This window comes from Anthonomus grandis, chromosome 1 (assembly GCF_022605725.1).
Source record: "Anthonomus grandis grandis chromosome 1, icAntGran1.3, whole genome shotgun sequence".
Classification (NCBI taxonomy): Eukaryota; Metazoa; Arthropoda; class Insecta; order Coleoptera; family Curculionidae; genus Anthonomus; species Anthonomus grandis.
In genome coordinates, this window is record NC_065546.1 from 41806695 (window position 1) to 41874341 (window position 67647).

The following is a 67647-nucleotide window of genomic DNA, read 5'->3' on the forward strand; positions in this document are numbered from 1 at the left end:
CCTATCCCAGACGAAATCGATTAACTGTTGCCTAGAGAGTATTTAATTATAGACACTGTAGAGCGAGACGTATAGTACAAAAAATGCATTTGGAATCAATTCAGCCCGTTTTCGTGTATTCAGATCGCCAATATCACTTGCTCCTCACACAGTAGTAAAATTAATAAAAGCTGCATGTGTTTTGCACAACTGGATAAGAAAAGTGAGAAATGATACAACAGTTACAGCAGATATTGAGGATCATGAAACAGGACGAATAATTCCTGGCAATTGGCGCAGTGCCAAGTCAAATGGTATAGTTGATTTAAATGCAACATTGCAGCGTAACTATTTGCCTGAAGCTCGGCAAAAAAGAGAAGTCCTTGCTAACTATTTTATAGGGGCAGGGCAGTTGATTAGCAGTATAGAATGATGGAATAGAGAAAAGACTTTAAAATTCATCATCCTTTTTTTGGTCTCGCTATTTGTATAAAAATAATGGAAATAAAACTTACCAAATTAGATTCTGACTCGTTTTCTTCCAAATTATGTCTTAAAAAACTATCAGCTACGGAAAACCATACAAGTTTTGGTTTGTACACATTACAGGCTCCCGTGCCAGTTCCCATAGACTTCTTTATTTTAGCCACTTCTTGATTATATGTACATCTTATGCTCCTAATTTTCTGCCTTAGTTCTTTCAATGTAAAAAGTCCTGATAAGGGCAGCAGAATTTCTTCAGCATGATCCCTCTTCGCTCTGTTTTTAAAGTCGGGAGAGCTTTTTTTCCATAAACATGGTAACCTTTCATATTCTTCCAAAAAATTAAGTATATCAAATTGCCTATTGCTCATTTTTACTTACTTTGCAGTTTTACAATAATTGTTATATTATATGTACGAGTCTATTGCAAAAATCACGTTCCACGTTAAAATTTTAACAAAACAACAAAATATCATGAAAGTTATGCCGAACTATCTAGGCAAGCGAGAGAGTACGAAAGTACTATCGCGATAGCATGATAGCAACTGTCGCGAAAACTATCACCATGAAAACGAGGCTTTAGCAACAAGATTATATGCAAGAGATTCTGCTCTATAGTAAGGAAAAGGGTCGGAGGCGTTGTACAACGCATTGCACGCACGGAAAGATACGTTTCGTTGTTCAATTGCCAAATTTTTACAATTGTAAAATCACAAAATCCTCTATACGGAAAAATAAAAGCAAGTAATATATTCTTATATACTTTTATTGCACATTAAAATAACTTACGAATTACAACTTCACAAGATACACGTATGGAGCTAAATACAAATGATACTGGATTGTTTATTCTTCTTGTCGAGGGATACTTTGATGGTTGCTTGCTTGCAACACCTGGTATGTAAGGCAGTAACACAGGCGGAATGTTAGATATAGCATAACTTTACAGCAGATATGTCTTTTTAGATGCAATGAAATAAATGATAATATAAATGAAAAATACTTATGATCTGTAACCCCATTTATACTATGGCTAAATTGTTAGATATATTGATTCAGAAAATGCTGCCCTTTGTATCTATTTAGACCTGATAAGCTCCCAAATATTTTTAATAAACTTCATGTATATCTTTCTTATTATTAAGGAAGATTTTTGAAGGCAGCAATGATGCCATCCACCTTACAATTTTTAAAAGTAAAATTTATGTTTTATTAGGCGATTCAACTTCGCTTGCTCTTCTACTGGTATCCACATTAGTTTGAGATTTTGAAATTGGTGCAGTTAGCGGTGCATTTTGAGGCTGACTATAGCTTTGGCCTTGATCTGCATAGTACTGATTTTGATCCTGAATATATTGACCCTCGTCAACGTAAGATTGATTAGGATCATATTGCTGATTTAAGTCGTATTGCTGATCGTACTGAACGTTAGGATCATATTGATATTGACTGTCATCATACTGTTGATTTGGATCAGAAGTGTCATAAGACTGTCCGGGTTCCGAAATATATTCGGGATGGTATTGTTCGGGAGCGTATGGAGTGTTAGAATCATATTGAGGCTGATTTCCTTCGTTAGATTGCTGCGGATATTGTTGTTCAATAGGTTCTTCTTGATATTGCGATGAATATTGCTGAGTTGGAGCAGCTGTAGTAGATAGAGTTAGCGGTAGCTGTTCTTGACTAGCTTGTCTTGAGGACATTCGGCTGCGCATTTTGATAGATGACTTGCTTTCTGACTTTTTGAGGTTCTGGGGCTCCTGGAATGATGCAGTAGGGGTGGCTTGTGATGCGGGAAGTGTTCTTTGAGTATTTGTTGCATGTTGATCTTCTGCTACATTTAAGTAAATTATTTAATGGCATTTGAAATAAATTATTTAAGGTCTTAAGAAAAAAATACGGATTACTACAAATTAGTTTCTACAATTAAGATGAATAGGTAAAGGTCTGTATGGTGATGAAAATGAATGTATACTATCTACAAGGGATAGTTATGATGTTAAAAACTGCTGAGTAATGAAAATTTCTTAATACCTGGTAAATTCATCGTGGAATATTGTGTCTGACTAAACCTATTGTTTAATCGATCTAAGCTAGTTTGTAGTTCCCGTATTTCCTCCCTATAAACAAAAAAATATAACACATTAAACACAACATTTAATATTGAATATGGTTACACCAACATTTTAATTATTGAAACCGAAACGATTGAACATTTTTTAAAGATTAACCGCGAGGTGTAAACATATTCTGTTTAAATGTACCTCTTGCCGATTGTCTAAAGAAAAGGAGTCTTGATTAGTTTCCTTTAGGTAGGCCCAAATATGCTCTAATCTAGACATCAGCTCAGTATTCTTCGATCGTAACTTTGCTCTCTCAACTCTAAGAAAATGTTTTTTTAATTCCAATATATGGTATTTTGTAGTAGTCTAAACCAGTGATATGAAGCTCTTGATTTGACTGTTTAACCTGTGGTAAAGTTTGGATGGGGTGTCACTGGTTTAGACAAGTGGAAACAAAGGAGCTTGGCACTTGGTATTCAAACACCATTAATAATTTTAAATTACTTTTAGATCTACTGACCTGCTTAGGTTTCGGCGTTATTTTAAAGTTAATGTCAATTTTAATCGGTTCCTTGCATTTGATTGGCTGGACATTCAGCGAATCGGACGCGCTTATTTCGGATTTTGCGGAAGTTGACGGCTGGTGTTCCATGCCTATCAAATACAAGGAATGCATTACAAATATGTTACCCAAAAATTGTATATTAAAGAAATAAATGACTAAAAATGTTAAATAGTATTAGTCAGTTTGGAAAAGGGTTTATATTATAGCAAGATGAAAGCCATACTCAGGAGATTCCATTTCATCGTATGAAATTGAAAAGTGGGAGTTTCCGTTCTCAAAAAAGCTTGTGCGCATGTCCAATCAAATCAAAAAATAGAAGCCTTCAACTGGAGTCTACTGAGTATGCGCAGGTGCATGTATTTTCTCATAATGGACCAATACACAAACAATCTAGTAATTAATTAGATATATATTTATGTATGTAGAATATCTTACTTATGCTTGTGGCTCGAATCCTCAAGTTTCCGTGTGAGAGCATGACATTCCGATGATAATTTGTCCATGAGTTGATTTTGGGAGTGGATCATGTTCTCTAGCTCGGCTACTGTGGCCGCTGTAACAACCAAGAACATTAATGGCCGTATATATTACAATTTATTGAATAAAACGTCATTTAGATACGAAGCGCGATTGATACACATGGCCAAAATAAAAAACTTTTATTGTAAATATCGAGAAAGCTCCAAAATCAACTCATGTCAAAGAATTTCTCGCGCGGTCCCTTTTGTACCAAAATAGGGATAAACATGCATTTAAAAGTTTAATAAGGAAAGAAAAATATTAGAAAACGAACTCACCATGTCTGTTTTCCATATCCTGTAATAGGGAACCCAGTTCTTTATCACGCTCCTCCTTTTTGGGAGTTGGAGGAGGTAAAGCCATAATTTCTCCTGATCTTGGAGTTACTGACTTGGTACGCTCTTCGTTGAGGGCAGTATTAAGGTTTATCTACAATTCAAAGGATTTAATCTGACATAAAGCAGAGATCTGGATGGTACATTTCGTGTATATCCTAATACAGATAGATATTATAAGATACATTAGATATTATTGATATATTAGATATTTTTTTACGGATACCTCAAAAGCCTTCTATACTCTATACTTACTTCTTTCTCTAGAGCGGCCACTTGTTCATTTAACCGAATATTCTCTCTTCTACTATGAATCAAGTCAGCATCGGCTCTATCCATTCTTTGCCTCAAAGATTGTATCTCTGCTTGAAGTCTTGTAATCTCCTGTTTGTACTGTCGTTCAGTTCTTTCATTGGCCATATTTAAAGAAGAAATTTGTTGTTCAAGAGCACTCTTTTCTGCCCCAGTGACTCCAATATCTGACTGCAGGGTAACTACGAAAAAAACCGATATGAGCAACATCATTGTAAGTCAGTAAATATAATTACGTATTTTGGTCTGCATGTCCTTTTTCAGTTCGTCAATTAAAGCCTGTTTTTGGGTACATTCCCTTCTTAGGTCAGCATTTTCTCTTCTTTGCTTGTCTAGTTCAAGTTGAAGTTTGTTAGTAGTTTCCCATTGAACACCGACTTCAGCAGTCAGCTGCTCAATTTGCTGAGAATAACGTCGTTCAACTGCGGATCTTTCATCTGATACTCTACGACTCTTTAATACTAGGTTATTATTACTTGCTACATTAAAAATCAAAATAAATACTAACCTGGTCAGCAATAGTATCCCTCAACTTCATATGCTGTCGCTCTAATTCGTCTTTGAGTCTTCGAATTTCCAACTCAGCGGCATTTTTTTCATATTGAGCTTGCTCAGCAACGTCTAAGCTTCTTTTTACCTGATCACAAGTGTCGTTCTCCTTGTTTCTTAGGGTGGCCAGGGCTGACTGAAGAGCTTTTAGTTTAGTTAAAAGTTCTTCTTTTTCCCTGCAAAAATATTTTTAATTTAATAATTCAAAGTAACCGTCGCATTATAGTTTATGACTACTTGTCTTAATTTACTATACTGCACATGTCACCGATGCAAACAGATACAGAATTGTTAATACAGTTTTGGCATAATAAATTGAGGTATTTGTAGGCGCAGGCGTTTGTATAGAGGTGAGTTTAGGCATAATACCTTCTGACAAAAGTTAACTGATAAAAGTTATTGTCAACTTACCTGTTGCAGTTATCAAGTTGACGCTTAAAATTCTCGTAACTATTTCCTTCCAATAAAGTGCCTTCCGACATCTTTTTTCTTAGTTGTTCATTCTCTTCTTGTGCTTTTTTCAGGTCGATTTTTGCTTGCGTTAGCTGCGCTTCCAATTCCGAAATTCGCGATTCAAACACTATTGCCGGTCCATCCATAATTCGGGTTTTTTTAATTTTCTTCGGGGACTTATGTTTGTCCCCTAATTCTAAGTCGGTCTCGGTTTCTGTCTCGGTTTCCAAGTGTTCAAATACGGACTTAATCAGTTTAGATTTTTGTCTTTCGTGTAAATTCTCATTTTCGCTGATGACATCTTTTACTTTGGACAGCAAGGAAGATAATTCGTCCTTAAATAATCAGTTGTGCACGTAACCACATTATTAAAATATTATTTTATTACCCGGCAAAATCTCGATTCTTTTTCGAGCTGCTCAATGTAATCTTCTTGTCTTTCAATAAAAGACATTAGTTCCGGAGGTGCAGCGGTAGGATGTAGTTCCACCTTTGATGGCTCCCTTAATAAAAAATAAATTAAATAATGTACTCTATTCGCGATATCTGTGTTCTTATCAGGTGAGTATGGATTCTGAACCTTTGATCTCACTCCAACTCAAGTTCAGATCATCATTCTGACGTTAATAAATTTTTTAAGGTAAGAAAGTAACGTTTCAGAGTAATAAACGTAATTTTTAGGTTATAGAACATATTGATAAGTAAAATAAGATTAACGACTTTAAGACGTAATTTTCCTATCTGGGTATAAAGGTTCACTTACTGATGAGGTAGGGATTTCTCAACAACAGATTCACTCCGCAACGTTCCCACATTGCTTTTTAATGGTGGATAATAATACTTTTTGGGGGTAATGGGATTAAAACTATAATTATAATGAGGCCTTCTTGAAGTTCTGCTTGCGCCACTTAGAATTGACTGATTATCTGTTTCTTCGCCAGCGCTATCTAATTCTCTTATTGGTCTGGAGGAACCATAAATCCTAAAAATTGTTTTTAAACAAGAAAACTAAATTTTAATTAGTATGGGAAACCTTCTAGTTGGTATGTAACTTTCAGCCATGAGTATCCTCAATCGACCTACTGCTTCACGATAGGCTGTATCTGCATAATCCGGCTTCCTTCTGATATCCATTTTTGGTTGGGTAGTTGACTTTCTAGGAATTAAAAAAAAGATATATTTTTAAAGGCTTGAGATTGATGGTTTAACTTTTGACTTGACTTTTGTTATAAAGTAGGATCAAAATCAGATGTTATTTTGAAGAATGATAAAATATTCTTAACATAAGTCTAGTGGAAAGGCCATCTATACTTGATGTTAATCTTTTGGTAGGTACGATTGGCATGCGATCATCTTTTGACGGTAATGTTTATCTGCTTACCTAAATTATTTAAAATTAATTAAATCATAGGAATAATGGAAATATTCTTCTGGTAGCTGCCTTTAACAAGTGCAAAGCAATATACTTACAATAGACTGATAGTTTAAGGCCCCGTTGACCAGCAGAAAATGCTAATTAAGTTTTAATGATTTTTTCCCCCTTGTCCACTTATGTTTGTATTTACTACTAACTTAATCAATACTTACGTTGCATGTTAGTTTGTACATTTTTTCACAAAAAATTACAATTAATAAAGTATTGTCTTTAGACCTTTTCTCAAATTCATCAAATATCCACCTCTAATGCTAAGAAGCATGCGATCCTGCGTGCTGACAATCAAATATGTTTTTTCGATAAAGTTATCTAAGGAGGTTGCCATAGAAACGAGTTAGTGTAAAACTGTACCCTGGTATTATCATTCTTATAATATTTTTATAAAATGTTACAAAAATATTAGGTTTATTGACGTTAAAAAATAGTAAAACCGCAGTTTTATGATATTTAAAAAACCAGATTTGGAAAATAATTATGTTTCTTGCTGCAACGGAAAGAATGAAGATTTATTATATTTTTATTTACTTTATAAAACAGAATGGATTATAAGCTATTTTGTTTGTGTTATACGAAGTATCTGGAAGGTAGGTGCAATCCTTCAAGAAGATGATAGCTAATCTAATTTGTGTGACCAGGCGTCTATAGGTCGAAATCCATTCTTAAACTTTTTATTGCGTTTAACTTTTTCATTTTATCCAATAAATACCCATATTTTACACTCAGGTATTCAGTTCGAATATGAGGGCTTTAAATCGAAATTTTTTAACGTAACGTCGGGTGTGCCACAAGGCTTGAACCTATGTCCGCTCCTGTTTAGTTTTTTTATAAATGACTTGATTGAGTCACTCACTTGTCATAGGCTGGCTTTTGCCGATGATTTGAAGCTATATTTAAATGTATATGGATTGGAGGATTGTGTTTTTCTTCAGAACTGCATAAATACATTGGAGGTATGGTGCGCTGTTAACAGGTTAGGCTTGAATGCGGCTAAATGTAGTGTGGTCAGTTACTCTAGATCAAAAACACCCTTAAATTTTGATTACTTTATTAATGATACTATTTTGAGTAGATTAGAACAAATTACTGATCTTGGTATCACCTTTGACTCTGAATTTACATTCGTTCCACACTTCAACAACATAGTCAAGTCAGCCCTGAGAAGGATTGGGTTCATAATTAAAAGTTTTCAGAGTTTTACTTTGGAATCTACATTAAGACTGCTTTTCTGTTGCTTTGTGAGATCAAAACTGGAGTTTGGCTGAATTATATGGAATCCGCTCTATCAGAATCATGTTGGTCTGCTTGAATCTGTTCAGCGTAGATTTGCTAAGTTTTTATTAGAACTATTGGAACGCTTCAATCTACATCCATTACATTTCAGAAGAATGATCTTCTCTGTAAAATTCCTGCATGGGTTACTGAATGGATTCATTTATAGTCCTGTACTTTTTTCTGGTGTACGTTTCATGGTGCCTAGGCTTAATGCTAGATATCCCCTAACATTCTTTCTGTCAAGGCTTCATACTAACATCCTGTTGAAATCGCCGCTATGTACAATATGCGCTATATTTAATCGGATCTGTCACATGTGTGATATAAATTTCTCTCCGGTTCATGTGATTTTCGATATCTTGGTGGATCATTACTCTTGGGATTAAGACTCGTGTGTTTAAGTTGTAGTTAGTAGGTATATTGCAGTTAATTTAATTTAATTTTGTTGAATATGTGATTATCTTTTATAAATAAAATTTTTATAGTTGGGTTTTTATATCATATTAATAGTTATTTGTTTTTCTTCAAACTATATTTATAATTGCTTTGCAACTGTTTCCTATTATTGGGCAAGTTGCCTGTTGGAAATAAAGACTTATTATTATTATTATTATTATTATAAAACAGCAAGTGCTATTATTGATATCATAAGTTGCAAAGTTCATTTTGTTTTTTCTAATGTTTATTTAATTAAATGCCATGAATTCCACGTATCTGTATTAACTGAGAGAAAAAAATTAACAAAACATTCAAACGTGAAAAATAATTATAGACTTGGAATATAGGACTTTGCCTGAAAAAAATTAAATAAAAATAATTTCGGTGTTCAAACCTTTTTCAAATATGCTTAGTTACTGTCCCTTATTTCAAGTTCATGCAGGTGTCTGGCCAATTCTCAGAGTTAGAGCCTCTATTGTGGGACAATTTCAAGCTTTAGTGCTTAATAAAACAAAATGTAATCCGCCATTTCTAGTAATTCGTATCTATAATCATCATCTCTTCTTTCATTCTGTCAAATGCCTGATTGGTTCTGCCAATCAAGTCTACCTTCGGTCTAGCCGATGTTGCGTATACAAGCTCCTTTGCCCGACCCCAGATGAAAAAATCTCACATTTGCCGATCCAGCCCTCTGGCAAGGTCCAATGCGCTGGATTGGAAGATTATTGGACTTTCTCGTTCAAAAAAGTGTAGTTTCCGCTAGATAACCGGTGATATCATTTTGCAAGAACTGCAATAGTTTGTCTAAATGTTCTGGTAGATAATGTGCCCCAATAAAATCAATGTTGTTTTTCGAGTGCGGATTTGCATTCTTTTAATATGCTCTCTCGAAAATTTGGCCTGGTCTGTCCACAAAATACTTCTTAAAAACAACGGTTCTTCGATGTCTATGTTTAATAAAAAGCGGCAAAACTAGATTCTTCTTGCTGAGTCCTCTTCGTTTAAGTCCTGCACTTATGGTCATACCGTGAGGGGATACACCTTCCATCTAGATCTCCAACTACTTTTTTGACTCTTGGAATAGGCTTGCAGTATTTGCACGTCATATTTACATGAGCAGAGTTGACACTGTGTAGCAGGTTGTTGCCTATGTCAACTCCACTATAAGCTGACGAAAAGTGTTTTGAGATTCCCTGAAGTTTAATAATCTTCGATCTACATAACGCTCCTCGTACAAGCACCGCTCCAAAGCTCCATTACCGTCAGATCGTCTATACTTGACAATGTCGATGGATTGTTCATTGGTAAATGCCGTTTCACAATAGTGGATAATAAAATGTAAAGAACGATAGCAGGTGCCAAGCAATTAAAGACTAAAAACACTTTTTTTGGTTAAAACTAAAACGCCCTTATAGTGCAAAATGCTACCAGCTTAGGAAAACTTTAGTTTACATGAGCTACTTCACGGGGCAATATTTTTAAAAAGATTTGAACAATAAAAGTCATTTTATTTAATTTAATTTAAGCATCAAACAAAGTATTTTATGTCAACTCGACAATTATTTTTCACGTTTCAATGTCTCTATTGTTTTTCGCAGTTAATAAAAATGCTTGGAATTGATGATATTTGATCTATAAACATTAGAAAAAATAAAATAACTTGCGCTGTATTACCGATTAAGTGTGAAATTTTGGTATTTTTTTGGAAAAAGTGAAGTTCTAATAAAAATTTTAAAAACGGATTTTAACCTAGACATATTTTATAATAAATTCAATTTACGGCGGAGTGCAATAATAAATACTCCGTATATAGAAAACCAACACGGACCGATAATGTCATTACTGCAAAATGAAACCATTTCTTTGGTCCTCAACTGGCAGCTTTTCTCGCATTAATTCTTAGACTCTTTACGATCCCCCTTTCACCTTTGGAATTCTCCAAAGAGCAGAACACTATCTATCAGATTGCAATTAACAATGGGTACAAAAAGTCTTTAATAGACAATTTGATTAGAAAAAAGTTCAATAAAATGTTATTTCAGTCTCTCTCCAATGAGCCCCTTGGTCAAACCATCCATCCTTACCAACCTCCGAAATATGTAAAAGAATCTCCTTTATTGGTCCGATTTCTTTAAGAAGAGGTAATTTATTTAAGTCCATAGACAACAATATAAAAGTTGTGTATAAGTCCTTTCAAAATATAAGAAGCCTTTGTTCAAGATTAAAAGTCTTTGTAAGCCCATTAGAAGGCAGTGGCGTTTATCTTTTATCATGCGACTCTTGTCCAGCCAAATATGCTGGTCAAACCGGCAGAAATTTCAAATTAAGAATTAAAGAACATTTCAATTCAGAAGTCGCTTAATGATAAAAGATCCGCCTTTGGAATGCACCTAAGAGAAACAGACGTAATCCTATAATACAGACGACAATTTCAAAGTTTTGCATAATCTAAATAAAAGCAAAGAATTAAATATACAGGGTGTTACTTAAAGGTATGTCATAATTTAAAAGGGACATTCCTGGACCGATTTTAAGTCGAAAAGTTCATATAAACACGGGTCCTAAAATGCTTAGTTTTTAAGATACAGGGTGTTAAAGTTTTATTATTTTTTTCGTTTTTAATAAATTTTTCAAATACGGTTTAAAACGGATCTTAAAACGTGAATTGTACTAGTTAAAAAATGGTAGATTATTCTAATTTGGAAATGACGCAAATGCATTTCCTTTATGGACTTGCCAATGGTAATGCCATGGAGGCGCGGCGTTTGTATCAAGAAAGGTATCCTAATCGCGCTGTCCCAGATAGAAGAATATTTATAAACATTCATCGTCGTCTGGCTAAATCTGGAAGTTTTAAGGCTAATTCTGCCGAGGGAAGGCCCCGTACAGTTAGGACACCGGCAGTTGAAGAGGCTGTCCTACATGCAGTCGAAGAGGATCCAACCACAAGTGCACGAAAAATTGGTATGGTATTGAACATCTGCTACAAGACGGTATGGGAAATTTTAAGGGATTCTTTGTTATATCCTTTTCACATACAAAGGGTTCAGGTATTGCTTCTTAGAGATTATGAACCGCGTACGCAATTTTGTAGATGGTATCTCCAAAAAGTAACACAAAATCCTCAATTTAGTGCGAACATCTTGTTTACGGTCGAAGCTAATTTCTCCAGAAATGCAATAATCAAATTCCATAACAATCATTACTGGGCTCAAGAAAACCCTCATGCGATTACAGAGACAAATTTTCAGGAACAATTTTCAATAAATGTTTGGATCGGTATCGTATCCGATCATTTAATTGGACCATCTTTTTTACCAGGACGCCTTAACGGACAGAATTATTGTAATTTTCTCCAAAATGATTTGCCTTTGCTTCTCGAAGATGTTCCTCTTCAGTTACGGCAACAACTTTGGTTTATGCATGATGGTGCTCTTGCCCACTTTAGCATATTGGCTCGTGAGCATTTAAATAGAGTCTACCGAAATAAATAGATAGTCCGTGGAGGACCACAGTTTTGGCCACCTAGATCACCTGACTTAAATAGCCTAGATTTTTTTTTGTGGGGACACCTAAAAACTTTGGTTTATCAGACACCAATTGTGACATTAGAAGAACTAAGAAATAGAATTATTGACGGATGTGAAACTATACGAACAAAGCCTGCATAGAGGCAAGAGGTGGTAATTTCCAACATTTGTTGTAAATTATGAATGTATGTATTGTATTTAATTGTTGTTGCTTTTTGTTCACCAGTTTGTAAAAAATAATAAACGTAATTGTATAAACAATCAAAAATAATCATTAATGTCAGTGTCATAATGTTTACAACAACAAAAAAACAGTTGCTGGCAACGAGCAAAGCTTGATTTATTTCCATAATTTTTAAAGATGCATTTTATGCATAAAAGACGTTTTTTTAATTAACGATTACACCCAAACGGTAAGATTTACAGCAAAAGTCATGGAGGAATTTTTTGTTTATAACTGATTGGTAATTAAGACAAAATCATAATTTTTTTCGTAAGTCAATGGCGTAGTATTTTTTTTGTAAAATTGTATTAAAAATTCATCATAGCTACGCCACTGGTTGCTAAAAAAAAGTAGGTGAACATCTAAAAAATGTGTTTTTATGCCATAATATCCTGTGACAAAATTCAGTTCAATATTTTAAACCTTATTTGAAAAATTTATTAAAAACGAAAAAAATAATAAAACTTTAACACCCTGTATCTTAAAAACTAATCATTTTAGGACCCATGTTTATATGAACTTTTTGACTTAAAATCGGTCCAGGAATGTCCCTTTTAAATTATGACATACCTTTAAGTAACACCCTGTATTAGAAGTAGCAAATCTAGAAATAAAAACTATAAGAAAAAACAAGTTAATTTGTCTGAACGAAAATATTAACGCCCACTACCGAGAAGCGGCCAAGATTGTAAATTTATTTAAGTAGTTTACTACATTCCTGTAAATTTATCGTTTTTAAAATGATCTTTTAGTCGCGTTTAATCCTAGATGTCTCTATTCGTACTAGTATAAAATATAAGTTTTCCTGTGTTTTTAATTAATTTATTAGTTTAACAACACCCTTTTATATTTTTACTTACATAGTTTTCCCTTGACAATGGTTTAACAACCGAAACGCGTTGGAATTAGATCAGCTATATATCGCCTATTATACCTACCTTCCGAACACCTTTTATAATGTTACTCACCTGCTTTTTTTTCGTTTTTCATTAGAAAGAGCTGATAGGGGTCTATTGCTATAAAGAGACTTCACTGCTCCCAGTTTAGGTCGTACCAAATAACTGGTTGAGGGGCGCTGCTTTTTTAAGGTGGTACTTCCTGTTGTACTGAACATTATACAGCTGTTTCCTATAGTAAATTGATTTTAAAAATAACACAAGTTTAGATATAAGGAAAACTTGAAGAAATTCTTAATCTCCAGATCTAACCTTAAAAATTCTATGGCATAGAAATAGGATTATAAGAAAAAATTTTCAGTAGAAATTTCATTTATGAATACTTGTTGGTAGTGAACAACAGAAACAACTGCAATCATGTAATATAAATATAACTCATTGAATGCCAATTTATCGTTTTAAATCATCTACTAAACTTACCTTTATGAAAGTTTCTATTTCTTGGTAGTCGTCTTTCTTTTAGATGATATGGCTTCCTATGCTGAATCGCTACTAAATGTCCCTCCAAACGAAAAAGCCTTTTATAACTTTCTCCAATAAATGGCTTATCTAGAGCAATGCAAAATGCGAAAATTGCTTTGGGAGCCCCAGAAATAAATTTTCCGGAGACACGCTATGCACCGCCTAGCACTGGAATCGTTGTTATACTTGTTTTATGGATTTGCAGGAATAAGCTTGGTCTGTATATTAAAGGACCGATAAATAAAAAAACGATTTTGATAGCATTAGGGAAAAAAGGAATTTTCAGATCATGAGTCTCAATAATTAGTTAATTTGAAAGGCATCTTAATGATGTCATAGTTATACTTATTTGTGACGAATATTTTTAGATGAGTTCTTATTAACTCCATAGGGTTCAAGTTTAATTCCAACTTTTTCATATTTATTAGATAACTTTTTTTATTAATATTAAATAAAGAAAACAGAATAACATAATAAGATGATGATAAGCAGGAAGTGATGTAACTTCCTTAAAATTTTTAAGGGTATCTTATAAATCTATTTTGAGCCTATTAGCATATATACTAAATAGCTATATAAAAACGCTTTATTTTTTTAATTTCAAACCTCTTATTTTAATTTGAAAACGTTTATTACAACCAATAAGCGTTTCCTTTTCTATAGTGCCAGTTGTCTGTAAAGGATGCCCAGACACAACCGTTTCCTCTCCCGTCGTAAGGATTCTTGCTCTCACTGCTAAAGCTTCCTTCTGACTAGGGAGAATTTCGCGGATTTTTGACAGAACGTGTCCAATCCAGATTTAAAAATATTCGCGGCGGGAAATTTTAACTTTTTTGCGACGTTGATGTTTATTTATCGATCAAACGAACTTTAGGAAGTTCGATCGAAATTATATGAGGCGCTTCATTCGAATAGATTACTATATAATTATTCACTATATAGTACCGCTTCCGGTGCTAGGTGGCGCCAAGTGTAAAAGTCAGAAAAATTTATCTGACAGGTCTTCCACTTACCGATACGGCTGTCAGCCATCACTAAGTTTAAAGAGAAAAAAAAATAAAAGGAAAGGGGGATTTATGAATTAAATCCTAATTATTATACAATAAATAATTATTCATTGTTTGAATTCTGGGTGGGAAGTAATCTATTCGAATGAAGCGCCTCATATAATTTCGATCGAACTTCCTAAAGTTCGTTTGATCGATAAATTATATTTCGGCGCTTCATTCTTCATAGATTACTATACAATTATTCACTATGTAGTTGTTTGAAGTCTTATTTATTTTGTTTGTTGGTCAGACTTTAGAAAATTCTTGTGGAGAATAACACATTCTTATATCTAGTTATAATTTTTATTCCTAGACTTAAGTGTTCATACATTTAGCAAAAAGGAAATAAAAGTATTCCACTAACAGTTTGCTTACAAAACTTTAACAAAATTCTACTTTCTTTTAGAAAATTAAATAAATATTCTACCGTAATGTTTTCCTATATACTTCCTAATAAAAATGATTGCTGAAGTACAAGAAAACAGTTAATGCAACATAGTGATTCACACAAAAATAGTATAATAGAAAGGTGCATAAATCACAATAACGCACCTATAGGGTAACTTTTCCTCTGCGATTGATTAGTACCTCTGCAATGTTGTCCGTTGTCTTAACTATAGGCCTGTTGTAGAACTTAGCAAAAGTATCTGAAGTTTCTGTCCAGCTTGCAGTTTTACGGATGAAATTTATAGGTACACCTCTCTTGAATGCTGAGGATGTTGAGGCATGTTTAATAGAGTAAGCTGAGAAAATATTTGTGTTGATTCCAGCTTTTGTTAAGGAGTCCTTTACCCATCTGCTTAATGTCTGACTAGAAACTCTATTAAAAGGAGCAGAATATGAAATGAAAAGGTATTCATTGTTGATCTTCCGTGCTGAAACTAAACAGAGCTCAGGTTGTTCAGTGAATGTTTTAAATTGAAGACAAAGTCGAGTCTTATTTGGGCCAGAGGTCTTAATAGCATCAGAGATAAAAATAAGAACCTCAGCTTCATTTGTGAAAATGATATTTTCTACTTTAATCAGGCCAAATGTTTGAAAACGTTGAGCCGTAATTAAAGCCAAAAGAGATATCAACTTTTTTGAGAGCAACTCAAGAGATAAAATTTCCTTAGGGTGAAGATTTCTGAGGTAATTTAGTAGTACCTGGGGATCCCAAGTTATATTGTATCTAGGAGTCTGTGGACGTAGTTTTTAAATGCCTCTTATGTACCTTTTTATTAAGGGGTGTTTACCTAAACTGCCTGGCCTTATTAAGGCCAAGGCCGAACAGAAATTGTTAAATGACCCATATTTAAAACCTCTTTGTTTAAAAAGGAATTAAAAAAACTGTATCACTTGAGTAGGTGTTGCCCTGAATACAGGAATATTCCTCTCTACAGAATATTTCGGCTATATAGACTTGTTGTGCGGCAGCTTTTATCAGCCAAATTATGATCAGTTGAGATATATGAAGCATGAATCCATACATCTTTTTGTTCACACCATTTCCAGATCTTTTGGGCTACTTTATTTAATAAATGGTTTCTTACACTACCCATATGATTTATGTAAAATATTGCTGTGACATTATCTATTCTAAGTAAAACATTACAAGATCTTAATTTAAAAGCAAAACATTTTAGCCCAAAATATACTGCGAGGAGCTCTAAAAAATTAATATGGTTCTTTTTCTCTGCCTCGCCCCAAAACCCATGTGGCTCCTCCCTTCCTGAGTAAGCACCCCAGCTAGAGCTTGAAGAGTCTGTGTAAATTTCTAAGGAATAATTATCTTCTCGAATATTTTGCCTAGCCTTTGGAATATTATCAATCCACCAATTAAGGTCTTCAGCAATAATACTTGGATTAATTTTCATATAGAAATCATAGTTTTGATTTGATACTTTGAGGGCAAATAATATTTCTTTTTCTAAATTTTTAAGATGTTAAAGGCCATATTTTAGGGTTTAGGCCATATATTAGGGGGTTGGAAGGGTAGAAACTAATAAACCAATTAAATGGGCAAAAAAACTAATTTTACAAAAAGTGAGTGTCTTAAATTTTTTTATCTTCCTAATAATTTTTAACCCTTTCTCAAGAGGTAATTCTATAGAAAATTGTCTAGAATCAAGAATAAATCCCAAAAAGCGACATCTTGTTTGTGGCTCTAATGAGCTTTTTTTATCATTAATCAGAAAACCAAAATATTTTAAAAGTTCTAAACATCTAAGAGAATCCTGTCTATTTTGCTCTTTTGTTTTGGACAAAATTAATAGATCATCAAGGTAAATAATACAGCATATGCCCCTTTTATGTAAATATGAGATAACTGGCTTCATAACCTTGGTAAATATATATGGTGCACTAGACAACCCAAATGGTAGACAGTTGAATTCACAAAGTTTCTCATTAAATTTAAATCTGAGATATTTTTTACTAGATTGATGCATAGGAATTAGGTAGTAGGCATCCTTCAAGTCTATGGTTGACATAAACCAATTCCTTTGCATTAATTTAACAGCTGTTCGCCAGTCATCCATTTTAAAATGATTCTTTTTTATATGTACATTTAATCTTTTTAAATTAAGTATGAATCTTTTTTTGCCATTAGGTTTTTTAATCAAAAAAATAGGTGACAAAAATTGTCCTTTAATGCTCTTACATAGGCTAACTGCACCTGAGATTAACATATCATTGATTACCTGACTTAATTGAGTTTTTTCAATGTTATTAAACCTCTGAGCATATGTTTTTGATGACATTGTGAAGTTGCCATTAAAATTAATTTTGTACCCTTTTATCCAATTTAAAACTAAGGGATTAGGGTCTAGGATGTACCAAAGATGTGAAAAAGCCTTGAGATGACCTGCTAAGATACTAACCTTTAATATTTCTGTCTTGTTGGTCTGTGCCTGTAGGTCACATTCTGCTGAGATTTTTGCCCCTGATGTCTGAACTTCCTCGAGGAACGAGACGGGCCTCTCCAGTTTAAATGGTCTGCCTCTTAAACAGTTCTTCTGGGATTTCTTGTTAAACCAGATTTTGTGGCTTTTAAATCTCTACTGTTTTTTTTCTAATTCTCTTGCAGTTTTAATTTTATCTGCAAAATCAGAAGCAAATAACTGAGTCTGGGGTCGTTTTAACCACCACTTGCCGAAGGGAATCATCTAGGGATGGTATGATAGCATACCTCCTAGATATTGATACATAATGATGTAAATCAGTTAGTAATTTGCCAGTATCTGATAGTTCAGTTATAATGGCTTTAAGTTGATTGTTACTTTCTTGACCTAGGATTTTATTTAATGATGAACCCAAGGCTGCTAAAAAAGCTCCTAACTGAGATTGAATAATAGCTAAATACTTATCTTTTTTGTGTCTTGTGATAAAATTTTTAGAATTTCCTCATTTAGATCTGGGGCTTCTAAGGTTTTTAAATTTTTGGGTACAATATATTTTTTAGTTAGATCTAGTCTTTCTTGTTTATCTAGGCCACATTTAATTATGTTAGACCATCTAGAGACCAGGGCTGGGTGTAGTTCAATGCCCTTGCTTATAGTGTCATTGGGGTCTGTGTCTAAGTATTCAAGAATGTCATCTTTCAGAGTTAGAAACTGTTCTGCATCCTTGTCTGGGTGGATGACTAGGATCTCCTCTCTATTGACCACCTCAGGGTCTATTGTTCTGCTGTGCACTTGCACCTGCTCGGTGATCTTGGAAGGTCTATGATTAGGTTGGTCCAGCTCACTCGAGTCTAGACGCCTATACCTCTTACGTGGATGGATAGGGGTTCGGGGCTCCTGCTCACTCGAGTCAGGGCTCCGCGAAATCCAGTCGCGTCTTCGAGGACGCGCTGAATGTTCTGAACACGAGTCGGATGATCTAGATCGGCTTCTTTTTGGCCTGCCTCTAGATTTAGTATTTCCACGTGTTGTTTTAAGTATGAGTTGCTCAATACGCTTCATACGGGCGTCGAGGTTATGGAAAGCCAGCGCTGATTCCCTTGAATCGGAGCCAGAAACTGACCTTTTTCGGTTCCTTGAACCCTTTCCCATTATGCTGAAAGAAATTAATAACGTTATTACTGAAAATTACAACTTACTCCTTGGATTTGAGCTGAAATTTATTTGTGGAAAAATTCACTTGTTACGACCCAAGCGCCAAAAACCATAGATAAAGAATATATATTGGGTTAAAATTGGCCAAAAACGAAAGTGATCATAGATAAAAGGGGTTTAAAAGTGAATGCTGTAAAAAAAGTGATGGCTGACAGCCGTGTCGGTAAGTAGGAGACCTGTCAGATAAATTTATCTGACTTTTACACTTGGCGCCACCTAGCACCGGAAGCGGTACTACATAGTGAATAATTGTATAGTAATCTATGAAGAATGAAGCACCGAAATATAATCCAGATTTAAAAATATTCGCGGCGGGAAAGCTTAACTTTTCTGCGACGTTGATGTTTATTTTGGGAAATATCATAATTTAGAATTATTATTTGTTGATGTTTTGTGGTGTGTTACAACAGTTACTGTTAGCCGTTTGCACTTATAAAAAGATAATTTAGTAATGAATTATTATTTACGAAGATCTGTGTGAAGACATGCCATTTTTTTATTTCATATGTTTTATAAAAACCGTAGGCCTGCCACCTCCTGGAGTCTCACCATCAGTCTGCTGTACCTGAAAATGTTGGCACAGGGAACTAATTTTGAACATTTTATTACAAATGTCACAATAAGTCTACAAAACACCAGAAATTGTTATTTATGGCCTTACATAATGTATCTTATGTTACTTAGGTCTTCGTATTCCATTATTGATTATTGTTCTTGTACTTTATTATTTACGTTAGTTTTTGCAAAGAGGTCACCACAAAACAAATAGTTGAAATCTTTGAATAAAAAAACAACCGTTTATTGTTTACTATTTAAAGGTTAAAATAAATAAGGCCTAACATAACAAAGAATAAACTGAAACTTTTTTGCGAATATCCGCCTTTTCGCGTAGACGAATTTCACTTTTATGCGTATGGGTAAAATATGCGAATTTGCCAGATAAAAATTGGCTGTCAAAAACCCCGATATTCGCCCTGCCCAGGATGAAGCCTAACACTAATGTCAATGTCTTGTGTCAAGTATCAATAATTGCGCGGGAAGTTTATAACCTTAAAACTAAATAAAAACAATATAGGCAATAGATGAATAATTTAAAAATTATTGAATATAAGTTTTAATAAAAATAATGAGTTTATTAGAGGACCCGGACGTTAAAAAGACTTATGATAAATGTAAATATATAGTTAAAGTATGGGAACATAAATTTATTAAAAAATACAAACGTATTCCGTCCAAGGTAAGCAAAACTTCTATATTAGGGCCAAATTAGGGACCAGCTGGTAAAGTGCCTGTGTGTTATCAGGCAGATAAATTCTATCCTGTCGGTAAACCTACCAATAGCTGTAGGAGGAGTTATGAACCAAATTTTAACCTGTTGTTAACTAGCAGAAGGTTTACAGTTTGGCAACAACATAAGCTGAAACTGAAAATGAGCTTGAGTCTTTCTACATCGAGGGGTATAAGCATGTGTCAAGCTATACAAGGAAAACCTATAAGCATGGAGGTGCATTGATCCTAACCAAAACATCTATAGATGCAATGGAAAGAAAAGACTTGGTTGGACTATCCGTGGAGAGGAGCTGCGAGATTGCTGCCATTGAAATAAAAAGCAGAAGTATGGTTATAGTGGCCCTGTACCGCCCATCAGCAGGTGATTTTAATGTATTTACAAATGTAGTAATTGCCTTCCTGAAATTTTAACTGTGAACAATAATTTTATCTGTATTACTGGAGATTTTAATATCAATTTTAATACTTTATCAGAAACAACTACATATTTTCTTGATATTTTAAAATCTTATGGGTTTTCACAGAAAATTTTTGAAAATACGAGGCATTTGAATTGCATTGATAATATTTTTGTTAACTTTAGAGATACTTTTATGTTTTCAGTAAATGTTCTCGCAGCTGTTCTATCAGATCATAAAGCCGTTCAAATTAAAGTTCATTTTCTAAACAGGCAAAGTACAACTCACACAAAGCAAATTTTTCATAGACCAATAACACAGAGTACCTATCCAAAACATGTTCAAAATTTTGGAACTGTAAATGAAATAGCATCATTTTTTATTGGTTTGTTAGTGAATGCAATGGATGCATCATTCTCAGTAAAAAAGAAGAGTGTGGTGGGAAATTGTCAGGTCTCTTGGTTTATTGATCGAATTGGTTAAATGATGCGAAACCTTGCATTTCTTAAACTCCTTATATAGCAATAATAAATGTCTAGAACTTGCAGAACAGGTCAAAATCTTTAGAAAAAGGTATAGGGAAGAAATTATATCTGCAAAAAGGGTGGCAAACTCTCAATATATACTACAGGCTGATAATAGAACGAAAGCTGCTTGGCAGATTGTAAATGGCCAAAGAAAAAAGGTATATAGTGAGCAGCCCGTGGGTCTTACTGCATCCAAGTTCAATACATTTTTTTCAGGTATAGCTGAGGAAACTCTCAAGAGGATTCCACTGGCCACGGTCACTGCTGAATCATTTAATCAATCATTCTTTTAGTGAAGTGACATATATACAAGTTAGAGATGTTATAAGTAATTTAAAAAATAAACATTCTAGAGACATATATGGAATGAATGTCCCTCTTCTAAAACAATTAAAAGAGCATTTAATATATCCTTTAACAAAGCTTTTAAATTTATGTATAAGGGAAGGCATCTACCCAAGTGGCTTTAAAAATCAAAAGATCATACCAATTTTTAAAAAAGGGAGTAGAGATGATTTAAATAATTACCGTCCAGTATCTTTGATTCCAATAATATCAAAGGTTTTTGAGCTACTTTTAAAAAATGAACTTTATATCTATTTTGAACAAAATGAAATCCTCAAAAACTTTCAGTATGGGTTTAGGAAAAAACAATCGACTGTTAAGGCTATACTGGATCTTCTGGAGTATGTAGTTGAGGGCTTTGAAATGGGGTCCCATGTTGGGGCAATTTTCTGTGACCTTTCAAAGGCCTTCGACTGCATATCCCATAGGATCCTTCTGAGCAAGCTTAAACTTTATGGTCTGATCCCACCCAGTTTATCACTTCTTGAAACTTATCTTGTTGGACATGTTCAGAAAACCTGTTCGGGTGGAGCTTTATCAGAAGAATGCAAAATAACTCATGGTGTGCCACAGGGTTCTATTTTGGGGCCACTCCTCTTTATTATTTATGTTAATGATATCGACAGGTCAATTGAGTCTAGGCTGCTGCTGTTTGCTGACGACACTACTGCTCTTTGCAGGAGTACTAGTTTGCAAGAACTAGAGCTGATGCTGGTGGAGGTGAAGTCAGATTTGGGCAAGTGGTTCAGTGCAAATAGACTTAGCCTAAATGTCAACAAAACGGAGGAAGTCCTATTCTCTTTGAGAAATACAGAGGGTACCAATGTTGAGAGTTCGGATGGGGTCAGATTCTCGGGTGTTCACTTAGATCCTACTATGATATTTGATAAGCATGTGGAGTTCATTGCAAATAAATGGGCAAAGCAAATATTCCTTTTAAAACGCTTAAAAGGCACAGTAAATAAGGATGTTTTGTTAATGGTTTACCATGCGCTAATACAGTCCACCTGCAATTATGGTCTCTTGGCTTGGGGTCATGCACCTCAAGCTAGGAGAATCTTTAAACTGCAGAGAAGAGCTCTGAGGGTTGTTGAGGGTCTGGGTTTCAGAGACGATGTGAGAGACTCTTTCAAAAAACTTAAAATTCTTACACTTCCATCACGGTATATCTTTGAATGTCTAATATATACAAAAAATAATTTACATAAATATACCCAGAGATCAGAAATTCATACTCACAGCACTCGACAAGTAGATTTCCTGGAAATGCACTTTCTAAGACTCAATAAATCTCGTATCTCAACTACTTATTATGCCCCAAGCTTTTTAAATAAACTTCCTAATAATATTAAAGCTCTAAATAAAAAACTTTTTGCTGCCTCAGTAAAAAAATTACTTGCTGATAGAGCCTTTTATAGCTTTGATGAGTATCTACAAGCTCAACTGTGAAAATTGGTGAAAATGAAACAAAAATAGGTTTTAGGAAGTTGAAATTGATATTGGGGTCTCCAAAATTTTAACTGTTTGTAAATTGTGTTTATTTTATTTAGTATTTGTGAAATTGTATCTTGGGTGTTATTTTTTTAATATTTTTTGATAAGTATTTTAATTTGCAATGGAAAACTTTAATAATTTGTAAGTGAAATAATTTTTTAATATGTATTTATCTACTTGTGACGATTGTAAGAAATTTTTTTTTTCATAAGCATGAATAAACTTTAGTTTACTTTTACTTTATAATTGTTGTGGCCGGTACAATAATCTTAAGAAAAAAAGAAAGATTAGGGCTACGAATATCCGGTCCTGAGAAAATAAATAAAATAAACAAAAATAACAGAAGTGTACTTGTATACTCGTTTTGCGCCAATTCCGATATTCTTTCTGTTAGTACTAGTATTAATACCTATTTGCATTTTTGCGCTAATTGTTTGTAAGTACCCCACCAGATATTTGTCAGTGAATCACAGTACACAGCTTTTTAGAAACTATATACTGTGCAGTGAATTTGGCAGAATTTTAACCAATTTTTTTTTACATTATTTTTTTAGAGAATGTCTCAATAACCTGATGAAAAAAAGAGGTCGGTAAACTTTTCTGAAAAAGAAGTTATTTTGCTCTGTAATTTACTAAGTTAATATGCGGATACAATTGAATAAAAAAAACTGATGCAACATCTTGGAAAGAAAAAGATCAGGCCTGGGAAAAATTTACAGCAGAGTTTAATGTAAAAAACCCTGTTATGGTGGTTTGAACCCTAAATAATCTTCGAACAAAGTATGAGGGTATAAAAAAAATCTAAGAAAAAAGTAGCCAAGAACAAACAGGAAATATTTAAAACTGGTGGCGGTAGTGCAACCATATAACACTTCCCTTATTTTTGTTTATTTTATTTATTTTCTCAGGACCGAGATTAATAGCTCTAATCTTTCTTTTTTTCTGAAGATTATTGTAGGAACCACAACAATTACAATGTTGCCAAACTGTAAACCTTACCAACAGATTAAAATTTGGTTCATAATTCCTCCTACAGCTACAGGTAGGTTTACCAAGAGGATAGTTCTACTCAGGAACTTTACCAGTTGGTCCGTAATTTGGCCCTTAAGCTGATAGAGCACCAAAGACACAAGTAAACTAAAGAAACCCCTAAATTTAAAGCTGTCCTGTAGTAATTTGGTACACACTAAAAAATATAGAACAAAGTGTGCTTGTCTAGGAGCTACTGCTAGCTTTTCTCTTGAGTATAATGATGCTTAAGTTAACTTGTTAAGGTGCTTTATTATTTAAAGTGGTAGTACCCCATTATAAATATGCTCTACAAATTTGCATTCATTTCAAAAACTTAAAGAAATGTTTCTATGATACCCAATATAATTCAGAAGCATACTTAGACTTTGTCTAGCTAAGGAAAGGTACAGCACGTGTTGTTCGGCTCGGTTGCGTAGTAAATTTGTTTATGCCACTGCCAAAGCAACGGTATCGATCGCCCCGATTTACATATAAACAGTGCCGTTGCGGTAATTCTTATATTTGTGTTGTGTGCCTTTTATGTCTTTTTAGAGTGAATAATTTTTATATTATTTTTTCATAGTTATTTTTGTTTGTGATTATGGCTCCAAAAAGGATTGGTGTGAAAGGAAAGGTTTTACATAGCCAAGCAAGAGAAATTATTTATAATATTTCCAAATTTATGGAAAGAGAGGCAATGGAGGGAATTCAGATCCCATTAAAAAATTACCAGTATGTATTAATTTATCTAATATTTTTGCAGGCAGCCTATTCTAATAATTAATTAATAAAGTTCTTAGGCTATTGATACTTTATTACATTAATAATTAAAATTAGTGTTTTGTTTAAGTACATAATAATATCACTTTGAGGATATTTGCTTTAATTTCATCACAGTTTTTTTTTCTTCATTTTTAGAGAAAGAATTTTGACTGCTACACAAATTGGCAAAAATTGCCTTCAGCGAATTAAAACGGAAGGACAGTATGTAGATAACAACCTGGCCAGTACTTCTTTTGGAACTCCAACTCAAAAAAGCGTTAGAGCCAAAGGAATCATAAAAACATTGTCCCCCGGAGATATTGAAGAGATTAAAAGTGTATATTTTATTAAAAGTGTATATTGTTGTTTTTTAAATTTTAGGAGTACTTCAGAAAATAAAAGACAAACAGATTAACTTCTCTGGATGCCCTGAGACATTAAGAAAACTATTAAGATCTGTTGGATTTAGGTAAGCACTTTATACAGGCTTGGCCCTAATATCTTTAACTTAAAATATGAGTACAAAAGTCAATATTAAAAAAAAATATATGTATCTATAAGTTTTACAATATTTATACTAATATCTTAAACGAATTCTACTTACAGATGGCGAAAAACTGAGGACAATCGAAGTGTCCTTATGGAAAGCTATGATAATAGACTAAAAAGAATCAACTTTTTAAAAAAATTAATAGAATATCGAGCCGATGGAAGAAATATCGTATATACAGATGAGACCTATATTCATAGTAGCCATACCCAAAACAAAAGCTGGTCAGATAATAAAAATAAAAGTTTAAAAAAACCAATTTCAAAAGGACGCAGATTAATTATTGTTCATGCAGGAGGAGAAAATGGCTTCATTCCAAATGGAATGCTTATTTTTAAATCAGGTAAATTAAATTTATAAGTTCAAAACATGTGGATATTATATTACTTTATAATTTTTTCAGGAGCTAAAAGCGGAGACTACCACGATGATATGAATCACCAAAATTCTATGAAGTGGGTACAAACTCAACTTTGGCCCAATTTGCCAGAGCAGTTCGTTTTGGTTGTAGATAATGCCTCCTACCATAATGTTACTATGGAACCAAATATTACTTCGGGATCCCTTAAAAAAAATATGATTAAATGGCTACATGACAGAAATATTCCATATGATGAGAAATTGACAAAGCCAGAATTATACAAAATAATTAGTGACAATAAATTCCGCTATCCTCCAGTTTACAAGTTAGATGCATTACTGGAGGAACATGGACATAAAGTTCTTCGTCTGCCGCCTTATCATCCGGAGTTAAACCCAATTGAAAAAATATGGGTCTTGGTCAAAAACTGGGTGGCAGCCCACAATGTGACATTTAAGTTGGCTGATGTAGAAGCTCTAACAAAAAAAAGGTTTCAAGAGTTGCCAAAGGAAGAGTGGGTGAAAATTTGTAACCATGTAAGAAAATATGAAGATTTTCAAATACAAAAAGAACATATATTAGATACTACAATGGACCATTTAAAATTCACCGTCAACACTTCTTCATCTGACGACGATTGGTTAAATGATTATAATATCTTAACGGATGAAGAGGTAAAATCGTCTGAATCATCTTCAGACTAAATACTTACTTTTTATGTAAATATATTATGTATTTTTTCAACAGTATTATATGGACAATAAATACCTAATGTTTATTTATATTTTTTTTTGTATTCTTAGAAGTAATTTCTTTCTTTCTCTTTAACATGAAAATTTAAATTAGCAAATAAAGTTGTGAGAGCGCCCAAGACTACATAATATATTAGTGCTTAAATAAAATATAAAATTGTTATTACAGTTTTAAAACCTATTCGGTCAAAATTGGCGCTGTAAAAATATTAATAACTTAAAATGGGGAAAATTAAGGTATAACAGAAACAATTTCTAAATCGTTAAAAATATACCTACTTATTATATAATTTTAAAAACAAATACAAGGAAATTTGACCTGTTAATAAGGATTTTCTATAAACTGCTATTTTTAAAAAGAAATTGGACCTGGCTCTGGATCTAACAGGTAGTTAATTATACTTATAAGAATTATATAGACATCATAACTTTTTTCCTTTTTGCCTAACTTTATGATGGCTCTTTTTTTTCTTTTCTTAAAATAAATACTGAATACTGTTACTTGGAAGGCGATATGTTAGATAAAAGAGTATTATGGTTCAAATAATATTCAATTAAAAAAATAGCTACCCATATCCTTCAGTCAGGTCATTTTTTGAAAACAGGTAGACGAATTATCTTTTATAACTTTTAAGAATTATTTATAATATTTTTTTCACAGGTGCTTTGGCCGACCCAATTTATTATTATTTACCATCATGTGCGATGCATAATTTAGGACTTATCCGAATTATGTAGTTATGTGTATTTAAATAATAATATCGTATTATATTTTTGAGAAGTCTTTTCTTATGGTCTTATTTTCGAAGTCTATTTTTGGGTTTCTATATCCTAATCCTGATAATAGGATAATTATAATTTTTCTAATTTTGTTAATTATTTATTCTATGCTTTGCACAAAATCAGAGAGGCAGCCAACAAGCTGTTTTAAATTTTAGTTAGGAAAATTTAAATATTAATTTGTCTCATATTCCAGACTAAGCAGCGCACCTAACGAATGTAAACAAAACACAATACACTATTATTTAAAATAATATAAATTAACTTTTTTTAAATTAAAATTAAAAAAAAAGGCGCGCTACTGTCGCTAATCGCGCGTTATTAGGGGACAAAACTTGGCTTTGAAACAGATGGTGTACCTTTCCTTAGCTAGACAAACTCTACAGTTTTTCCAGAGTACAATTACAAGTCACTGTTGATTTATTTTGTATGAAGCCAATTTGCACTCAATTCACAACATAATTCCTTATTGTAAAATTTTATTTTAAATGAATAAAATGTCTATTATCTTATTCTTTATATTTCTAGCTAGACATAAGAGAAGCCCCAATAGATGTAAGACATGCATACAGAAAATATTTTAGGTTAAAAACAGCTGCTTTAGAGGAAAGTTTTATGGATGTAGAACTTGGACTGGAAGAAGATGAAGTTACCAATAATATAAATATTACCTCAACTCCGGAAAATTTTATCGAGCCTGACTCTCTATCTCAGTTGCAGTTGTCTAATGATAATTTTACAGAAGATGTTCAAGAAGAGCAACCTAATGCTGAAACTGGTTGCACTATTTTAAAAGAAAATGCTTCAGATAACCAGGTTTCAGAAGATGTTTGGGGTAGTCATTTAAACAAAAACACCTCAAAAGAGAAAGAAGATGAATGCAAAGATAAAGCTCCTTCTGCCCCTGTGCAGTCCATCACTAAAAAGTTGTTTTGTGGCTCAAAAGTAAACAAACTAAAAAGAAACCCAAGAAAGACAATGTCATTCTCTCAAAAAAAGAACACTGAAACAAGCTTTGATAGTTCCTCTTTTCTCTCTCAACCAGAGCCAACATTTAGTAGTTTCAAATCTGAGGATGCTATTGAAGTTTTGGAATCTGAAATGAAGAATAGTTTAATAAATAGAGACTGTCCAGAAGCAGTTAAACAAATGTTCTCTCAGCCAATGCAAATGAATTTAGTTAATAGCATGTTGGATCAAGACCAACAAAACTTGAGGAAAGTCGATACTGGGTGGCTCACAAGAATAACTCAGACTACAGGAATATCACTTAAAAACCCTGAATTGCCCCATTTTGAAAATAAACAGAATACCCAATCAGTACAGACCAAAATTGATTATGACTATGACAGTGATGAAATTATAGGAAATTCAGATGAAGAGGAAAATGTATCTGTAAATATTTCTATGTTTCATATAGCAAAAAAGTCTAGAATTGCTGTTGAATCAAGAATGAATAATTTTAATTCTCCTAAGGAAACACCAAAAATCAATCCCACTTTAGAAGAAAACATCACAAATCTTGTTCCTCTACCTACAGCTACTGCAGTGGTGGTTGATGATGGCAGTACTGATTCTCAACTAAATAAAAATGACATCACTAGTAAACTTAAAATTGCTGATGAAAGCACTAAAATGCCAAAACCGTTAGACAAAAAACCTAAGGAGAAAGTTAATAAAAAATCTGTGCGGAAAACACCTAAAAGCAAAGGAAAGTTAAATAAATCTCACCACACTGAAACAACATCAACAGAGAACTCACCATCACTTAGAAGATCTTCAAGGAAAAATATTGTAAAGGCAAGCTTTGAGGAACTTTCTAGTGGTGAAGAGGATCCATTTGCATCAGAACATGATGACAGAGATCCAGAATTTACCCTGGAAAGTAAAAAACCTTCAAGCAAGTTTGGCTTATTATTAGATTTGCAAGAAGTTGAGCAACAATTTGATGAATCCATAAAACCAGACATAAAAAAGGAAAATGTTGGAAAAAACATAAAAAAAAGAGCTGCAAAAGCACTAAATAAAGAGAAAAAACCAAGCCAAACTAAAACAAAAAAACCTGCCCTGAGTCAAGAAGCAGAAAATTCACAAGAAAATGACAGATACGAACTTGAATACAATGTCAAACCTAGAATAGTTGCATCTAGATTTGGAAATTTGAAATCAGTAATAAAAGAAAAGCTCCTGGAGAATTCCCAGGAACAATCTGAACAAACTGTCAACATAGAAAATAATTCATCCTCAGTCAAAGATAAGAGGCAGCAAGCCAAAGAAAAACTGGAACAAAAAATTGCTTCTGGAGGCCTAAATGAGAATTTTGTCACAATCAACATCAAAAAGAAAGTTTTTGCTAGAGGGAAAAAAGGCCACAACTTTTCAAAATATAAAAAAGCTATGTGGAAGAGTAAGAAAAAAGCACTTTATGGACCTGACATGGATATGGGTGGCTGTGATGGGGGCAAATTAGTTTGCTTCAACTGTGGCCAGGAGGGACACTTTGCTCAGAGGTGTAAAGTTGTTGCTGGTAAGTAAATTATTGAATCTATACAAAAACAGTTGTTTATATCGAAATTATGGTAATTTTTCTATTATCCTAAAATAAATTTAAAATAAAACAGAATCTATATTTTAAAGAATAATCCAACCTCTCATAGAATAGTGTAGCTTTATTATTGTTTATGATTTCCTGTTTCTTGATACTTAATTTAATTGTAAGTAATTTCTAATAATAATGAAGATACCCCGCAAGTATTGAAAATCAGACATGCTGTACTTAAATTTACATATTTTCTGATTTAGTTAATAAATTTAAAAAATGAATGTAAGGGGTAAAATTGTTTATTTCTAAATTATTATATTTTAAATTCTTTTAGGAGATGGTCTTCTACCTCTTGATGCTGCTAAACATGAAGAAGAAGAATGTCCTTTCCCCACTCTTAAAGAAGCAACTAAAATGGCTGCTGAGAGTGTTTTAAGTATAAGAAAGCCAAAACTAAACATTGAGAAGAATGAGGATAAAGCTGTAGACGGATTAGAAAATGTGGATCCTATAGAAGCAAACCAGGATGATGTAGAGAATAAAGACACTGCATCTTCTCATGAAGAATGGATGGAGGATGATGATGAAAATGACATGTTGCTTGCTGAAATTGAAAAATTAGAAGAACAAGTTAAGAAAATTGATGTAAAAGAGTATATGGATAATGTTAAAGTTGTGAAGCCATATTGTGACCAAACAGAAACTGGAAGCCTGATAGGTAATTACTTGTTTTGAATTTTTTATAAAATTTTAACATAAATTCTTTTTTTTAGAAACTCCAAAAGAGGTTTATGATGCTTTGGAAAAATTTGGCCACAATTCGTTTCGTCCAGGGCAGGAAAAAGCCGTGATGCGAATACTATCTGGAAAATCCACCTTGGTCACTTTGAGTACAGGTTCAGGGAAAAGTTTATGTTACCAATTACCAGCTTACCTGTATTCCCAAAGGGAACCTTGTATATCTTTGATAATTTCTCCTTTGGTATCTCTTATGGAAGATCAAGTTGTAGGTGAGCTAAATTTGACTTTCTTTGGTTAAATAAAAAATTATTTATAGAAACTAAGAAAATTATTGCTCTCAAAGTTAACTGCTCCTCTAACTTCAAGTGTTAATTAAACAAATAATTTTTTTAGGTATACCAAAGTTTTTAAAAGCAGCCTGCCTTCACACCAATCAAACAGAAACACAAAGACAGAAGATCATGGAAGCAATATCTACCGGTGATCTGCATGTACTGCTGATATCTCCAGAAGCCGTAGTAGCCGGAGAAAAACGAACAGGCGAGATTTACCAAAATAATTTAAAGCAACCCTATGAATTCCCATTTGTTTTTTAGGTTTTGGGTCATTATTCCGCAAACTTCCACCAATAGCGTTTGCGTGCATTGACGAGGCCCATTGCGTATCACAGTGGTCTCATAACTTTAGGCCCAGCTATCTCATGGTTTGCCGAGTCTTAAGAGAAAGTTTAGGGGTTCAAACTATTCTGGGACTTACTGCCACTGCTACCAGATCCACTTGTGAAAGTATTATTAAAAGTTTGGATATTCCAGACGGATTAGAAGGTAAGCAAGGTTTTGTCGCAATATAAGCTATGTCTTATTTTTAAGTGGTTTATTCAATATGTGAATAAACCACATGAATTAAACTATAATCAGGCTTCAAATATTGTTATTTTTGAGCATTAGTAAAAAAATGTTTTAATTTCCAGCATTCTTATGTTAGATATTTTTAGGTATAATAAGCGATATACCTCTACCTGACAATCTGCACCTAACAGTTTCAAAGGATGTAAACAGAGATAGGGCTCTGGTTAATCTTTTATTGTCAAATAGATTTAAAGATTGCAAAAGTGTGATTGTTTATTGCACCAGGCGTGAGGAGTGCGAACGGATCGCCACTTTTTTAAGAACTAGCTTGAAAAGTGAGGTTCCAGTGGAAAGTAATAACAAGGTAAGGAATTTTGTGATTTTATTTGTAAGTTAATAATGAGTTTGTTTATTAATAGAAACGTAAAAGGCTAAACCTTCAAGCTGAACCGTATCATGCCGGGTTAAGCGCTTCTCGGAGAAGAACTGTACAAAATTCGTTTATGTCTGGAGAACTAAGGATAGTTGTAGCTACAGTGGCTTTTGGTGAGGACAATATTTACAATAATATTTTTAAAATTATTTTTTTGTAACTTTGCTTCACAACTTTGTATAAACTCTGAGCTTTAACTCACTTTAAGAGATCAAAATATGATCATGTAATAATAATATGATCATATAATTTTGCTATTTTAAATACTGGTATTTTATCTCAAATGCAGGGCGTCAAAATTTTAATTTTTGTTTTTTAATAGATTACAAAATAATAACAATGAACTAGTCTCCTTAGTAACAGGGATTGGTTTATCCCACGTTTCGACAGTATTATGTCTTTCTCAAGGGTTCTAGAGACATAGAATTAAAAGAAGAAAAGGTATACAGGGATAACACATATTTGAACATTCAACCCGGCAATCAATAAAAAAATAAAGTAACTTGTGAGGAATATTTATTTTTTGAAAATAATCATTAATTTCAATGCCTTCAAATTTTTTATCGCCGAAAGAGAACATCACCTAGCCCTACTGTAGAACTATAATATTGTATTTCTAAAAGAATTGAAGAAAGATTTGAAACTGTCTTAACATTAGTATCTTTAAAAAGACTAATTTTCAAGATCTTTACACTGAATTGCAAAAACTAAACTGGACTCTGTTAAATGAAATTTATATTAATGATTCCTATGGAAAATTAATACTCAAAGTTATACGAGATTTATTTAATAGATTTTTCCCAAAAAATAAGTTGGCATTATCAAAAAAATATCTACCCTGGTTAACACTTTCTATTACTTAAGATACAAAAAAGAAGAACTTAAAATACACACAAACTTTAAAAAATTGCAAAGTTCCAGGTTTTTTGAAAATGTTATGAGTTTACGCAGTCAATTAAAAATAGATATACACGTTCGGCGATTAAAAAATTTCGAATATGGTTTTTGCGTAATGTGTAAGAAGGAGACGGAGTAGAGCGAGAACAAACTTGGCTCCACCCTGGGCGGCTATCGCGTCGTCGTTGCGCTTATCAGTCTGGTTAAAGTTCGGTTGCAATTCCTCGCATACCTATGTACGTGTTAGCCGATCATGTTTACAATTTATTTCAACCTTTGGTACGAAGACGGATACAGTAATAAAATAAAAATGATTTTCACTGTTGATCAAAAGATTAATATCATTAAATGGTATTGTCATGCGGATAGTGCAGAAGAAGTTGTCGGCCGTTTTATATTTGCATATCCTGATCAGCAAGTCCCTACTGCTAAAACAATTTATAATATCTGGCATAAGTTTGAGCAGTCGGGATGTGTACATCGGTGTGCAAAATGTTCTAGTGGCGATCAGGAACCTCGTCGAACACCTGACGCTAGGATTGAAAAGGAGGTTAAGGTGTGTGCTTTTGTGGAAGTAAGTGAACCTTGTTCTAGCTCCCAAATTTCTGAAGAACTTGATATTCCAAGTCGTACAGTGCGTGATATTTTGAAAAGAAATAAGTACAAAGCCTATAAAATTAAAAACACTTTTTTTGAAATTTTTCTAGAAGATCAAATAAAACGCTTGGAGTTTTGTGAAACCTTTTGTGAAAACCTTTTGTGAAACCCTGAAGAGAAAAAATTGATCAAAATGACGACCTCACAAGTAATATTTTATTTACAGACGAGTCATCTTTTTCTCTTCTAGGTCGACATCATTCTTCAGTCGTGAGATATTGATCTCGGGAAAATCTACATTTGAGTGAACCATTACGAACTCAATACCCGCAAAAGGTAAATGTTTGGGCTGGTATTTTAGCCAATCACATTGTAGGGCCTTTTTTTATTGATGGTACCTTAAACTGTGAGAGATTTACTTTTATTGCAACAAAATATTATACCCGCTGTACGAAACTTGGATGTTAATTTTGAGGAAATTTGGTTTCAACAAGACGGATGTCCCGCTCACAACGCTAGACAAGTGCAGGACTATTTAACAAACACTTTTTCTGAACGGCTTATTTCCACAAGAGGTACCATACCATGGCCTCCGCGATCTCCAGATCTGACGCCTTGCGACTACTTCTTATGGGCGTATTTGACGGAAATTCTTTACCAACACCGACATGAAAGAGCCGTTAACTTGGACGAATTGCAACTTAGAATTATTAATATTTCTAGGTCCATTACACCTGAAATGTTAGCCAATGTACGTAGAGAATTTTACGACAGGTTGGGATATTGTGAGGCCCAACAAGGTGTATTTGAACACCTTATTAAATAATCCAATTAATTAGAATTATTATTTTGTTTAAGAGTTATTTTTCATTTTATTTTAGAATATTGTATTTAGTTTTCACCAAAGGTTTTTAAGATTTGAGCATATTAAAGTTGTTTTTTTGACTTGCGATTATGAGCACGTTAAAAAAGAACAGAAATTTTTATCTTTCGTGTGCGCGTAAAATTCCAATACTTGATTTGAGGCTAACCTACCCATCTCCAAGCGCTTGCTACACATCGAGCAAAGAGCTCAAGGGACTTTGGTCTTACTTAAGCAGTAACAACGAAACCTCTGAAATACCTAGTTTAATAGCATATAACGGCGAAGAGCTTTCTAGCAGAACAGATATTCTAAATGCATTTGCAAATTTCTTTAAAAAATCGTATGTGATGTCTCCACTTTTTCCTTTATCGATGGACACACCGATAATAAAAAATGTACAGAAGAACACAACCAATTTGCAATAAAAAAACTCCTGCTAAAAACGATTACACATGTCACATCAAATACCTGTTTTTTCTGTAATTGTCTATGTCAAAACCACTTAAGCTTAACCCATTTGACCCTGAAACTATATTTTTCCGAATTTGTATATTTTTTTCTTAAAAACGGTCAATAGAAGGTCCCATAAGTCGAGAAAAAATCATGATTTTTTTTTCAATTTCCAGTTCTGGAAAAAACGGTGGTCCTTTTAAAAGGACAGTAGGATAAAGGGCTACTATTAGAAAAATAAGTAAAGACTTAAAAATATGTTTATATATCTTACAAAATGATTAGCAAAATACTTAAAACTTAAACTTAAAAACTAATTTGTATGATACACAAAACAGTTTTTGGGAAGACCAACTTCACATTTTTGGCACACAAAATTTGCTTTTTTGTGGCACACAGCACATTTCCGCTAACTCTCGTGATATGTGACTAAATGATCTAGTCTATCGTAACGTGAGAATTGGAATGCAGTTTTTGGCAATTTCGAAGGTCCTCTCTTAGTTGTTTTCCTGTACGTTTCGAGCAGCTGTGTCCCTAGGTCCCTTCTAAACTCAAGTTGGTCAAGAGTACCACCATTATTCCTATGGAGTTGCGAGTTGGAAATACGAGTTTTGTGAGGCCATGTGTATACAGTGGGAAAATAATGGAAAATACCACTTTTTACCTCGTACTGAAACTCTATATTGGCTTACGTTTTGGTCACTACGGTCTACACCTCCCATATTTTCGTTGTATGTCTTGATCAATTGAGGCTGATTTATATAAACATGCTTTTTTTCAGCCTGTGAAAATCGTTTGACCTTATTTACTGGCAAAACTGAACATGCGTTGGTGGCTAAAGTAACAACGCTGTTGTCATTCCATTTGCATAATGCGATTTCATTATCGGCAACACCCCATTCAAATGTACCTCGTGTCTTTTTCTTCAGAACTGCTGCATTGCTAAATGGAGATTGTGGGATCCGGTTTTCACGTATAGTACCAGTTGCCTTGATGTTCCCCAATTTTAGCTCCTTTAGAAGTGACAAAGATGTGAAAAAATTGTCAAAAAATATGTGAAAGGGCTGGTAAGGCATTTTCTGTAAAACATCTGCATATTGGAGAACAACTGACGCTCCCAAACCCAGGTGTTTATATTTGTCCGGAATTGTTGTCGACGCACCTTGGTAGGGATCAAAAGAAACAATGTATCCAAGGCGTAGGGTACCTACCCAAAATTTATACCACCACCTTATAGGCTTGCCTCGAATAAATTGCTTACTTGTCTCCCAAAATACGGTATCATGGCCTCATCAAGGCTGTGATTCTCTTCAACTGGGGCATAATCAAAAATTTTTTTATTTAGGCTCTTGAAAAGAGGACGCAGTTTAGAGTACTTGTCTTTTTTATCAAGGGAAGTATTATCACTGCAATGAAGATTACTCATTATGAATTGAAATCTATCTCTGGAAATAGCGGCTAATATAAGTTTATTCTGAGTATTGTTGCAATTTTGCCAATACATATGTCGCCTTGGAAAAGCTGTATATCCACTGACAAGTAACACCCCTATGAAGCAGTACATCTCTTCTGCAGTAACGTTATCGGGGCGGTTTTTTTGCTATGCATAAATATTGTTAAAATTGACAATTTCTCCCACCAAGTTCTCATCAAAGAACAGCTTGAAAATATTTCCAGGCGAACGATTGCTTTGTGCAGTTTGAACTGATTGCCATTGCATAAACGTAGACTCTAAATCTTTATTGAGAGTATAGTCAAACGTCTTTATATGTTTAGGTCGCCTTTCAACAAAAGTGGACAGTGGTAGATCGTCATCACTGTCCCAGTCGTCTTCACCTTCTACGTCAAATTCAATTTCCGCCGGGGCCCTTAGTTGCACTCCGGGTAAATTATTTGGTACTACATCGTCTTCAGCCCCAGAATCTTCATCGGTATCGCAGTTTTCGTTGGCATTTTCGGGTGGAAAAATTTTAATGCCTGTAGAAATGTTCGACGTAGAGTCATTCTCCAATTCCTCTAAGATTTCTGCCATGGTTAGTGGCTTTTTCCAATACCTGTAAAAAACCACATAGTAGTATATAATCCTACCGTCCTTTTAAAAGGACTCGTTTAATTGAACGCTCCTGGATTGATCAAGAAGTGTGAAACATAACCACAAATATATAAAAAGGTCAGTATGTTATGTTATTTGTTAAAAACAATCAAAACAAGAACGAAAAAATAAACGAGTTTTAACATATCTTACCTTGAGTCACTCATTGCAAAATCACTAGAAACACAGCGTGTTTTATTCGTCACTATCGATCCAAAAATTAACAAAATCCTAGCGATCGCGATTGACCTTGTTTAAGATGTTAACTAAATATAATGTGACACTGGCGACATCTTCAAACCGTCAGCTGAATCAGAAAAATACAGGTTTCTTTTTAAAATCCTTTTAAAAGGACGGTAGGCGTAAATGGGTTAAAAAGTAAATATGTATATTCTATATTTAAAATAAATATAGAATATACATATTTAGTAAATGACTTGTTAATTTTCATAAATAAGGTCTAGATTTTTTAGTTTAAATGGAAATAAAGAATATTATTTACAAAAAATTTCTTCTAAAAAACCAAACGAAAAAATATATATGAATTTTGTAAATGGTCTGTAATTATTGATTATTTTTTTCAAGCTATTATACTAATTAAACTTTGACACCCTATATATTTATTAACCCCAAGTTTAAGAATAGAAAATCAGGGTCTATTTAAAGGAAAACCTAAAGTTTGGCATCATCTTTCTAAAATACCTTTTATGTTTATATAGGGTGTTTCATTAATATTGCGAAAAAAATCAGGGGGAGTTTCCTTGCTTAAAAATAATAAAAAAAGTCCCTATATATATCCGCAAATGCTTAATTTTTATTTTTGTTTTTTCTTAATAATTTTGGTAGTTATGCAGACATTTGAACGAAAATTGACATCTTGGAATTTTTTGATATGGTAGATTCAAATTTAATGTTACGAGGGTTTTCACTTGTAGAGGGAGCCACATACACGGTTTTTAATACTTTAAAGCGTGATAATTTTCTTATGGTTGCTTAAATATATTTTTTTGACAAAAAAATAAATTTATCTATCATTTTCACGTAAAAAAGATATCTTGGTCAAAGTCGCTACGAGCCAGCGTTTTCGAGATTTTTGGAATTAAAATAATAAATGAATTACATTTTAAAGTTTTAGATTCAAGGTCAATCAGTTTTAAATATGGAATCTGGAGTTTTTATTCACTATTCAATGCTCTTTGAAACTTCAAAATAAATGTCAATATTTTATTAAGTTTTATTTAATTTTTTTTTGTTACAAAATATTTTTTATTTAGTGAAAAAAAATTACCCAAAGCTCTTACGACAAATATCTACTTGTAAAAAAGCCACTTGATGGAACATAAGTTATAACAGGTATTCAAAATGTGAACCCCTAACTGCAATACATGCCTCTCAATACATTCTACGACGCATTGATTGGCGAACTCGTTCAAATATTACGGGTGTGAGTTTAATTGTTTCACAGGATGCGATAATGCGATTTCGTAATTCTTCCACAGTATCTACTGGGGTTGTATAAACCAAATGTTTAAGGTGACCCCAAAGGAAAAAGTCCAAGGAATGAAGGTTTGGAGATCTGGGAGGCCAAGGCTCAGTTCCTCCTCGGCCTATCCAACGATTCGGATACACTGTGTTCAAATATTCACGTGCAACTAAACTGAAATGAGGTGGGGCTCCATCTTGCATGAAGTACATTTACAATCTTAACTACAATGGAACATTGTCCAAATGAATGGACAATTTGGGTTCGAGGAAATGACTATAAACTTCTCCAGTAAGCCTTAATGGCAAAAAGAATGAGCCTATCAAATGGTCTTCATTGATGTTGGCCAAACCATAAACAAAATGTATATCGCACATCTCACTATTTGTGTAAACCATTGCAAAAAATTAATAATTTAAAAATCATTAAACCCGTTCGGTATATTGGATAAATGGGTACTAAATGTATGTATGTTATAGGCCTTTTTATACATATTTTTTTTTTAGTATTTCTGTTGCCTTTAGGAATATACACAACATTCCTTTTATATTTATTTTTAAAATTTTTTAAAGGAATTTCACAAAACTTAAAAAAACAATTATCGTGACTTTTAAAATGTAATGCATTCATTATGTTAAGTCTAAATATCTTGAAAACGGTGGCTTGTAGCTACTTCGACCAAGATACCTTTTTTCCGTAAAAATAATATAGATATAGATAATTCTACTTTTTTATTAAAAAAAAATAATTTAAGTAATGATAACAAAGATATGTGATTAAAACGATAAAAATTATACCTTGTATGTAGTCACCCTCGTAACATTAAGTTTGAATTTACCATATCAAAAAACCTCCAGATGCCAATTTTCGTTCAAATATCTGCATGTCTACCAATATTATTAAGAAAAAAATAAAAATAAAAATAACACCCTGTATCTTAAAAATTAAGCATTTGCGGACATAGGTTAATGAGGACTTTTTTATTATTTCTAAGCAAGGAAATTCCCCCTGAATTTTTTCGCAATATTAATAAAAAACACCCTGTATAGCCAGTAAAATATGCATAAAACGTTACAAAATATGAATCTTCTGCAGGAATGGGAATAAATAAGTCTGATATTAGAGCTGTGATACATTTTAATATGCCTAATAGCTTTGAAAGTTACGTTCAAGAAGTGGGTAGAGCAGGAAGAGATGGATTACCAGCCCACTGTCACTTGTTTTTAGATTCACAGGTATGACTTCATGAAATAAATAAACGCAATTTTATTTATTCCTAGAATTTTTTAAATTTAAATAACTTAATTGAAACCAAAAACAACGCAAACTTCAATTATTGCGGTTTATGTTTTGTTTGCATAAATTATGTCAAAAATAATACTTTTTTTTAGGGTAGAGATGAAAACGAACTGCGTCGCCACATACACGCGAATTCAATAGATCGCTTTGTAATTCGTAAACTGCTTCAAAAAATATTTGTTCCTTGTGCGTGTAAAGGATTATGTCCGAAACACGAAGTGGCCTTTTCAATTGAAGAAACCGTTAGGGCTCTTGATATACCCGAAGAGAATATATCAACTTTATTATGCTACTTAGAGCTGCATGAAAATAAGTATATCGGTTAGCTATAACATACAAAAAATCTGATGTTTATTGTTTAATTTGATACAATTTTAGAGCTTCTTAGTCCCGCTTACACCCACTGCAAAATAATATCTTACGGTGGACCGTTACAGATCCGAAAAGCGGCCAAAGAATGCCCCCCTTTGGCTATGGCTCTGGCACTTTATCCCAATAAAAAAATTGAAGATAATGTTCTGGAATTTCCGGTTGTTGATGTGGCTAGTGCAATGGGATGGGAGAGTGGCATTTGCAAACATAAATTGAAAAACTTGGAATGGGTTACAGGTAGGTTACTTTTAGTGTTTTTTTTCAAATTCATAGAAACTATTAACAATAACTATAAACTAGCTAATTAGTGGCCCTGAAGAAACTGAAGATTTTTTTTTAAGTGTTCATATGCCAAGAATAAAATACAAGATTACTTGTCTAACATACAAAAACAAAAAAACAATATCCGAATGACCCAGAATAACTTGCTTGCAATAACAGGAATACAATTTCTGAAAACTTTTCGGGAAGATGGGCGGTTTCTCTATTAACAGCACAGAAGAAAATCAAGAAATAAAATACTTAAGTAAGATATAAAATGACTTGTCTAATAGCATAGAATGTGTAAACACAGTCATAATTTTTAAATCAGTAAGGGTTTCTTCATTAGAGGAAATAATTTCAGAAGCCTGCAAAAGATACAAAATTATTTAAAATGCCTAGAGAATATATAAAAATCATCATCAAGAATAAGGAAAAAATGCAATAAGCATTTCTTTGTGCTTTAGCTTTCAATGCAAGTATTAATATATATAACAACTTTTATATCACGTATTGTTTGCCCCTTTACCTTACTAATTAGGGTTTCTTTTCACCACTAACAAAATAATGAGTTCCATATTGACCATTTTGCAGAAAACCTAAGGTCTTTAAATCTAAAATTTATTTAAAAAAGACTGTGATGTGTATTAATATATCAAAAACCAAAGTATCTATTCCATTATTGTGATAATACTCTATAGGTTTTGGTATACCGGTCTGGCTGGCTAAGCACCATTCGATACCGTGTTAATAAATGGTAAATGAAAGTATCAGTGGTGGGGAGTACTGCCCAACTATGGAGAAAGGCAGTAACTAGCAAAAAATCCGGAATTCGTTTTTGAGCACCATTAATTGTCTTATGTTGTTTTTTACACAAACTCAACACAAAAAGGCAGTAAACTATATCACTTTGTCTTAAAATTCGAGAAAACATTTACTGCCTTCTGTAAAATCTAACCCTCTGCGAGTTAGAATGGCAGCAAGTGTAATATACAATGGAAGAAAGGAGTATTTTGTCATGCAAATTTTGACTATTGGATGCTGCCTTTTTGTGTTGAGCCAGCTGATTTTAAATTAAACTTCCAAACAAAGACCAACGGGGTAAAAATCCACCTTCTAACAAACTTAATAGACAAGTGATCTATCAATATCACAATACCATCAAGAACATGCGCCCAGAGTAAAATGTTTACCTAGTAACTATTATGCATAATGATTGTTTGAAAAAATTTCCGCAATATAAATGCGGGTACGAAGCTTATTGAAAAATACTATTTAGTGAAAATATCAGGTTCACTAAAATTGGAAACAAAGACTGCGAGCACTGTAAAATAATGGACCTACATCCCCATAAGCGTGAAGACCTTGATCCAGAATGTGACACATGTGAAAAATGGTCAGAGCATATAAACCGTGCAAAAACAGCGCGACATTTATATCAGAAAGATGCAGCTATTGAGTATGATGCAAAAACTATTTGCGTTTCAGCAGATTTGGAAAAAATAATAATGCTGCCCAGAATGGAGAACTTCAAAAAAGTTTTTACATTTGTACCCCTTGGGACAAAAAATAAAAAGATTCTACCGGTTGCAGTTGTTTGGCACGAAGCCATTTGTAGCCGAGGAAAAGAGCAACTGATCAGCACCTTTTTTCAGTTCATGCTTCATAATCGTGATGCCGAGAATTTTATATTTTGGCTGGACAATTGTTCAGCACAAAGTAAAAACTGGGCCTTTATGACGTTTCTCGTTTATATTGTCAATTCATCGAAGATAGCTGCTGAGACACTCTTAGTGAACTATTTCGAGCCAGGACATACATTTATTTCGGCTGATCCCCTGCATCACCAAATAGAATTATCGTTGAAGCGTCAAAAAAAAGACTCAAGATTTTAATGACTTTGTTCAAGCAATACGAAAGTCGAACAATGGAAATGTTACAACAAAAGTTGCATATCGAAGATTTCTATGATTTTCAAGATTTCTCTTCATCCCACAAAAGAAATACTATCGAGAAGGAAAAAATACTTTTGTCCAATATTAACCAAGTTAAGGTCTCTCGAGGTTCTTTCAATTTGGAAATTAAGTCAGACCTTAATTGTAGTATATTCAAGACACTTAATTTTTACGAGGAGACATATGTAAGAAGATACGTTTTCCCAAAGGAAAAAATCATTAAGGGATAAATCTGGAGATCTAGAAGGCCATCGAATGGCTTTATCTGGAAATGTTTTTTGCAGAAAGTCGCAACCCGCTCTTGCATTATGGGCTGGGCAATCATCCTGTTGACACCAAATTCTATTGAGATTAATATTGAGCCTGCGAAGTGTAGGAATATATTCGTTTCTCACAAGGTTAAGGTATTTTTCGGCATTTAGATTGCCATCAATAAAAAAGGGCCCTAGAATTTGGTTTTTTTTTTTTAAATATTTATTTTAAAAAGTTTTTAATATTTATTTATTTTAATTTTTAAAATAGCAGTACATACATTAACCTTCTGAGGGTACTGCGTACTTTTTGCGATACTCAATTGTTCATTTTCTGTGGAGTAACCGACGGCAACAGATGGATTGTGACGACCATGAAAAGGAGAAGACGACTCGTCAGTGAATAACGTATTTTTTATAAATGTAGGACTTATGTTCGCCCTCGCCTCCATAATTTCTTCGCAAAATTCCATCCGTTTAACCTGATCCTCATCAAAAATTTCTTGAGTAGTCCGCAATTTATATAGCACTTAAATTTATTTGCCTTTAAAATATCTCGCACAGTTCGAGGCGGAATGTCAAGCTCACCAGAAATTTGGGTACTGTTACAAGGAAAGTAAGCCTCTGTCACACATGCTTTGTTATAAGTAGACATGTTTTGTTTATTAACAGGCAACAGAATTAACTAGTACCTAACTTACGCTCACTCAGCGCTCGAAAGTAGAATGTCATTCTACTAAGTCTACTCTACATTCTACTCATTCTAAGAATGATCCCGACTCGACTAGTGATGCGAAGAGTCCGGATTAATCGTCCGTTCAATCCGAATATCAAATTATTTCGAATCAATCCGGATGTCTAAATCGTCCGGATACTCGCCGCCCGTCGTCCGTTCGACCGACAATGATAATTAGCTATTTTAGTTTTAACATCATGTAGAAATCCGTAAAAACAAAATTTCTAATGGGTTGCATAATGCATACTTTATACTCGAAAAACAGCTATAAAAAACGTTTATCGGACGTCGAGCCCGAAACATGGCATAATTTGCCCAACGGGCGAGACATCGAGCGGATGACTTAATCCGGATGAAAAAACTGAATTTTCAATTCATCCGAATCAATACTGTCCGGATATTGAATTAATCCGGATTTTTACAACACTAGACTCGACAAAGACAAAATCAAACCGTCGCGTCTGCCGGCGTAACTTGTTTTTGTCACACCAATCGGAGTCGTTGGGCCTGATAGTTATATGGAGAGGCGCAACTACATGTAAATCTGTATGTTAGTACTGTATGTTAATAGTTCCAGATCAATATATTTCTATATATGTCACTTTACGATTATTGTATTTGTTATAAATCCTGGAATGTATAAAATCGAAATAAACTATGAGTTTAACTGCCTGAAAGCTGGAAGAAATTAATTCAAATACCAGGAAGACATTTTAAGAGTAGGCATGTCTACATATTTTAGACAGTACATAAATTAATAAAAAAAAAACAACTAAAATTGAACAGTGGTTCGGAAAGTCTGGAGTAATTTCTAAGTTTATATTAAGGAGTTTGTGTGCTTGTTATATAATATGATAAATAATACCGGTATACAGAGGATCTCAAAATAGGTAGGCTATAGAGAGATAAGTTACAAGAAAGGAAAACAGAAACTTTAATAGTTTTTTTCCTAGAGTGTTTGTATAATTTCATTAATTTTTCAAATGATAATCACAAGAAAACCTGTCGCCATCCTAAAAGGATTCTGAAAAACAAAGTTATCTAAACTTTGTTTTTCAGAATCCTTTTGCGATAAATAATTTTTTTACACCCAAAAATTATAATAAAAATAATAACTATTAACTAATTACTAATATAATAATACTTGCATCTTTTTAGTTAACAACACCTCAAAAAGATCCACTTTAAGCATTCAGTATTCAAACTTGGGATTCAGACTATTGGCACCCGGAAATCTTATGGACGATCAACTAGACGAGGCCTTAGATAATTTATTTACTAGAGTACAAAGTCAAGAGACTAAGGCGTTAAAGCAACTGCACGCAGTTCACAAAACTATGTTAGCAGTAGCTGAGAAAAATTATAATTCTTGCATAGATTTAAATAATAAAGAAGAAAGAAGCGACTTGGGTTTAAAGCACCGGATTAGGGAATATTTTAATTCGGCTGATCCACTAGCCGACTTAGGTAAGCATATTATTATAAGTTATCATTAATTATTGCCGAACTTTTCTTACATACAGATGTCGGACCTTCGAAAATAATCAGCGAGGATCAACTGATAAGTGACGTCAGGGCCATGATATGTATGTACAGAGACAATCAATTTACCGGCAGGGCGTTGGCGAGAATATTTCATGGTATTCAAAGTCCGAATTATCCGGCGGTAATTTGGGGTCGCTGCAAATTCTGGAGGAGTCATTTGAACGAAGATTTTCATGAGATTTGTAGAATAGCGACTAGGGAAATAATTAAGATGAGATAGAGAACTTTTAGTTTCATATTGAGATACGGTAAATTAAAAAATGTAAGGACAAACTTATTTTAATTCTTATTGTGCAAATTAATTCCTTTTTAATATAGAAATTATTCAATGTGTTTATTATTGTTTTTCATTTATCTTTCGGTCAACAGGAAAAAAATTAAAGTAATTTCCCAAATCCAACACCAGAAATGTAGTGGTGTTGATGAGATTTCTACTAAGATACTTGTGCGCCTGTCGGAAACAACCTTTAATTAAATGTGGTGATTCTTTGGAATGTGCTTTTTACCCCGAGGCCAAAGTAGCTTTTTGAGAGATTTATAAGATATAAATCTTGTAGGACGCATTTTATGTCTTGTGAGAATTTTAACCCAAACCTTAACTCTTTATATTTCAGAAATATTTTCTATAATTTTTTATTCATGCCCATATACAAAAGTATTTACTTACTTGAGTTAGAATTTATGGATCCCTTCATGGACTCGGTTTGCGGTTGAAGGGGAATTGCTTTTATTTACAGTCTAAATAAATCCCTTGTTCCTATACTATGCAGTACGCCTGCAGGAAATAGTATAGGAAATGTATGTGACTGATACGATGAAATCAAGAAAGAAAAAATGAAATCAAATAAGTTCATGGCAAACAGACTGTCCCTTAATGCAACATTTCAACAGTTTTCCCTCATTAAGGGACAGCCTGTTTGCCATGAACTTCCCATAGTTACCAGATCTTCACTATGAAATGAGATTGCATTACCATCAGAAAATAGAGTAGTCTGCTAAAATCATTGCTATCAATCGAGAATAACCAAACTCCATTATGAAGGATATACTTAAGTCTGTAAAGTTATACTTAGTCCCCTTGCCAAATAAAATCTAACGCGAACATTAAATGACCCATTTAATGATTTCCCTGCTCAAGGTATTCCACCATTAGATTGCCAGAAATCCAAACTGCTCCGGACAAAGCACCTCGAATATTCTAAGAGCTACTTTATGTATACTATGATCTAATTTTAGTATAATAATTTGAAATATCGTGATAAATATTTATATATATTTATCTAATATCTATAAATATGTATTGTTAAACTAGGAAAAATTTTAATGCTTTAACTTTGCCATTTGGAATTAACATGTATTATTAATTATAAAAAATACATGAATGAATAAATTCAATGATAAAAATAGCCCTAATTTTCTATTTTATTCCAAGCATTTAAGATTACTTTTTATCATTAGCAATTATTGTTTTTTTTAATAATTTATTAACATCTAACAAATAGAAAGAAAAGAGCAAAATTAATAACAATAAATATTATATAAAATTAATAATAAGTCTGGATAGAAGCATATATTTAAAACCAATTAGTAACAACGAACTTACACTACAGATTAAATCAATTAAAGATCTGGGATTTCTGTTAAAATTATTAAGGATAATCAATTGCATATAATCAAACCAGTAATTCATTTAGTTAATCTCATATTTAAATCTGGGCGATACCCGCAAGCTTTTAACCATTCATTTCCCGCATAAAACTGGTTGTCTTAAGTAACTATCATCAACCAGTGGTATATTATAGATAATCCAGTAGAGAAAAATCTATGTATGTACAGTTGAAAAATGTATAAAACTAGCGTCTAAATGAATTTTTTAACTTAAATTAATCTCAGACAAACAATTTGGTTTTAGACAACACACTACCGAGGGCGCAGCTGCTTGTATCTTGGATCCGATTAATCAAAATTTTGTTAATGGCAATAGATGCTTGGGTGTATTTCTTGACTTATAATATAATGTGTCAAAATAAACAATCATTTAAGCCCTAGTTGTCTGGTTGAATGTGATGTGCCGCAAGGTACAGTTCTAGGAACAGTATTATTTACTACATATATATAAATGAAATTTTCCAAATTTGGACGGAGGGCCAGAGAAAACTGGTCTATTTTGCGGATGATTGCCATAATTGTCTCTGGAAAAACCTGGTCAGAAGCAGCTAATAATGCGAAAAGTGCATTAAGACAAATAAAAGTATGGTATGATCAACACTTTTTGAACCTAAATACAAACAAAATGTGTTTTTTGTTTAATTTTTTATTGCCAAAGTGAACCACCAGTCACTCGGTTAACTGCGAAATTAAATATGCCAGCGAGTGCAGGTATCTTGGCATAATACTTGATACCAACTTAAAATAGCAGGCTCATGTGCAGTACACATTAAATAAAGTAAAAAAAACTTATACAAATAAATTTTACCAGTTTAATGCATCTTAAATCATTGCAAATCATTTATTCAGCCACTGTAGAATTCATCCTAAATTATTCAATGTTGGCATCGGGAGCACCGTGGCAGTACTTCCTGAAACCACTAATTATAATCCAAAAATACATAAAAAAAAGTTGATATTTTGCGACTATTGAGGTCTTTAAAGAAACAAATATTTTACAGATTAATCAGATCTACAGAATGTATATTTGTTTATCGTTTTACAAACTTCTCGGGTAGATAGAAAACGTCAAAAAAAAGAAAGGTTCATATGAAGATGGGTTCAGAAATGCTTCCTCAGGGAGTTATTCGCGTTATCTCTTTAAAGATAACTTTTACAAACTATAGTTTTTGTTTTATAGCCTCGGAACTACTTCACCGTTCTTGTGAAAATTGGCTAAGAGCAAGTAATAAGATACAAAAATCAATTATCCTTAAAAAATTTACTCTGTACCGTAAATAAGAAAGAACGGTCTGAAAATAGTTAAGGTAGCACTTTATTAATTTGGTAATAACTTAACTTAAGGCATTTTTAAATAATTTTAACTGTAAAAAAAAATAACAAATCAATAATTTTATAATCGTAAACAAATTCTTATAATTGGAATTAGACAAAAAAACTTAAAGTAATAATTGCTCATAATGCCACCATGCTCGATACATTGACTATACCCACGCAGCAGATTAAGGTTAAAAACATCAGGCACGTTTTGTATTGCTTCAGCAGCTGCGGAAATTCTAGCCACCAAATCTTCTAATTGGGCTGGAGCTTCGTAAACGAGACTTTTCATATGTCCCCAAAGAAAATAATCTAACAGTGTTAAATCTGGGGAACGCGCTGGCCAGGTGACAGGGCCTCCGCGGCCTACCAGCACCTTCCAAATTTTTCATTTATAAAGTCGCGAACAATAAGTGAAAAATGAGCTGGCGCCCCATCATGTTATAGCCATAAGTTTTGTCGTATATTTAGGGACAGATCATCTAACAGTTCTGGTAGTACATGTCAAAAAAAAATTAGATAATTATTACTGTTTAGACGAGGAGGCAACATAACAGGACAAATTAATCCAACAATAACGACCCACATATTAACCCAGAATCTATGTTGATATGCCCTTAAATGAATACCATGTGGGTTTTCCTCAGCTATCAATCATCCTACAAATGATTATTTTTAGAATTAAAAATGGTTTCTTAAATATAGCTTCGTCAGCAAAAAAGAACATATTTTTGAAATTGAGGTTCTTCTGTACACCAGTCAAGAAACCACTGGCAAAAATTTACGCCGGGAATAAAATCATTTGGTCCCAATGATTGTACTTTTTGCAGGTGGTAGGACCGCAGAAGCTGTTTATGAACAACGTTCCATACTCTAACATGATTTATAGCCATGGCATCAGCTACTGCTCGAGTACTAACAGATGGTTTATCCACAGATGTAAATAGCTCCGGAGCTATTTACATCTGTGATTTATCTTCAAATTGTTAAAGAACTTCTTCCTCGAAACCCGGGGTCCTTCATATAATCGAGAAGCAGCTCTACCAGTGCATCGAATTTCTCCATAAATTAGTATATCGGCACAAGCATAATCTTCCATTGCTTAACCGTGATAAAAAGGGAATTAATACCGTGTAGAACAATGAATGTTATTCCATTTGTCGAGAAGCGATAATATAGGATGCCTCCTAAAATACAAATCTCTTTACGGGCTGTCGCTTGTTTGAATCTATTTATGGGCAATATTACTAAATTTTAAATATGAAATTTTATAGGGGTTGAAAGAATTTTTGATATGGTAGATATAAATTTATGTGATTTTTAAAATTACTTTATTGCACGGTATTGTGGAACGTCTAGCGGAAAGTTAGAAGTTCAGTCCTGATTAATTCTCAAACCTTGTTAACATACACTATCACTTTTCGGCAAATGAACTTTAGCAATATTAATAAAATAATTAATTCTAGTGCTGTATCTCAATTTACTTTTAGTCGATTTTTACAAAAACGGTGATATTTAGCGATTTTTTCTGAGAGCACCTTTTTATGCAAAAGGTATAGGAGTATCATAATCTGTTACCCAAATTGAAGTCTTTGGGCTTTGGTTAAGAAATTGGGCTTAAATTTACCAAATATTCCCTGGTTTATTTTTGTTTAGTAAGTTCAAAAAAATAAACGTGCTCACAATAATTTATGTCCCAACATTGGTGGCGGTAGCAAAAGTAGTTCTGAAGCTATAAAACGAAAACTAGTTTTTAAAGGTTATCTTCAAAGAGCTCTAGCTCCCTGAGGAAGCGTTTCCGGACCCATGTTCATATGAAGTTTACTTTTTTTTGACTTTTTTATCTACCCTAAAAGTTTGTAACATGATCAACGGATTACCCTGTATATAAAATCTGTAGTATCATGGGATCGTGACTAGGAAAACTAATATCACGGCAGTAATAAGGGCTTTAAAAAAATCGAAAAAACCCTTTTATACAATGCCAAAAATATATGAGTAGGTATTTTAAATTAAATTGAAATCTGTCACATCCAAAAACCTTTCTTAATGTTAGTGTTATTACATTAGAAAACATTAATTAAATTAACATACATTAAGTGTTATTACATAAAATTATTGACTTTATATACCTAGTTAGTTCTTCTAAAATCTTATAGAAAATCTTATAGTTTACGTAATTAATATTATTAGAAGCACGCATCAGAGATATACAGAGCATATGCCCCACCGTTGTGTACCGTACCGCGGAAATACGTACATATTTATATATACAACTTCTTGAAATAAACTTGCTATAATATATAAGAATTGACTTTAAAAGTCTAAAGTCTGAAATGTATAAGAAATTACTTTAATTTTTAATGTCAGTCTAATAATATATAAGAACCTAAAACACTTGAGTTTTGATGACAGATTTTGGCAATTATTTGAAACCTTATAGTAATGTTAAAAGGTTAAAATTAATTTTAAAAATTACTATTGGTAGTATGAAGTAATCTTGGAATCCCAAATGAAAAACAAGTTTCTTTACTTAGAAAAACATGAATTTTAATTGGATTTTAATTAAGAAAATGTATGTTTTGCGATTTTCTTGTACTTCTCATCTATTTTTTCAATATGTTTTTTATAAATAATCTTTACGTATAATTAAGATGAATTGTATTGAGCTGGGTTTGAATCGAACTGAAATCCGTAAACATAATGGTGTTATTTATTATTAAATATTAAAAAATTCGTCTTTTTTTTCCTATTTTTAATTGATACGTTACTAAGTTTGTACCAATTGAAACATTTGCATGAAATATGAAAATAACTCAGGTATGATTTAAGCTAAATCTAAATAATCTTGGGGTGCTTGACTACATATTTTTCATTACATATACATGCAAGTTTTCATTATGGAATATTATTGCATAATTTAATGCCTTTCGGGATTCAGAAACGAAGCAAACAACTATTTGAATTGTAAATAAAGAATGTTTCATTAAAATTAAAGTAATTTCAGTTCACTAATTGGCTTTTCAATACTTTTTTTCCTTTGGCTTATTAATATAATCTTACTAGCTGAATGCCCGCGGCGTTGCTCGCGTGAACTTTGAAAATTAAAGGACAGTTCTACTAAAGAACTTCTTTGTAAACAACATTTTTTGTTTTGCCTTCTTGTGCCAGAATTATTAAGTTTTTTGGTGAACTTTTTCTAGAACATGCGTAAAGCAATCCTGTCCCAAATCAACCCGTGCTATTTTTGAGTCTGGCCCCACGGTTTGCAATAAACAAACCAAAAAATTCTTCAAAGAAAGAGATGAGAAGCTCTCTTCCATGTGCCGCCTTTTATTTCGTGAACGCGGCCTCAGGATAAAATGTGTACCTGGCCATCATAAAAAATATTATAATGCAAATATTTTTTTATTGATCATCAATATCATAACGTATTTACAACGTAAATTAAAAGAATGAAATTTTGAAAAAAATTACGTGAAAGTTATACAGCAAAATAAAATTGTTTATACATGAAACGGTCAGCCCCATTGAATTCCCGGTTCTCGTCCGATCACCGGGCATGGTTAGTACTTGGATGCGTGACTGCTTGGAGGAAATACTACGTCGTGTTATTTTCTTTTTTTAACATAGAAATAATTTAACTTTTATGTAACATAGAAATAATATTATGAAATACCGGTGGTGTTTTTTCTTCGTTTTTTAAAATAAGAAATCGTTTTTGAAATCATTAATTTTTTAAATAATTGTAGATTTTAACCTCGCTTACCTTAATACATCCCTGGCATAAACTAAATTTAAATCACAATTTTTATTTTAAATGAACTTGAATGAATTTTCAACGCTATAAGTTTAAAAAGAAAGAATTTTCGTAGAGGAAATTTTCACCCTTTCAGGGCGGCGGAATTTTCGAGAATCTATTGTTTTCGTTAAAATAAAGTGTTTTGCAGTTTTTTTCCGAAAAATAAAAAAAGATGTTAAAATCTTAAAGGGTGGTTTTAACCCCTTTAAAAAAAAAAAACAAAAAATGGAAATTGAGTAAAAAATAAAATAAAATGACGTGTTTCACCGTTTTTAAAAAAAGTACTTAGTTTTGAAGCTATGATACATAAGGGGTGGTTTTAACCCTCAAAAAATCCCTTCTTAGTAGACGCCTACATAATGTTGAATACGGAATGTTGTCCCCAAATTTCATATTTCTAGGTTTTACCGTTTGGGCTGTACGTTGATTATCAGTCAGGACAAGTCTTTTTATAGATAGAGATTATCGGATTCTACGGAATATTATTTTAGCACGCAGTATTTTTACCTATCGTCAAAAACAAATTTAATAATACGCAATTTTACAAGACCGCCTATATAATTAAAATAGTAGCAAAACGAGTATATGCATCGCATCGCTGGTCGGACACCGTAAATTAAAATTTCATAGTAGAGTTGTTCCGATGAACCTCTGAACCCGATAAAAATTTCCAAATTACTTATCGACGAATGTGGTGCCTCGCACACTGTAACCATTAGTTTGCAGCATAAAGTCGTATATTACAGTCGATTTTGCATGTTTTGTTAATTATTAAAATAATTATGGAATAATGACGTGTAAATGATAAGAATATGGACAAATACTGCTTTATTTAATTGTACGATGATGTTTTTTGTAGGAGAATAAATAATTCCGTAGAAGTTGAATTAAGGTGTTCTTTTAGTTACAAGAAAAGTGCTTTGAAATTCTTCCTTTTATGGGTAATAAGTAATATAAAAGGTATTTTTTATTTATAGGTGAAATGATTTTAAAAATGCATTAATTGGTACCTAATAGAAGCCTTTTGCAGTAAATATGATCAATACAGATAACGAAACTGGAGAATCCCAATATAATCTACATCTTTGCCGAAACGTAGAAACAGGAGAAGAAGAATACTTGGCCTACTGTCTCGACAAAGAAACTGGTGAAAAGCAGTACTGCAGCCTTGACAGGATATGTGAAAGTTTCGAAATGCCTAACCCCTTTAAAGTAAGCAGGTAATAAAGCTTTGAATCTCCTATGTTAGAAAATTTTATTTGAAAAAAATATTTCCAGATACACCACGCAATTGACTGCCATTGTCCGCCACGAAAACTCCAAATATAAAAGCTCAGAAAAACGCATGGAATTTATCACGGCAATCGTGTTTCTCATACCTACGTTTATAATATTTACTCCTCTATTAGGGTTGCTGATTTTATCACTAGATATAGTTTTGCACAGGTGGTGTCACCTGCAAAACTCCAAGAAAGGGCTTAGAAAAGACGAGGGGTTATTTTACTATCAAAGCCCGTTACACATGTTATACAAGGAGTTTTGCTCCAAATGTTCTGCCGAAGAAGCTGGCAGGAAAATTCATAAAATACAAAGTATAAGGTATAATAAAAAACGATCTACTATGCAAGAATCTTTGAGAAGGGTTGTAGCTTAAATAACTAATAATTAAAGATACCATTATGGATTCTTAATGCTTGTGTTTGGAAAAATATAAATTAGTTTATAAATAAAGGATATTATGAATAAAGGTATATTAATTTTTAATAATTAATTAAATATTTAAGTGTGTCAGTGCCTATAAATTATTTTGATTGTTTACATTTTTTCAAAAAAAAATGTAACTAGTGAATAAAAGCTTAAAAACTAATAAAAAGGACCAAGAATATGAACAAACCAACTTTCAACATATTTTATTGAACATCTAAGAAAGCTTACTTTTAAGTTGTTCCCGTTTATTTCTCAATTTCGTTAATTCTTCCCCACTTCATTCTCGATTTTGTCATTTCCAATTTAAGCCAAGTGGGCAGACTTGGATCTAAGCTTTGTGCGTTAGGATATGGCAACGGAGGTGCGGGAGCCTGGAACGGATGAACTTTTTTCATTTTTCTCATTAGAAATTCTTTATTTATTTGCTTTGGATCTCTATATCTATCCATGTACAGGTTAAATGGCTGCCTTTTGGGAAACCACTCTTGTTTGCGAAGGTATGGCGGTGGGAAATCATACTCAAAAATAGGTTCTTTCATATCTAAAAAAAAAAAATTGTTAAATGAAATGTTAGACCAAATCCTCATATAGTGCGGCTCTTAAATGTCCCCTCCTTCTCTTATCTTTTAAACCCGTTTGTATAAAAAATTAAAATTTGGCACACATCATTAGCAACCTAAATATAGGGTTATCCATTTTATGCTTGGTAAAGTAAAGTTAAATAAAACACACAAGATATTCAGATGGAGACGAAATTTTTATATTGTTTTAAAGATGGAATCATTCCATTATATGTGAAACACAATATCATTTAAATGTCCACCGCGGGACCTCTGACAAACTTCAATCCTTTTAAGAAAATTTTCAATCACTTTTCGGCACATTTCAGGTCATATCTCGGCTAGAACTTCACGAATGTTGGCTTTAAGTTGTTGAAGAGTTTGAAGGTTATTGGCGTAGACATGATCTTTCGCATAGCCCCACAAAAAAAATCCAAAGGTGTGAGATCACAGGATCTTGAGGGGCCAATAGATATCACCTAATCTTGAAATGAAACGTCTTGGAAACTTCTCTTGCAAAAGAGCTCGGTTGGCCTGTTTGTGTGACTTGTGGCCATGTCTTCCAGATCTTCTTCGATTTTTCTCCAAAAATAATTGGTCAACATGCTTCCATACCGCTCAGAGTTTACTGTTAAAGCTCTCCCACGATTGTTTTCAAAAAAATACGGACCAATGACACCACCAGACCATAATGCACACAATACAGTCACTTTTTCGGGATGCAAAGGGCTTGCTACGATCACCTGAGGATTTTCAGAACCCCATATGCGGTAATTCTGTTTATTTACGTAGCCACACAGCGTAAAATGAGCGTCATCACTAAAAAAAATTCTCCTCGAAAAATGAGCATCAGTAGGTTGTTGTTCAAGCACCCAATTTGCGAATGTTCTGCGTTGTCCATGGTCTGTAGGCTTAAGTTCTTGAGTGAGTTGGACTTTGTACGGATGGAGCTGTAAATCCAAATGCAAAACTCGCCACAGTGTGCCGTAAGACAAACCCAAATTTTTAGCACGCCGAGGAATTGACAAATTTGGGTCTTCCTCCACACTTTGAGCCACAGCAGCGATATTTTCAGCTGAACGAACGTTACGGTCATGCACGTGCCTTACAATATCAGTAACCGATCCAGTCTCTTCAAATTTTCTTACTGTGTTCGAAATTGTTTGTTCTGTAGGACGATTATGTCGACCGTAATCAGCTAAACGCTAAACGTTGACACAGAAGAATCACCATTTTTATAGAACAATTTAATAATTTTAAAATAAAGAAATTAAAATTATGATAGTGACAGCTGACAAATTACGAAGTTACTTCAACCAAATACGTCTAAGCGGACACGATTGGTTATGTTATAAAGGGACTGTTCAAGGTGAACCAAGGGCTTAACCGCGGTTAAAACCAATAGATCGCTTGGAATCGGTTATAATTTTGTTTATTTTTAAATAATACCCCAGACGCCAGTAATATTATATGTGATAAGTTCTTAAACATAAATATTAAAAAAGAAAACTTATTAGCCATAATAAATTTTGTGTCATTTTTAAAAAGGAAATAATTTGTTGTTTGTTTTTATTTTTTCCCGCACTTATTTCAATATCTTTGACATTGGACGTTTATAACCTCGAATTGGATAACCTTCTACTACTTTATGGTCCCTAGCTCATTTTTCAAAACTTTCTTGGCCGAACGCTATAATATTGAGTCATTACTTCTTCCCATGGCAAAATGGCAGTTTTTTATTTAAAATAATTAAACTTCACGTAACACAGAAATGTAACTATTTCACTCCAAAAGATGTTAAAAATGTGCACCATTCACTTCAAGACAGTAAAATAATCTATTGGAGAACTCTTCACGAACACTTTGGAAAGTGGCATTTTCAATATCGCGACATGCATCAATTATTCTTTGACGTCGATCGAAGATAGATTCTGGCTGGGTGACGTAAGACTTTTTTTTTCAAGTAGGCCCATAAAGTCCAAAATAAGCTAGGAACCAAAAAGCAGTATTTAGGTGGCTAATGATGTCAATGTATAGTAAAATGTAAGCAATAGAATACTGACCTAAAACTTTGTGGTAAAAATCCTTCAAACTGGTACTCCAATCAGATTGGAAAAATGCGAGGCCTGCGGGTGTGATATCATCTTGCAAAGCTTTATAGAAGTCGTAGGTCTTAAATGTGCGTTCATTCAAATTTAGACAAGCTCCGGTTTTTTTATATTTGGAGAAATCAAGTTTTTTATCTTGCTTATATAAAATAAAAATAAATCTATGATAGCCTGTTCCTTTAGGAGGAAATGGTTGGAGGTATTCAATAATGGTTTCACCATTTTCAATTTTGTTTCCAGGAATATTCCCTCTACAAACAAGATCATAGTTAAAAAAGAGCAAATCCCTCTATTGTTTTGTAAATGAAGTCAGCTTTTCCAATTTAAATCAAAAGACCATATACAGTGTACTTACACAAACCAATGAACATATTCCTTGTCATTATCAACAAAATGCCCATCTGGATTGGTCATCACAAGTGTCCATAATGTATCTTTATCTTCACAGTTAAATCCAACTTGAGGTTTCTGATTTGCATCTTCAGGTTTTAAAACATTGCCATAATAAACTGGATAATTTGTATCTCCTTTCATGAAAAATATACTAAGAGGTACTTTGGGGTAGAAGTATGCATCTCCAAACAAGTGCTCAAATACACCATAGTGTTCTGCTACTTGCTTTAAATGCTTTGGCCCAACAGACGTAAGCCAGTCTTCATTTGACTTGTCCAAGTCAATCAACACTAAAAGTTTATTTTTCAATAAGGTATTTATTATTGGATGAGTATAACATTTTAAAATACCAATATATGAAATTGGGAGAAAGGAGGATTAATTGGGACAAAGTGTTGCATTTCATGATTAAGAATGAAGAAATATTGGAAAAGTTTTTAAATTTGGAGTCAATTCCTAAATATTGTAATATTATCTTCCTATAAGCACTTTGTCTTTAGTTTTTCTTGTCTATCTCTACCTTCTATAGGATGGGTCATTTTAATATATGCACCAAAATTGCTCTGTAGGCGAAATACAAAAAAATTTTAAGATCAAAGTTGTTCAGGGCAGAGGGGGCATGTTTATCTGTTGAAACCATTTTAGTAGAGGTAATTTTTCAAGTCAGAGTAATTTTTTTAAATGGGAACCCCTTTTTTTTTGGAGAGAATTCGAAAACAGCAGGATACTATGATACCTTGAAATCAAATCAGGGTCAAATTACAAAAACCTGTTTATAAATGTGTCTGTTTTAATTAAACATTTTAAAAATACTTTAGCAGGTGGATCAACTAGAAATCTTAAAATAACCTTAACTATCTTGACCTCGAGGTCAATTAAATCAAAGTAAAATCAAATAAAGCTTTTTTCGTCTAAAACACCAAGGTGTTGTTAACAAAGCTGTGGTAAAAAATACATATATATATATATTTCTTTTTGAAATACAATCAACAACTGAGACAATCAATCATTAATCTAAAACATATTAGTGTAACATCAAAATAAAAAATAGCAAAAATATACCAGTAAGAAACCAAAATCTAAAATATGTTCATTATTATTGCTTAAACAGTACTTACATTACAAACTCAAACAATAGACATCATATAGTGTATATCAAAACATAAAATGCCTTATGAAGTAGAATTGTTTTTACTGCTGTCAAAAACGTTAATATATTTGAATCTTCGGTAATGACTGAGGAAGATAATTAATAATTTTTTTGCTCTTGAAAAAAATTGAATTTTGTGTCAAACTAGAAGTAGGGTTTGGTAAATTTATCAAATTCATTTTCAGGCTGGAGTGATTTCATTCTTTTGCAAACCACACAGTAAGTGTAGTAAGTTCGGTTTCCTTGAAAGTGCTTCATTAACATCAGTTCTCTTACCTCTCACAAATTTACCTTTGAAGTAAATGTTTGAAGTTTATTCCATTTGCCTAAAGACACAAAGTTTAAATGTCTATGTGTTGACTAATTTGTGTAAGGTGCTTCAAAAAGTTTGTCTTGAAATCTGATCTTGCATGTTATCTCTTGTCGGTGGTTCTTCAAAAACAACATTTTTCAAATAACCCCAGGAATAGAAATCTGGAGTTAGGAGGCCATTAAACTGGACCTTCTCATCCAATCCCCCCCCCCAGTGTAATTTTCATATTAAAACTGTCTTGAAACTAGGTTTTTGTACTTTGATCTTTTCAAGATTAAGATAACAAAGTTTCCAATTTCATTTTAAATCAAAATTTTGTGGCTCTCCTCAAACCCGCAACAAAAAATAGAGATTCCCACTTAAAAAAATACTCTGGTCTTAAAAAATGACCTCGAACTCAAAGTGATAAATATCCCTGTCTATTTGGAACAATTTTTTTAATCTCAAATATTTTTCTGTATCTCTTTTACTTTCGAAGTAATTTCTGCACATATTAAAATGACCCACACTTCTTAAATACAATTGCGTAGTGTGTTATTTCATAGTTAGTATGTTATTTCATATGTTAAATAAAATCTGGAGGAACAAATCAAATTATATAGTATAAATTTATTTACGAGCAAAAGTCAAAACAAAATCATAAATGGATTCCAGTTTTAATCATGAATTCAGGATTACCTGCATTACCACAATTTACATCAGGTTAATTAATATTAATAACAAATATAGCAGTTAATGAAAGCCTATGTTAAAGTAATTTCTAGTGTTAATTAATAATTTGCACTGAAATTTATAGTAATGCAAATGATTGTTAAAAACAATCGTAATCAGAAAAAGTCATGCTTTTTAATAAACCATACATCTTGGTTGCACAAAAAAATAATATACAGTATACAGTAACTGCAAAGAAAATTTCTCTAGAGTTAAAGCAATAATATCTTTTCTCTGTTAATCCATGTTATATAGCCCTATGTACATCTTGTATGGTTTTTTAACCCTGTTGTAAAATTTTAAGGTCTTTCTGAATTTGCAAATCCAGGTACTTACATTTTTGTGTACGGGCCAATCTTTCCATTTCGGGGTTTTGCCTCTGTGTCTTAAAATGGTTCAATCTTTCTTGCAGCTGACTTTTCTCATATTTTCCTACATAGGGAAGCCCGATGTCTACTTTATAATATAAGGCTGGATCTTTATAATTTATTTCTATAAAAAAAACAACATATGCTACAGTACTACTCTTAGACTTTCAATGATTACTTGCCTGTGAGCCTTTCTTGCAAGGTTCTTGCTATGCCTGGTGGTTTCCCCCTTAAGTGATGGCCATTTCTTATAAAGAAAGTTAAATTTACCGCAGCACTATCAATTACGCTAGGGGTACAGGCTTTTAAAAGGACGTTCGTCATGTTGATACAATTATGAAAATCTGCTTGGAGTTAGTAAATTATATAAAAAATCATCAAATAGAAATAATAGACTACGAAATCGACCCAAAAATAAACACTGACTCCTAGGTTAGGTTAGATTTATTTACATAACCAAAGAACCAAACTTTTAAGGCGCGTACAGACATAGAACAAAACTTCGTTTCGTAGCATCGTCGCGCAACAATTTTATGTTACGCAGCAAAGTTCGGTGTTCCGATAAGTTATCATGTAACAAAGCATTGTCGTATAACCTATAGCAGAACATTCTACCTTTCCATCTTTTTCGATTTTACGTTTTTGATTTATTTATAGTAGTTGAGTACTATCGAAGGAACAATAATGGATATTGCTGCAACAGCATATATTTATATGCGCTATCATATTAAAAACAAAAAAAACGTAGACAAAAAGACGTTGGTGGCAAAAGCAGTTATACGCTAGTAGAAATGTCTTCTCTTCTTCTTCTTTCAGCAACCCTTCACAGTCCACTCCTGGACATAGGTCTCGCCTATATTCTTCCATGTTTCTTTGTTCTGTGTCAGTTGGTGCCATGTGTTGCCCACTTTGTTTTTGACATCATCGAGCCAGCGTAACTGTGGTCTGCCAACTCTGCGTTTATGTATGCGAGGTCTCCATTGAACAATGTGTCTTGACCATCTCAACTCGTCCTGTCGGGCGACGTGTCCTACCCAGCTTCATTTCAGGTGGGCTATGCGTGTTATGACGTCTTCAACTTTAGTTCTTTGTCTAATACACTCATTTGTGATATGGTCTCTCAAGCTTATTCCTAGCATCATCCGCTCTATGGCTCTTTGGGTGGTCCTAAGCTTGTTAGCTGATTTAACAGTGAGTGTCATGGTTTCCATTCCGTAAGTGATCACGGGCAGTAAGCAGGCATTAAAGACCTTTCTTTTCAAATTAATTGGAATAGTTTCATTTCTCAAGACGTGTGACAGTTTACCCGTGGCTGCCCATGTCAAACGAACACGTCTGTTTATTTCGGCAGTTTGGTTTTCTTTGCCCAATTTGATGCAATGTCCCAAATATACATATTCTTCGACGTTGTCAATAATTCGGTCTTCTATATGTACTTGAATATTGTCAGGTGACATGACTTTTGTTTTATTTAAATTCATGGTTAAACCTATTCTTTTCGATTCTCTTTGAAGTTCTGCCAACATCTCCTGTAATTCTATTATATTCTGGCTAAAGAGTACTATATCATCCGCAAAGCGTAAATGGCTCAGATGTTTGCCGTCGATTTTGATGCCTCTCTCGTTCCAGTCCAGAGTTTTAAAAACGTCTTCCAGTGCCAGTTTAAACAGCTTTGGGGAGATGGTGTCCCCTTGTCTTACTCCTTTTTTTATTTGAATTTTGTTTGTTTCTATCTCTTCCGAGATTTTAACGGTGATTGTCTCATTTTCGTATATGTGTTTGAGAAGCTGCTTGTATCGAGAGTCGATTCTTGCATTGTTCATGGCCTTAAAAATAGCCCACAACTCTACGGAGTCAAACGCTTTGTTATAGTCAACAAATGCGAGGTGTAGTGGTTCATTGTACTCGTTGCATTTTTCTATTATAGTGCGAACGGATTGTATGTGTTCTATTGTGCTATGGCCTTTTCGGAAGCCAGCTTGTTCCGGGGGCTGATAGGCATCTAGTTTAGCTGTAAGCCTATTTGTTACTATCTTTGTCAGAAGTTTGTACGGGTGGGGGAGTAAGCTAATAGGTTGATAGTTGTCGATTCTCAACCTATCTCCTTTTTTGTACTGTAAAATCACCTGGGCATTTTGCCATGCTTGGAGTATCACGCCTTCTGTCATACATTTATTAAGAAGAATTTTCATTGCTTCTACAGTAGTTCTTCCCCCAAGTTTTATCATTTCAGCTGTAATTCCATCTTCCCCTGGTGCTTTACCATTTTTCATTTGAGACAATGCTAGTTCTACTTCTTCTCTGGTGATGTCAGGAAGATCTTCGGAGCCTACATTGAGAATCGTTTCATCAACTCCGATTGCTTGTTCTGGGTTGTCTCCTGTATACAGTGTGCCGTAGAAATTTTCCACGATATCCATTAAATCTTTACTGTCCTCTTTGATGTTTCCGTTTGTCCCTTAGTTGATGTATTTGGAGGCGTCCATCATTGTTACGTGTTTTAAGTACTTTCATGTTTTTGTTGTTTTCGATGGTCGTTGTTATCATTTCTGTGTTGTATTGCCTTAAATCTTCCCTTGTTTTCTTTTTTATCAATCTGTTAATTTCGTTGTATTCATGAGTCCCTTTCTTCAAGTTTCTTCTCTTCGCCATGAGTTTTCTAGTTTCCTTTTTTATTTTTGAATTATTTTTCTTAATAGTGGCACATATCTTTTTGGCTGTCAGTACTTATTCTGTTTTCTAGGTCGTTTATATTCAAGCTGTTCAGTGCTTCTTTATTAGACAATTTCTTGTTGAGTTCAGCTTGGAATGTTTGGCGGTTTTCCTGGATTGTTTTTGATGTGGGAAATGGTTGTATTTTGATTAGCTTATTTCGTTCACTCTTCACGTTTATTTCTATTTTAGCTCTTACCAACCTGTGATCGCTACCAGTATCAAAGCGATTTAGGGCCGAAACGTCTTTTATAGTAAACTTTTTATTGGTTAGTATGTAGTCGATCTCGTTTTTCGTATTTGAGTTCGGGCTTCTCCATGTCCAACGTCTCTTTTCTGATTTTTTGAAGAAGAAGTTCGTACAGTACATACTTTCTTTTTGGAGATAATTGATCAGTTTTTCTCCTCGTTCGTTGGTACAACCCAGTCCGAATTTACCCACATATTAATTTCCGTTTCCCGCTGGTACTCCTAGTTTAGCATTGAAATCGCCAATAATGTATTTGTAGTGTGCTGTTTCTATTGTCAGCGCTTGTGAAATGTCATCGTAGAATCTCTCTATCTCATCATCGGCTACAGAGCTTGTAGGGGCATATACTTGAATTATTTGGACGCTATATCTTTTCGATATCTTCAATACTATGTAAATGACTCTACTCGATATGGATTTCATCTTAGTAACTAGCCGCTTTATACTCTTATGAATCATTATCGCTGTTCCGCCAATGTGTGTATTTTCCTCTCTGTTGATCCGATACAAAAGGTGGCCTGATTTCAGTGTGATGCATTTTTCGTCCGGTAATCTGGTTTCGCATAGGCCCAAGATGTTCCATTTGATATGGGATAGTTCCACCTCTAATTCTTCCAGATGTTCGGTTGATCTCATTGTTCGAATATTATAGGTGGCTAGGTGAAGTTTAAATTTGTTCTGTATTAATAGTGGGGGGGATGAATTTTTGCCTCCCCGAGAATCCTTGAGGCTGACCTTGTTACTGGTGTGGGATTTGTCATGCGATGATCTACCCACCTGGGGTACTATTTCGTTTGTTTTAAAATCCATCATGGTTTACGGGGGTTTTTAGCCATAATCTTCCACGTTGGCTAAACGGGTTGGAAGATGTGAATATCAGCCACTTCTGACATGGAGAACAGACGCTGTTTGCAGACGTCCACTCTGGATCAGACGCTGCGTGGGAACTTTCTTAGCTTCACCTTCAGCACTTCGAGACCTTACCGGCATGGGTGGCCCCATAGCGCCGGCATTGCTCCCTGGCTGTAGGTTACTGAGCCCTCTCATCGACGACAAGGTGACAGTTCCCCCAGAGAGGGTAGTAGAAATGTATACAATGAAAATAGTTTACTGTTAGATATTTTTTATCGGATTATTTTTGTCCCATAGTAGTCGACAAACAGTACTTTTAAGGGCAAACTAGTTACTTTCATAAAAATTTGCTGTTCCTAAAAAAATCATTTCCATTTTATATTATTTAAGTTTAAAAAATATAAAGAGAATTTGCATAGAAAAAAAACAAATTTTCTAAAAAATTTCTAAACTTAGGTATAAGATGGAAGATAAGAAAGGGACGAATAGGATGGAATGCCTTGCCAGCCTCGCTTTTGAGTTTAAAATCTTTATGGACTTTCTTGGACCAGGTTCGTCAACCAAATTCTGTCTTCCTCACAACGTGAAACCAAATAAACCATAAATAAAAGCATATATTAAATAAATAAAATATATATATATACAGGGTGTCCATTTAATATCGCGGTGCTCCATTGCTGCTAAACCATGAAACGAAACAAATATTAAATAGGGGAAATATTTATTATGTTAGAGGCCCTACTTTTTAAAATTAGTTTGGTTGATACAGGGTGTGCCAGAAAAGCGTTATACATAATTTGATTTTTTTTCAAGGAACAACCTATATTTCTTTTCCGAAATGGGAGCCTTATTTGACTTTCTCTTTAACCCTAAAATTGTTTCGCTCTAAAATGCGATGTTGCCTTGTTATTAACAATTTAAAGAACTTTTTACGAAAATCAGTAGTTCACTTAAATTTTAATATTTACCACCTTTCTAAAAAATCTATGTAGAGTCCTTGACTAAGTTCATTTTATCATTCGAAATTCCAAAATTTATTTTTTTTTACAGGGTGATCAAAATCGTTACTCAAATAATGATATTTTCAATTCAATTTTGCGCTATTTATTTAAATAGAATACTCTATATCTTGTAATGCGTTTGAATAAAGCATTCTTTCATCTTCAATTTGATACTATTTTTATCTCTAATCGTTTTCTCAAAATTTGTTCTTAAAGTAAAAATTACATATTTTTTTCATAGGCATTACGACACTTACGACGGAACACAATTAATAGATATTTTATGGAATCAGAGTGGCAAGGACTTTGTCCCTCTGTTCAATTCTATTTTGAACACTTTTTAGTAAGAAAAAAAGTCAATAGTTGTAATAACCATAGTAAAATAATAGTAGTAAAGACAAGTAATATTAATCCCTTATGCTTATCATTTAAAAATATTTAATTTTTTTTTTTAAATTGTTAAAAAGTTGGTTATTATTCATTTATTCTTTGTTGTGTGACGCACACTTAAAATGTTTACTTATCATTCATGTTAAGTAAATTAACCATCATGTTTAAGCAAATTTGTTTCAATATGAATTACTCTCAGTGAGAATTAGTAAATGTTATTTTCATTATCGGTAAATGTCTGGGTACTATTTTTGGGCTTTAAGAGGTTATTTGGAAAAAAATAACCAACATCCTAATGATGAGTGTTGAAAAAATTAAAAAAAACGATTCGAGCGTACTGGAAGCATAGAGTAGAAAGAGCAAACTAGAACGAAAACAGTTTTAAATGAAGAAAACCAATTGGCAATCAGCATGTCGGTTGTAGAAACATCGCAATTAGTGTAAAACAAATAAATAAGAACTTAAGTAAGAGAAATATCGAAATCGTCTGTGGGAAAATGTTAAAAAAAACAAATAAAAATATCATGCTAACATACTTAGTTACATCAAGAACTTACCAAAAATAATTTTGAAAAAAGAATTAGTACTTTTTCTCAAAGGGCACAAAATTAAGCAGCAGAAAACGAGATTTTTTTTGACTTATGCTTTTTACTGATAAATGTACGTTCCACATAAATAATTTTGTGAACCGACATAACTTCCATTTTTACGATACAGAAAATTCCCATCGAGTTTTTATCCATAATTTTCAACATAGATAGAGTATCAAGATCGTGTACCGGGAGAGGTTTTTGTAAATTTTTTAAGAGAGGATTTTCCATGCTTTTCGACTTCGTAAGGCGTGAGATGTGGCTACAGTTGAACGGTACACCAGCTCACTTACACAAGCTTCACTTTATCACATACCAATTTGGTAATAAATGGATTGGAAGGCTAGGTTAGTTATTAAAATTAACTTTTGTATACTTATTTATTAGACTTTATACCGGACAGGTCCCACTGGATGGCCTCCTAGGTCACCGGAATTAACGCCTCTAGACTTCTTCTTGTGAGGACGTGTTACATCCGAAGTTTATTGTATTGCACCCACAACTAGGGAACATATGGTGGAGCGCATACAAGAGTCTTTTAGACGTATTACGCCTGCTTTACTTCGTGCAGTTAGAAGATCTTTCGCACGTAGGGCTGATTTGTGTTTGGAGCAAAACGGTGACATTTTGAACAATTTTCGTGGTAGAACTTTTTTTATAAAGTTTTTAATTAATGTTGTTAATGTTTTTGGTGAAGTCTTGATGTAACTGAACTTGACGGGAGTGATATTTATTTTTCTTGTGGTATTTTCCTACGGACGATTTCTGTATTTGTAAATCCTTATTTATTTAACTCTTATTTTCAGATTTTTTACAACCGACTTGATGAATGCCAATTTGATTTCTTCATTTAAAACTATTTCTGTTCTAGTTTGTTCTTTGTACTCTACGCATCCAGTATGCTCTAATTATTCTCAAGTCAAAATAAACGTTGTAATGAAAAAAATATGTAATTCCTCCTTTAAGAACAAATTTTGAGAAAACGGTTAGAGATAAAGGCAAACTTGTAGGTTTCAAATTGAAGATTAAAGAATGCTCTATCAAAACAAGTTACTAGATATAGAGTGCTGCATTTAAAAAAAAAATGCGCAATATTGAATCGAAAATAGCATTATTTGAATAACGATTTTGATCACCCTGTATAAAAAAAAATTAATTTTGTAATTTCAAAAGATAACATGAACTTAGCCAAGGACTCTACATAGATTTTTCAAAAAGATAAAAAACGTCGGTGTAAATATTAAAATTTAAGTGAAACACTAATTTTCGTGAAAATTTCTTTAAATTGTTAATAACAAGGCAACGTCGCATTTTTGGGAAAAACACTTTTAGGATTAAAGAGAGAGTCAAAGGAGACTCCAATTTCGGAAAAAAATATAGGTTATTCCATTTAAAAAATATCAAATTATGTACCACGCTTTTGTGGAACGCCTTGTATCAAATAAACTAATTTAAAAAAATAGCCTTTCTAATTTAATTAACATTTCCCCTATTAAAGTTTTTTTCCGTTTCAAGATTTAGCCGCAATCGAGCACCGCGATATTAAATGTACACTTTGTATACCGGGTGGTGCGTCGCCGAGCGGAACATAGGAAAACCCATGTAAATTTTAAGGAGGTCAGTTATTGGCTTCGCTGCAGATTTTATAGAAAAAAATGTAAAATAATTTCGTCGCTTCTCACGAATAACGACACAATCCAAAAAACCACGTTTTTAAGTTATGTATAAAATTCAATTACAAACAATACCTAATTTATCAAGAACAAGTTCTTATGCATTTAGTACATCTCTGTTCTCGGCGCAAGTGTCGTTATTCCGTTAAAGGCTTTTTTAAATATTATATCGAGAAAAACGACACAAATTTTAAAATTTAGTTGGGCCTATTCATCCGACAAGCACACGTACATTTTTACTCAAACAGTGACATAATCCAAATAGTGCTTTTTGGAATTCTGGATTTTTTTCACACATTACAGATTACCACAGTCTTTTTGGTATAAAAATTCTATTACATTTTTAGCTCTTATTATATAATTATAAAAATTATGTTTAAAAACATATAAAAAGTTTTCTATATTTGCATGTACAGTGACACATTTTAGTTTTTTAAACAAAAAACCATTATATTTACCCCGTTTTAAAAAAATAATGATAAAAAGTTACAAAATTATTGTCAAAACTAATTTATATCACCCAAAAAAATATTTTTCACATCAATTATTTGATCTCTTAGATATTCCAAATTTTACAGTAAAAAAAACTTTTAAATTGCTCTCCTGAAAAAAGTGTGTTTTTGGATTGTGTCATTATTCTCGAGAAGGGACGATTTTTTGAAGAGATCAATCTGGCAAACTCTTGTGTAAAGTTTCAAAAAATTTTAATAAGCGAATCTTGAATTATTCAATTAAATGTAATTGCAAAATTAGCAAATTTTCGGTGTAGGTAAAACCAAACGGGCACCAGTAAAATGAATATTGTCACTGACGTGAGGAAAAGTGTCAATAAATCAGTGACAGTCGATATTTGAAAACAAGTATGAATTATTCAATCGACGAAAAAATAGCCATAATTAACTGGCATTATGCGGGAAACAGTTTTAGAGCAGTATCTGAAATGTTTTCAGTTTATTTCCGCACCAAGGCCATTTCAACTATTAAACGTATTGTCAATAAGTTCGAGTCCAAAGGTACCGTAATAAATAATTGTAAATGTTCAACTCAGGATATTGAAAATAGAGCCGAAGAAAGAGAGAACAGAAATCTTAATATTCTACTGAGTGTGGAGGAAAACAAGATGGTTAGTACGAGGGTTCTTGGGCAAGAGTTAAATAAACATCATACAACGGTATTGCGCACTTTAAACAAACACAAATATTATTCGTATAAATTCGAAAAACATCAAGAGCTGCAGGAAGGAGATGAAGAGCGAAGAATGGCATTTTGTTTTGAAATGATGGAAAGAGCAAACAAAGATAGGAATTTTTGTAAGAAATATTTTTTTTACCGATGAATGTACATTTACCCTCAACAATGAGCCAAAGAATTGCCGGTATTGGAGCCAAGAAAATGAACATCGCTTTGTTCATACTCGGACACAATATCCCCAAAAAACAATTAATGTATTCGTGGGAATTATCGGACACCATATCATTGGACTCTTTTTTTATGGACTATTACCTAACAGCTGAAACCTATTTGGACTTATTTCAAAATCAAATTGGACCCGCCTTGGAAGAAGTTGTTCAGGAAGATCAAATGATCTGGTACCAAATGGATGGTTGCCCGGCCCATAATGCCCGTATGGTTAGAGAGTGCTTGGAAAATGCTTTTAACGGCAATATTATTGGTTCACGGTACCGGATACTTTGGCCAGTCAGGTCACCTGATCTTTCACTGAAT

General features: G+C 33.2%; 4 protein-coding genes across 22 annotated transcripts; 2 read left to right on the forward strand and 2 right to left on the reverse strand.

Annotated features, from left to right (window-relative positions):
- Nucleotides 1-1210: 1210 nt before the first annotated feature.
- LOC126739277 (serologically defined colon cancer antigen 8 homolog) lies at nucleotides 1211-18759 on the reverse strand. 16 transcript variants are annotated; one of them, XR_007661594.1, is made up of 15 exons: nucleotides 13533-14010; nucleotides 13125-13284; nucleotides 6292-6414; nucleotides 6022-6240; nucleotides 5647-5761; nucleotides 5217-5593; nucleotides 4765-4981; nucleotides 4493-4709; nucleotides 4200-4438; nucleotides 3888-4038; nucleotides 3526-3643; nucleotides 3046-3179; nucleotides 2727-2844; nucleotides 2497-2582; nucleotides 2244-2296 (listed from the first exon to the last, which is right to left on the reverse strand). XR_007661594.1 is itself a non-coding variant. In XM_050444903.1 (14 exons), exons 3-14 carry the CDS (start codon nucleotides 13268-13270, stop codon nucleotides 1665-1667), a joined length of 2640 nt encoding a protein of 879 aa, XP_050300860.1. In that variant the 5' UTR covers nucleotides 13271-13284; nucleotides 13533-13742; nucleotides 18705-18759; the 3' UTR covers nucleotides 1211-1664. The 16 variants fall into 16 exon arrangements, 5 of the variants coding, with proteins under 5 accessions (XP_050300860.1, XP_050300867.1, XP_050300851.1 ...); XM_050444903.1 differs by lacking the exons at nucleotides 2727-2844; nucleotides 3046-3179 and adding an exon at nucleotides 18705-18759 and having other exon boundaries at nucleotides 1211-2296; nucleotides 13533-13742; XM_050444910.1 differs by lacking the exons at nucleotides 2727-2844; nucleotides 3046-3179 and adding an exon at nucleotides 15176-15818 and having other exon boundaries at nucleotides 1211-2296; nucleotides 13533-13661.
- Nucleotides 18760-19762: 1003 nt separating this feature from the next.
- On the forward strand, nucleotides 19763-44694 carry LOC126737248 (ATP-dependent DNA helicase Q4). Its single transcript, XM_050442060.1, has 13 exons — nucleotides 19763-19957; nucleotides 27519-29517; nucleotides 29867-30250; nucleotides 30306-30542; nucleotides 30667-30813; nucleotides 30870-31097; nucleotides 31268-31485; nucleotides 31541-31667; nucleotides 39034-39173; nucleotides 39330-39558; nucleotides 39616-39846; nucleotides 43971-44279; nucleotides 44336-44694. The coding sequence occupies exons 1-13, from the start codon at nucleotides 19847-19849 to the stop codon at nucleotides 44575-44577; spliced, it is 4602 nt and encodes a 1533-aa protein (XP_050298017.1). The 5' UTR covers nucleotides 19763-19846; the 3' UTR covers nucleotides 44578-44694.
- A 7089-nt stretch (nucleotides 44695-51783) lies between these two features.
- On the forward strand, nucleotides 51784-52895 carry LOC126740373 (uncharacterized). Of its 4 annotated transcripts, none has more exons than XM_050446369.1 (4): nucleotides 51784-51941; nucleotides 52004-52121; nucleotides 52175-52364; nucleotides 52423-52895. In XM_050446369.1, exons 3-4 carry the CDS (start codon nucleotides 52180-52182, stop codon nucleotides 52796-52798), a joined length of 561 nt encoding a protein of 186 aa, XP_050302326.1. In that variant the 5' UTR covers nucleotides 51784-51941; nucleotides 52004-52121; nucleotides 52175-52179; the 3' UTR covers nucleotides 52799-52895. The 4 variants fall into 4 exon arrangements, with proteins under 4 accessions (XP_050302326.1, XP_050302317.1, XP_050302334.1 ...); XM_050446360.1 differs by having other exon boundaries at nucleotides 52004-52104; XM_050446377.1 differs by having other exon boundaries at nucleotides 51817-52104; nucleotides 52162-52364.
- Nucleotides 52896-53039: 144 nt separating this feature from the next.
- On the reverse strand, nucleotides 53040-58898 carry LOC126740362 (39S ribosomal protein L38, mitochondrial). Its single transcript, XM_050446344.1, has 5 exons — nucleotides 58637-58898; nucleotides 58423-58578; nucleotides 55875-56202; nucleotides 55475-55770; nucleotides 53040-53392 (listed from the first exon to the last, which is right to left on the reverse strand). Exons 1-5 carry the CDS (start codon nucleotides 58776-58778, stop codon nucleotides 53097-53099), a joined length of 1218 nt encoding a protein of 405 aa, XP_050302301.1. The 5' UTR covers nucleotides 58779-58898; the 3' UTR covers nucleotides 53040-53096.
- Between the last annotated feature and the right edge of the window lie 8749 nt (nucleotides 58899-67647).

Excerpts from the sequence above, each read along its gene's own strand:
- LOC126740373 (XM_050446369.1), top strand. The coding sequence starts at position 52,180 with ATGATCAATACAGATAACGAAACTGGAGAATCCCAATATAATCTACAT. Across the intron at positions 52,365-52,422 it reads AACCCCTTTAAAGTAAGCAG|ATACACCACGCAATTGACTG; the intron begins GTAATAAAGCTT and ends AAATATTTCCAG.
- LOC126740362 (XM_050446344.1), bottom strand. The coding sequence starts at position 58,778 with ATGACGAACGTCCTTTTAAAAGCCTGTACCCCTAGCGTAATTGATAGT. Across the intron at positions 55,771-55,874 it reads GAATATGTTCATTGGTTTGT|AGGGAATATTCCTGGAAACA; the intron begins GTAAGTACACTG and ends TCTTGTTTGTAG. Across the intron at positions 53,393-55,474 it reads TTTTTACCACAAAGTTTTAG|ATATGAAAGAACCTATTTTT; the intron begins GTCAGTATTCTA and ends TTTTTTTTTTAG.
- LOC126739277 (XM_050444903.1), bottom strand. The coding sequence starts at position 13,270 with ATGTTCAGTACAACAGGAAGTACCACCTTAAAAAAGCAGCGCCCCTCA. Across the intron at positions 6,415-13,124 it reads GAAAAACGAAAAAAAAGCAG|AAAGTCAACTACCCAACCAA; the intron begins GTGAGTAACATT and ends TTTAATTCCTAG. Across the intron at positions 5,762-6,021 it reads GAGAAATCCCTACCTCATCA|GGAGCCATCAAAGGTGGAAC; the intron begins GTAAGTGAACCT and ends TTTTTTATTAAG.
- LOC126737248 (XM_050442060.1), top strand. The coding sequence starts at position 19,847 with ATGAGTTTATTAGAGGACCCGGACGTTAAAAAGACTTATGATAAATGT. Across the intron at positions 31,098-31,267 it reads TATTCCAGACGGATTAGAAG|GTATAATAAGCGATATACCT; the intron begins GTAAGCAAGGTT and ends AGATATTTTTAG. Across the intron at positions 39,847-43,970 it reads AAACTTGGAATGGGTTACAG|TTAACAACACCTCAAAAAGA; the intron begins GTAGGTTACTTT and ends GCATCTTTTTAG.